Source organism: Natator depressus, chromosome 1 (assembly GCF_965152275.1).
Source record: "Natator depressus isolate rNatDep1 chromosome 1, rNatDep2.hap1, whole genome shotgun sequence".
NCBI lineage: Eukaryota > Metazoa > Chordata > Testudines > Cheloniidae > Natator > Natator depressus.
In genome coordinates, this window is record NC_134234.1 from 267,778,408 (window position 1) to 267,850,496 (window position 72,089).

A 72,089-nucleotide genomic window follows, 5' to 3' on the forward strand; every position below is an offset into this window, starting at 1 on the left:
TTCCTATCTTTCCTACCCAGTGGGGTAGTTTGCTCTTGTGCCCTTAATAATGTCTCTTTGAAAAACTGACAACTGTCTTCAACTGTTTTTCCCCTTAGGCTTGCTTCCCGTGGGATCTTACCTACCAACTCCCTGAGAATGTCTGCCTTCTTGAAATCCATTGTCTTTGTTTTGCTGTTCTCCCTCCAACCATTCCTTAGAATCATTAACTCTACCATTTTATGATCACTTTCACCCAAGTTGCCTTCCACTTTCAAATTCTCAACTAGTTCCTCACTATTTGTCAAAATCAAATCTCGAACAGTCTCTCCCCTGATAGCTGTCTTCACCTTCTGAAATAAACAATAGTCTCCAATACATTCCAAGAACTTGTTGGATAATCTGTGCCCTGCTATTGTTTTCCCAACAGATGTCTGAGTAGTTGAAGTCCCCCATCATCACCAAGTCCTGTGCTTTGGATGATTTTTAGTTGTTGTGTGTGGTGTTTGTGTGGTTTTTTTTTTAAAGCCTCATCCACTTCTTCTTTCTGGTTAGGTGGTCTATAGTAGACCCTGCCATGACATCACCCTTGTTTTTTTTACCCCTTTTTTCCTTACCCAGAGACTTTCAACAAATCTATCTCCTATTTCCATCTCAAGCTGTACCCGTCTATACCAATATTCCAGTCATGCGTATTATCCCACCATGTCATAGTTGTTTGTTTACTAGTATTTTGAGTTCTTCCTGCTTGTATTAGAATACAGACATTTAAGATACTGATTTGATTTTCCCCACCCCAGTTCTGTCTTGTCTCTCCTTTATCCCTGCTATAACAGCCCAGGCTCCCTCCCACCCCCAAATTCTGACCTTTCTCCCAAGTCTCCCTGTTCTTGACTTACCTTTGGGCTTTGGTCACCTGCCCCCTTCTAACTTAGTTTAAAGCCCTCCTCACTAGGTTAGCCAGTCTGTATCCAAATATGCTCTTCCCCTCCTCGATAGGTGGACCCCATCTCTGCTTAGCAGTCTTTCTTCCTGGAACAGCATCCGATGGTCAAGGAAGCCAAAGCCCTCTTGGCAACATCATCTTTGCAGCCAGGCATTCACCTCCAGGATGCATCTGTCTCTGCCTGGGCCCCTACCCTTGACCGGGAGGATCAAAGAGACCACCACCTGCGCTCACAATTCCTTCACCTGTACTCCCAGAGTCCTGTAGTCACTTCTGATCTGCTGACGGTCATACTTGCAATACCATTAGAGCTCACATGAATGAGTAGCATAGGATAGTAGTCAGAGGGCCGGATGATCCTTGACAATCCCTCCATAATGTCTCATATACAGGCCCCTGGCAGGCAGCATACCTCCCAGGATGCCATGTCCCCCTCAAAAGAGTCACCAACCACCACTACCCTACATTTCCTCCTAGGAGTGGTGGCTGTGATCTTCCCAGCCTTGGGGGTACATGACTTCTCCTCCTCCGCCTCCACCTTTGGGGGTGATTCCTCGTTGCCAGGGCAGCATATTGGTTTTCCATCACCATGGTGGGTGGGTGGGTTGGGAGTAGGAGTGGAGCATTGCTTGCTGACAGAAGTAACCAACAGCCAGTGTCCTCCCTGTGACAGAGCCATATCCTCCTCCCCCAGTGGTGTAACAGCAGTCCTCTGTAGCTGGATAGCTTCCTCAGCCTTGGATGCTTCCATATGAATACACTCAAGGAATTCCTCGTGGGCACGGATGCTCCTCAGCCTAGCTACCTCCTCCTGTAGCTCTCCCACCTGCTCCTGAGAGGTTCCACCAGCAGGCACAATTCACACTGGATGGTGTCTTCCTCCCCGCCCCGGCTTTCTTTGAGTGGGAAATGCAGACTACAGTCTCTGCAAGTCCACACCAGGATCTGTGTAGAGGCATCCATGGTTAAGCTGTCTGTCTGGCTACAGGTGGAGGAGATAGGAGCAGCATTTGCACTGGCAATATGACCTGTTTGTGGTCCCCTGTTCACTAGCTCCCTTTGGTTGCTTAGCCTCTGACTTTTAAGGCCTTCTCTTCTAGGTCAGCCCTACCCCGCCCATTAATCATACAGGGGGAGGGTGATCAGATGGCTGATTTGAGGTTGATCAAAGATGATCAATTTGCAGACATAACTAATCACTTATTTTTCTTTGATGAAAGCTGCTTTCTTATTAGATACGATGAAACTTTTCTGCAGTGAATTACAGTCCTTACATTTAAGACAATTATAGGTGATGTATTACCCTAAATAGGAAGTAAGGCTGAATAATGCAAAGATAGGACAAGCACATTGTAGCTGCATACAAAAAATATACTATAGTTGGACAACTTATGGAATTTAATAGTGGAGCAAGCAGTGAATTATTGGTTCTGAAAGAGCAAAATATTATTTTTATGAGCATCTGTCTATAACAATTCTGTTTGATATCTATAAAGCTACATAATTCCTGCTGAGAGTAGACACTGTAGTATCTTTAAAGTCTGAGGGTCCTTTAAGCTGACTGAAAAATCTTATTGAGAGCCATTCCAAGTCGTAAGCAATTGATCATACTACAGAGGTTTAAAATTAATGGACTCCCTCGTAGGCCAAGTGGATTATTGACTACTCTTATTGCTGCAATATGCTTGCTTATGAAGTGCTTTGCTTTAGGGCACAACAAGACAACAGATACATGTGCAAGTGTGCATATCAGAGTATGAATTAAATGATAGTACAATATGGTGTATGTCTGAGGGTACATCAGAATATGATGTAAATAGTGCCGGAAATTTGGGGAATAATACTTGCAACATGGATTTTAAAAAGCATTTGTCTGACAGTTAGAAACCTGGGAACCCTAACAAGTAAGAAATCCTCACATTTTTTTAACTAGAAATGTCTTGCAAATTATCTTCACAGTCGTTATTCACATTTGGCCAGGCCTTACCCAGACAAAATGCCCCTTCAAGTCCCGGGGAGTTGTGCCCAAATACGGCAATTTAAAGACACAGTGATTTGGCTTTGTGAATCCCATTATTCCAGGGGCCTCAGGGAAAAACGGAGTGTGTACTGAAGTAAATTTGCAGTTCAAACTAAGCGCTTCCAGATTGAGGGCTAAATTCTGTCTTTGGGTTAGAGGATGAGCATACAAATCTCATCAGTTAATGGGAGCTGTGCAAGAGTGTGTGGGGGCAGTAAAATTCATCCCATATAGAACATCGTTTTGACATTTATCTGGATGCTGATTGGTTTAAAAAAAATTAAGTATTGAGATGAGACTAGAATAAACAATAAGGGTGGAACGGACTGGGGTGCAGAAAGCCAAGGCAGGGGCCCAAAGTGCGCCCCTCTGGACTCCCTGGGTATCGTGAAGGTCTCTATACTCGCCTTGTGTAGGTAGTATTTGGGATGCAGCTAGGTGAGGCTTGGATCCATCATTCTATAGCTCCAGTGAAATTAATGTCTTGTACAGGTGGTGGGGAGGGACTGTAGCTGTTGTTCTAGCTTTGTAGTTTTCAACAATTGTTTGTGGTAAATGTGCTTTGTGGTGGAGGAAGTTGAAAAACAACCAAAATTTTAACAATAAACAATAGCCAACTTTTAACAGGCAGGATGTCATCAAAGTGTTGGTTTGGTTTTTCAAACTAACTTGCAAGAAATTTTTGATATTTTTACTGTTTTTCAAACAGCTTTAGGAAACATCTGTCAACTTTTAGAGTGCTTTGTCCTTGGAAGAACGTCAGAGCCTGGAAGAAGCCTACGAGGTTCTAAATTAACTATTGTAAGAATTTATTTTAACACTGGGAGTTGAATATATGGGCTTAGATCCTGTGAAGGGCTGAGTATCTCCTGCCATGTTGTCATTTGAAAGCAGGACCATTTTTGAGTGAAAATCAGCACCCTCTACTCAAGATAGGTCCTACTTTCAAATAGACAGGTTGTCTGTGAAATTAGGGCCATTTTCATGAATGTAAGGGAAGCAGGAAAACCTCTAAAATGAATTATAAAGAAATTTTCTTCTGCAAAATATAAGCTACTGCTAAGATGGGTTTCATGGCCATTCATTCTCTGGCAATATAGCAAAAAAGTACGTATCACTTGTAAAATATGATTTTACATATCTTCATTTTCCATAGCCATCAAACAGTACATTAATTTGTTTACTCCTATAAATATTTATATATGCTTAGGCTCACACATGGCTTTTGGCTTTTGTCATGTTTGACCTTTTCTAGTTTAATACATCTGTTTGCCAAATTATCTCTCTCTGTCAACAAAGGTTATACGCTAAATGGAAAGACATTAGGGTTAACTGTACTTAGATAAATGGTTTAAGAGGAAATGCTTAGCATTTAAATTACATTCTTTATACATAACTACAGAAGTATTCTACTGGAACTGTACAGTCTTGTTAAACAAAGGCTGATTACAAGGATCTAAACTGGGATGAAGGGACCATTAAATTATTTTCCCAAAAACTACACTTTTTAGGACTTTATTTTAAAGAGAATTCTCATTGTGCCAGAACAAATTAGAGGATTGGGCCAAAAGCAATCTGATGAGGTTCAACAAGGACAAGTGCAGAGTCCTGCACTTAGGACGGAAGAATCCCATGCACCGCTACAGACTAGGGACCGAATAGCTCAGCAGCAGTTCTGCAGAAAAGGACCTAGGGGTTACAGTGGACGAGAAGCTGGATATGAGTCAACAGTGTGCCCTTGTTGCCAAGAAGGACAATGGCATTTTGGGATGTATATGTAGGGGCATCACCAGCAGATCGAGGGATGTGATCGTTCCCCTCTATTCGACATTGGTGAGGCCTCATCTGGAGTACTGTGTCCAGTTTTGGGCCCCACACTACAAGAAGGATGTGGAAAAATTGGAAAGAGTCCAGCGGAGGGCAACAAAAATGATTAGGGGACTGGAACACATGACTTATGAGGAAAGGCTGAGGGAACTGGGATTGTTTAGTCTGCGGAAGAGAAGAATGAGGGGGGATTTGGTAGCTGCTTTCAACTACCTGAAAGGGGGTTCCAAAGAGGATGGCTCTAGACTGTTCTCAGTGGTAGCTGATGACAGAAAAAGGAGTAATGGTCTCAAGTTGCAGTGAGAGAGGTTTAGGTTGGATATTAGGAAAAACTTTTTCACTAGGAGGGTGGTGAAGCACTGGAATGGGTTACCTAGGGAAGTGGTGGAATCTCTTTCCTTTGAGGTTTTTAAGGTCAGGTTTGACAAAGCGCTGTCTGGGATGATTTAGTTGGGGATTGGTCCTGCTTTGAGCAGGGGGTTGGACTAGATGACCTGCTGAGGTCCCTTCCAACCCTGATATTCTATGATGCTATGAACAGAAATAAGTAATACAAAAAAAGTTGCAAAAGAGCTAGAGTGTAAGAAAAATAAGTGATTAAAGTAATTGGAAGCCAGTAATGTAAAGGGGAGTAATAGTGTGTCTGGAGCAGCACCCCCTTGGGGGACCTTCCAAATACCCCTTTGTGGCCAAAGGCCTTCCCAGGGTGGGGGAATATGTCTTTCTGTCTTTGGTGCTCACTGAGGTGGGTAGGAGCCAGCCAGCTAATTGTCCCGTCAGTTTTACCCCTTTTCTGGATTCAGCTTCAAATGTTCCACAAAGAAAACCCAGCTGTAATTCAACACTTGTCTGTCCCTAGTCTTCTGGGAGTGGGATTGAGGGGGGCATCCTTGCCCTGTTGTTCAGGCTAGGTTCTCAGTCTCTGATTTGAGAGTGGCTAGCTCCTTGGAGTGTCTCAGTTCTTCCCCAGTGCCTGCTTCAGCTGGCACGCCTGTCTCTACAAGTGAAGCTCCCTCAGACAGAGCTTCTTCCTGGCCGGTCAGCTCTGAGCCAGCCTTTCTCCCTTATTTTTCCTTCCGGGCTTGGCATTGGCTGCAGGTATAGCAGGGAGGGGCTAGCTAGGCCCAAAGGCTCTTCTTAACCCCTTCTTTGCTGGTGTGGGGCCTCTCTGAACCACCACAAGGAGAAAATTAATGACTAAGCTAAGCAATGGAAGGGGGATCATATGGGACAGTTCACTTAACATGAACCTCCCAACACGTCGTCACTTTAATACCCTATAAAGGGCAAAGAAATCCTTTTCAGGGAACACCTGGGAAAGGAAATGACCACAGTCCACCCAGTAATTTGGTGGCAGTGCTGCGTGGTGCCATCGGCAAGACAAAGGCACAGGTGCAATGCCAGGTTTTTCTCTCCTCACGCTGAATTGCAGACGTCACTCATTGTTTGGTGTGTTTTATGTGTCCTCCTCTGAGCCCTAGCCATGCGAGTCTGTTACAGGCCCAGCTTGAGAGCTTGACTCTTTAGCTCAAGTGTGCTGTTAACTCCTGAGGGCTTGTGTTCCAGTACTCAGTGTGGCTGCCAAGATATCAGCAGTTAGAGGCCTACTGAGGAGATTAATACTTGATTTCCAGGAAAAGGTGACAACTGCTCTGTGTTTATATGTCAGGGGCTAGCTTCTGGATTATGATACAACATTGATGCCAGCATAATCTGCTGTCTTTGGGAGAGGAAGCACTGCAGCTCTCCAGATTTCAGAAGTGACTGTTCATCCAGTCCCCCAATAGTTTGGTATATGATCTGGAGCAGGACACAGAACTGTTCATCTTCACAACATTGGGTCAAATCCACACCAGGTAAGGAGTGACCAAAAATAATTGTTGTACAGTGCTTAGCATAATGGGATCTCAAACCCTGATTGTTTACCCTATTGTTATCCAATACAAAAATAGGTTGTTACTCCCGGATGGCTGGACCACAGCCCAACCAGCTCACAGCTACCTTTAGACACAGGCCCTCCCTCTCAGTCATAGCTGCAAGTGCTGTGCAGCTGCATGTCTTAACTTACTGCTGCTTAGGACCAACTATAATTGTCCATAAACGTAAATTTATGGCACTTATGCAAATTATTTGCAAATAAGAAAATTAGTTCATCACACAGTCTGCATAAAATAGCTGCTCAAAACTCAGTAGCTACAGTTTTAAAGAAACTACATATATCCTCATATCTACTCTGTGTGTGTAAAAACACATATTTACACCTCTAAGTGGTGCAAAAATCTTGTAATACCCTACTTAATATCTGCTAGTTGCTTTGGGGTCCTGATTCTCCTCTCACTCACTCTTCTGTACATCAAAGTTTTGTATGTAATTTCCAAGGGTTTTATAAAACAAACAAACTGAAAAAACAAGAAATGCCATCACGTGGAACTATATTGTTCCCTACACGGTCATAACCAAGATCCACAACTCAGACCTCTGTCACTGGAGTTAATGGAGTAACTGACTGAAACAGAAGGCTGTTATCCTCTATATGCACCAGCCACTAGTGGGGGATGACGCACACACTTTGCCAGTGGGTTTCACAATTATTTGCTAGGCACCAAAGGAATTTTGAGGTTGAGGCTCAAAAATCCTGGGTTCTCTTCAAGGTTCTGGAAGGAAGTCTAAAATCTAGTAGCTATAGACCTTTCCTTCTCCATACACCCTGCCTGCCCCTGCTCTAGCATTTAGTCCTGTAGCCTGTATCTGTCTCCTGTGCCTATCACTCACATAGCTTATCCCTGCTCCTCAGCCCTCTGCTTTCTAGTCAGCCAGCTTTAGCCTTCTCCTGGGCATTCTCAGCATGAGCACTGAGAACACAGGATAGATAGTCTCCGTCCTCAGTACCAGTGCCTGGCGCCACAGTGGATGCTAACTGTCGAAGAAGCCATCACAGGCAAAGTCCCGATTAGCTGTTTAGCCCAGTTTGGATAGACTCTTCACAGGGAGGGGAAAAGGCATGTCCCTGATACTGTGGCAACATCCCTGCTTGAAAGGATGGAGGGATGACAGCTTCTTAATGAAACGTCGGTAAGAATTTAACAAGGGCAAAATGTTTTTCCTAACTTCAGCAAAAACTGTTTAGACATTTCTCAGAAAGAGATGTTTCAGAAAATGTCAATCTGAGGTAGACAAGTCAGCTTGGGACATTTCAGTCCAGATGGTTGAAGTTTAGTGAAGTTTTAAGCGGCTGAAAACTGTCTTATAATGGAGAGTGTTTGGAAATCTTAACTATAGACATTGCTACCAGCTCTGGATAAATAATGTGATGCTGCCTTCAGGATGTCTTTATAAACTGTGGCAATATTTAGTCAAAAAGACAGTATGCAAATTCTACACAGAAATATGTCTGAACAAATACAGCAAAAATAAAGTGTGAAGTGTTTTCCATGTACTGGTCTGTTTTCTTACAGAACTATTACCTTTCCATAATTGCATATTCATGATGATGCTTTTGCTCTGAACAGAGCAGAAAGGAGTATGCAAACCAGGTCATTGATTCCAGAAAGAGCATTTCTCTCACTTGTAGATATCAATTTTTCAGTGTGCTATCCAAGGGTGATGCGTCCTAGCTGTGTGTGGAGACAGGGCATAGGAGTGGGGTTCAGGAGGTCTGGGTTCCAACCCTAACTCTGACACTGAGTCATTGAGTGACCTTGAGTAAGTCATTAAGGTAAAGTGACCTTTAAGGGGATAGTGTTAACTTAAATATAATCCCTTCTGTCTGTAAATGTTTTAGCTGCCTTTGTTACAGGTAAGACTTACGATGATTGTAGCTGGAAAAAAAAATTGCAGAGGGAAATTTTTTTTCCCCCCCTGTAGTTTGTTTTTTTGCTTTGTGCATTTGACAGCACTGTGCTGATAGGAAAAGTGATTATCTGCCTTGTGAGGTTGGTCAATTTCCCCTTTCTTTGTGTGGGTCTTTCACACAGCCACAGGGAGGGGAGAAACATTCTTTAAAATGTGAGTGTAAAAGTGCACGTGCGCGCACACACACAAAGTAACAGGGGAACTTAGGGGCAGGTTTAGCGCCTGAAATTGCTTAATTTTTTTTTATTTAACCAAATTTTGAATTGATGACGTCCCTTTAATTCTGATTTTTTTGATTGCCCAATTTGAGATACTTTAGGCATCAAAAATTGAAGCACTCAAAATTAAAGCCACTTTTGAAAATGTGTAACTTAGTGTTTTCAGAATGTAGCACTTCTAGTGTAGACTGGCCCTTAATTTGCATTGCTCCTAACTTGAGCCCCATCCACACACATGACCCCTTAACCTAAGCGGCAGTGCTCTTAGCAGGAGTTGGGTGACCCGGGGTGCGGGGGGAGTGTGTTTGTGTTGATGAGTTGTGCTATTTCCCCTCACACATCTGTTAACATGACCACTCTGTGCAGCTGGAGTGTTGTTTCACTGTATAGCCACTCTCACTGAGTTAGGTTAACTCAAGTGTAGAGAACTTGTGCTAACTCTGCAGTGAAGTGTGCCCACAGCAGTGATTAAAGCCAAGTCTGAAGAAGAGGAAAAGTCACCATAACAAGGTTTACTGCCAGACTCTTCCTTTCCTCTAGTAATGGATTTTGAAATTCCACGTTATGTCCTACTTTTCTGATAGTCTGGAGGTATGATACATGGCTTCACTATCATCCAGCTCTTCAAAGGCGTATCTGTCCCATTATCAGGGGAAAAACCCTAACCCAAACCATATGACAACATACTGACTTTTGCTAGTGGGATTTAAGGGCATGGTGCCCTTTGCAAAGGGCAAGTTCTTACTGTTTCTCTGAATGCAAAACTGTCAGGGACTGCAGGAAGTCATGCAACAGTGACAAATTTCAAATGATGTTATTTAAACAACGAATAACATTGAGCTGTACCATATGTTCACAGGGCCCAGTCCTGCTCCAGTAGTACTTCAGAGGAGACACACTAGGCCTACAATGCTGTAAATATCAAAAGCAGACTTTGTCATGTAGCATGCTAAATAGCAGGGCTTCAAAAGCTCACTTGTGGAACCCACAGAAGGTTTCGGTTCCTCCAAGCTGTATTCTTTCCCTCCTCCCTAGATGTACTACGTTAAAAAAATATTCTGGCATGACACTAGAAAAATATCCCCAAACCCTGCAATACCATTATTGACAGTACTGTGCTTGGGGCTCATAGCGTAAAGTATTACTGTGTATTTTATAAGAGCAAGGAATTTTACATTAGCTCCAGTGAAATTGGCTGTGTATCAGAACCAACACAGATGTTTACGCTAGAGCGAATCCTGCAAGACAAGAAGCATGTAGCTGCAACAGAGTACAGCTTATGGCCTGCAATAGTTCCAGTGACCCAGTGTGTATTCCTGCAGTTCATAAACTCCCTGGCTTACAACCCTGCCACTCCTCCAGTTTACCAACAACTTTCCCTATTCATTCAAGCTCAGCTGCTCAGTTCACCATATACATCCATTCCATACAATGTTTCTGCTGCATTATGTGCTTTCTGGGGTCCCTCTGCTGCCCAAGATTTCACACAAACCAGTTAACAGACACAATAGCTAATCTCCCTGCAAAGCACCAAGAATGCAGCAGTGTTCTGTGGAAAGCCCCTTACTTTCCCAATCCGTGAAAGTCAGTCATCACATGCACAGGCTTGTTGTACTACAAGATGAGTCATCACTGGGAGTTTTCTATCATACACATCAGAGCAGTGGAAATAAGGGGATTTTCCTCTCCTCCAACACACTGTGTAGTAAAGTAATGGAAATATGTTACTCTTACAGGAACTTATTTGCTTAAATGAACCTGGAACCTGACTTAAGGGGGAGCCCTTGTTGATCTCAAGGAATCAGTTAATATGTAGTGTCTAAGGAGGAGGAAAGAGTGACTTCCTTGTCAAACGTTAACCACTCAGGTTGTGATCCTAGTTAAGCAGAACTGAATCTTATCTTATAAATACTGCAATGTCTAGAATTGCAGTAACTGAACTCTGAAAGAAGGTTCATAATCATTTGCAACAATAAACATTGGTAAACGGTTACCAGAAAGCAAAGAACCAAGGGGAAGGAATATATTTCTTCTCCAGTTGCACAAAAGCTTCAACATATGAGGTGCCAGACAAAAACTGCAATACGTTGGAGGTAAGGAACATAGAATGTGTCAACACTTTAGGGTAAACTAGAGAAGAAACATTTTTTCATCAGAAATTGCATATTTGTCTGACTTGAAATGTTTTACAGAGCTGGCACAATTTTTAAGAATTTCCTATGGAAACCAGGCAGGATTCCGTCAGTATTCTGCCCGCCAGACAGATTTCCATTGGAAACTTGCTTGGTTTCCTGCCAGCTTGTCTGCCTCGTTCTTTGGCAGCCCACCTGGCAGGTTGCTGGGGAGCCTGGGTCACATCTCAATTCTGTCTTGTGGAGCATTTTGAAATTTTTTTTGCGAGGGTTCCCAAACTGGAATGAAACCAAATTTTCAAATATCAAAATCTTCTGTGAAACAGAATTACTTTTCTCTGCACAGCTGTAGTAAACTGCACTGCAGGGATATTATAATTATCCCCAAACCAATCATCATAAACCGAGAAAATTTAGAATTAATTTCAGATTGGAAAGAAATCCAACTAGGTGAAACTATGGAAATGCACTCTAGGGCACCTGAGCAACCTTAACTCTGCCCTGTGGTGACACCATTCAGCTGGCTGAAAATTGGAATTTCCTTTCCATGGGAAAATCTGAGATTTGGTTTCATCTCAATTTGGGATGAAAAGGTAATCATTATTTCAAAATATTGTGTTTCAATCATATGAAAATATTTCATTATAATAAACATTGAACTGTTTCTACTATCATATAGCCTAGTGGGTAGAGTACTGGGCTGAAACTCTGGGTTCTGTTCCTGGCTCTGCCACTGGCCTGCTGACCTTGGGTAAGTCACTTTACCTCGCTGCGCCTCCATTTCCCCATATGTAAAATGGGGATAACATCCTGACTTCCTTTTGTAAATCACTGCTCTCTAAGGAGAAAAAGTGCTATATAAGAGCTAGCTATTATTTTATTAATAATTATGAGTGACACTTTAGTGTGTGTGGCCCTAGATTAGTCTAAATTGATTCTAAAAGACACTCATAAAATTTACAAAAATCCCTCATGTTATAACAGAGCAGAGTGGTTTGGGTGTCTTCAATTATCTCCATGCCTTACCATGTGTGGATTTCTTTTAAGTTACGCCTTCGTTCTGAATTTCCTAGGTTTATAATACTTGTTTGGGAGACAATTACAACATCTGTGATGTAGTTTACCCTAAAATTACTGTTATGGACTCTCAACCTTAACTCTGTTTTTGTCTGGAAATATATATTTAGCAAAAGAGAAACAGAGAAATGCGTGTAAAAATACACACATCCTCAATCTTCAAATATGCATAAAAAGGCACATCCCAGGGGTTATATTTGAAATTCTGGTTGGTGTGTCGAACAGCTATCATTTTAATGACCATCCTGAATGTAGTACTTGACAACCCCAGGCATCTACAACCTCTGTTTATCCATATCTTCCTCCTCCTCAGAATCATTCAATCCTTTTATCTTCAAACCTGTACAAACCCCAGTTTGCACAAGCCTGTGCTATATATGGTAAATATTGTATCTGGAACTTATGGCAAAATCAGGGTAAACCATTTGATGCAAGTGTTACCCATTAATATCTCTAGAACAACTTCCCCTCTGACAATAGTCTACAAATAACTGAAGGGTGTTAAACTCCAAGGGTGGACAGTAATACGTTAGGATGTCGTATGCAGGACTGTCTGAGAGGAAGGAGGCAAATTTATAGGGACAATTTTGGCTGAAACCCTTCCCAATGCTGTGATGCATGAGGTTGTGTACAAGTCTTCCTGAGAAAGTGTGGTGAAGCAGAGAAACTGTCCACCAGCACAGAAGAGGTTAAAGAGAGCCTTTGGGCCAGCTAGCCCTGTCCTGTTGTACCTGCAGCCAATGCCAGGCCTGGAGGGGAGAGAAAAGGAGGGAGCCTGCCTCAGTTTGGGGCTGACTGGTAAAGAGGCAAGAGATAGCTGATCACTAGCCTGCCAGTCGAGGCAGCCACCAGGAAGTAAGCCCCATCTTCCTGGCCAAAAGAGACAGTATGTAAGGGAGAAAGAGAAATTGCTCATACAATAGAGGGCTCTGCTTCTCGTCAAAAATACTTTCTAGTGTAGCACGCTTTTTCTATAATAGCTGACAGGAGCACCCGGCCTAAGAGGAACCCAGGTGACTGAAGCTTGAGACCTTTTCGGGGTTTTGACCCTGCCAAATTTATGGTTGCCACATGTGGAGGAACCTGGGACTGCAGCAGGATGCCACCTAGGGTCCATCAGGGAGCACTACTAGAGACAAGTCACCACAGGAACTTGGACTTTTGGGGCCATGCCCCAAACTGAAAGGGCAATAGTTGGAAGTAGCCCAGGGCAGTGGACACAGACTCCCTGCTGGGAGCTCCCCTACTCAGGGATTGACTTACACAGAGCCTTGGGCTGGGACCTGGTGGAGGGGAGGGCCTGGGTTCCCCTATGGCCCCTGCCTTAAAGACTGAGGAACCTTGACCACAGAAGCAGGAGGCAGGAACACTCCAACAACTAGTGATGTGGGGCTTTGATAACTTGACAAAACACTAGCTAATGCGCTGTGGGGAATAATCTTGCATTAGCAAGGATGTAGAGGAAAAGCACTTCTTGACTTTCCACCTCTTTCCTGCTGTGTGAAAACGGGGGGGGGGGGGGGGGGGAATTAAAAAAGAGAGGTGAAGCAGGCAATATGAGAACATGTTCTTTCCTGATACTGCCATTAATTCCTAGTTCAGTCTGAGACAGCAAGTCTGCAAGAACAACCTTTCTAGTTCTATGTGACCCAGGGACCCCTTGGTGCCAACTGGCAGACATCTCCTGGTTCAGACATCTGCATAATAGTTCACTAAAGGGTGGCATGTGCGGTCTGTACTAAGAGCCATAGCCCATTGGTCATTATAATCACTGTGAAACGTATGTAGGGATAATATTTAAGGAGTTATGTATCTACATCTCTTGGTGACATACCTTTATCTTGGAGAGGTTCCTTTCAGGCAGGAGGTAACTGACACTTATCTCCCTGGCTGGCCATCTGTGTCTGGTGTATTACATGCCTAGATGCATACTGAGTTAGGTGCCAATTGAGAGACTGTGAAATCTACAAGAGAGGAAACCTACAGGAAGAAACAAACAGCAGGGGGATTTTCTGTTTAGGAATAAAGGCACAGAATTGGTCTGGTATATCTTGGAGTGCAAAGGGACACACTGAATCCTTCATCCAGGAGGCAAACTGACTGCATGTCTGCATCATGAAAGGAGGGTCAAAGTTAGCCTGTCTGTAAAGCACTACACAGATTCTGGGTTATCAGTCCTTTATTGGACATGAGAATATCCTGTTAATTAAGTCTAGGTTGTAGAAAGCATGTTATGATTTTATCTTATATGTAACCATTTGCTATTACCAGCAGGAGAGTGGGGTGGGGGGAGAGAAAACCTTTTGTAGTGGTAAACACCCATTTTTCATGCTTTGTGTGTATAAAAAGATCTTCTATACTTTCCACAGTATGCATCCGATGAAGTGAGCTGTAGCTCACGAAAGCTTATGCTCAAATAAATTGGTTAGTCTCTAAGGTGCCACAAGTCCTCCTTTTCTTTTTGCGAATACAGACTAACACGGCTGTTACTCTGAAACCTGTCATTTGTTTCCAGTACTACTACTAGTTGCTACTTGAATCACTATGCTCTGTTAAATTAAATTTATTCTTGATTTCACTATAAACATATCTAAGTGCTGTGTGTCAAGCTGAGCAGTGGTCTGAGGTAAAACTGGTAAACTGGGGTGTACTGCTTCTTTGGAAGTGGCAGATCAGTAAATACTGTGAGTATTCAGTGGGCCAGGGGCTGGACACTCAAGGGAGATGCTTGGAGGGCTTGTGGGCTGGGGTGTGCCAATTGCTAATCTGTAGAGTGACAGCAGGGCCGGCAAGGCCTAGAGGAGAGTGCTTGTGTTGCCTGTGACTGGTGGAGTTGGGGAACTGAACCATGGCAGGCATAGACAAGAGTTCCTTATGCTAAGGGCAGGTAGTAGTGAGGAAGCATCATATGATGATATTGATGAAAAGCAGAAGTGTGTTCTCTTTCTTTCTCTCTTTTAAAGAAATCTCCAAGTTTCATATTAGATTCAAGGGTTGTGTAAAGATCCTGTCTGTTTTCTTACTTTAGGCAAAACACTTTGGATATCCCTAATTGTTACTTGAATTTCTCAGTAGTTATTGGGTAAATGACACTGCATTGTGCTCCATTAAAGCAAATTAAATCAGTGGAAATATGTACTCTGGAAAGTTGGCAAACAGATCTCCTGAGTTTTATTAATAATCTTTTGACAGATTTCTAATGTGTTATTTGTTGAGCAGTTCTTTATTGTAACAATCCACTGTCAGGCTGAGGCCTGCATGTCAGGCATAATTCTGGGGATCAAGGACTACATGTTGTTGCAAGAGAAATTACTCTTGAATGAATTTTTGTCACTGAGGATGGCTCAATCTCATCACTTCATATTATTTTCCTATTTTTTTTACTTCCTTTTCTATGGTAACCTGATTCTCAGTTTCATCAGAATGAGTAAAGTGAAGAGTAGGGCACTCAGCTGAGAATCCTGGAAACTCAGATTACAAAATTTACAAAATACATCAAGCCTGAATCTACTTACTGAAATAGCAGTATGGCTGTAACCCCCGTCAGTGTGATCAGACACATGGGAGTGAGAACTGGATGAAACTTTTTGTTGTTGTTGCAAAAGTTTTTGTCGTGAAACTCAATTATTTGGTAATTTGACAATCAACTTTCCCTCCCACTGAGTAAGCATAAAAATAGAACTGCTAACCTGTATCTAACTTTTCCAATTAACCACCTCACTTTGGTGTTATTTTTTTGTGATCTTACTTGGCAATTTTGAAGCATGTGTTGCAAAACTTAGATGCATATTTGCTTGCCTGCTAATGGAAAACCCCTGAGAAATGGCAATGGGCAAAATGGTTGTTTTCCCCCAGTTTTTCTCCTGGAATGGACACAAACGGAAGAAGGACTGTCATTTAAAACAAAGCTAATGAGGCTTTGTCAGGGAACGAAACTGACTGATAACAAGTGTTGTTAAAAAAATCCCTGTTCTCTTCTGGATCAAGAACACACATGCTGAAAAAAAGTAATCTCTGTTTGCTGCTATACTGACTTGTCTTTTGCCTGCCTTTCTCCACTGGCCAGGCACACACACACACTAGTATATTTTGTGAATTTCTGTATTTACAGTATGATACTCCAACATCATATCTTCTTGTTACTGGGTATTGGTTTTCTGGCGTACACTAGTTTAAATCCTAGGGCTACAATTTTCTTTTAAATTTAATTTAGTATTTTATTTTTTCACTTGATGCTGGAGCTGATGGGATGTTGGGTGACTGGATGATAGGGAAAACCCCAGATTGATACAACTTCAAGACCAATGTGCAATCAGTCCCCATTGATAGCTTCTATGCTGGGATTTCTTTGCTAGAAGAGGCAAATTTTACTTCCCAAGAAAAGAATATGTGCAAGCTAATTGTGTGTGACTGAGATCCTTGAAATGGGTTTGCAGACAAAGAATAATCATTTAAAGAAAATAACCAAAAAGGCAGAGGTCCTGATTTTCCTCTTACTAGGGTGACCAGATGTCCCGATTTTTGGAGCTTTTTCTTACATAGACACCTATTACCCCACACCCCCTCCCAATTTTTATACTTGCCATCTGGTCAACCTACCTCTTACTTACATCAGGGTAACTCCCTGGACTCCTGATTTTCACTAGGATTGGTGAGAGGAGAATCAACTTCAGAATGGTCGGAGAATGTATTCAAAGACTAGCTGTTGTAGTTTTCGCTTGGTCCTCTGGGCATTTTGTTTCAGTTTTTTTGATACTGAGACGTAACAATAGCATAGTACACAAAAGAATCTATTATTATTTATTATTTTATTATTCAGAGATGTATTATTGTTAGTCTCTGTCACTTGTTCCTTAGCAACTAATAGCCTTAAAAGTTAAGTATAGCCCTCTGCTAGCTAATACAGAAAGAAGCCAATATTTTTGACTGGAAGCAGAACATTCTATTGTATGAACAATTGCCCTTTCCCCCCTTACATATTGTCTCTTTCTTTATGTAATAGAAAACAACTGACTGATTCCTTCAACCCAGTGTATTGGCCAAAGTGCTACTACCTTTCCAGTAAATTCTATGATCTTCATAGAAAGAAGCTAAACACGAGTCATTTCACACTCCCCAGGCTCTTTATCCAGATAGCATGAAAGTTCAGTCATGCAAGCAAACCTTTATCTTTCCATTAAGTTCAGTGGTGTATCTCTTTGTGAGGATATATTTGGTGCAATACTTGATTGTACACTGCTAAGCAGCGCAGTGACGTGCTTCTAAAGTGTGGCTCATCCACATGCAGTCTATCTAGCAGATGCTATGCCGATGAACTGGGATAAGTATGGTTTATCATCAGGTCAGGTTTGGAAGTCTACAGTTCCATGATAAATGAGATACATTTACTTCACTAATGCCAATTACTTCAACTCGATTTCAATCATGTTGTTTGTTAATTCTTTTACTTCCTTATTCCTCAAGTACCCATTCTTGCTCCAGCCTTTATGAGCTGAACATTTAATCCAGTTATAAACACAGAGAGCAAACAACTTTCTTTGGATCTTCTTGTATTCCCAAAACAAGGGTTAGGGTTAGGGTTATTCTTACATCTTATTCATTGTTGGCAAGTTTCTCAATGTTATAAAGACTGAGGCAAAGCTAGTGGTTAGAGTTAATAAAATAGAATTCTCCTAATCCTTAACTTGTGATCTGACAAGTGGGCCCTAGGAAAAACTGGGTTTTCAAGCTATAACCAACAGAATAATTCACAAATAGCTGCAAGGTGTATTTGTACAATCATTCTCTTTCTTTTATGCTCTACACTCTCTGGGATTTCACAGGGTTTTAACCCAAATACTGCCTTTTAATTTGGACAATCTGAATCCATCTGGGTGAGACTTTTACACAAATAGAGCAAGTTAGTTCAAGAAGGCGATGAAGCTCACCTCCTTTATACTTGGACATGGCTGACATCACAGAGCATACTTTATACAGATGCCTTTTTGTCTCCCGTTAGGCTGATCTGCTTTTGGCGATCAGTTCCTTTAGCTAAAAGTATTTGCACTACAGCCCTTTACCCTGCTGGTAGAATTCAGAAATATGGCTAATATAGACAATCAAGGCTAATCCATTTTTCCCCCTCCCTTGTTCTTTTCTTTTAACATCTTCATCTAAACTAATAACACAACTCCAGGATAGGATCCCATTGCGTATAAAGCTCTCAAGATTGAATTATTGATAGCTATAGATTTCATGGGGGCTATATTGCAATACCATCCGTTTATAATAGACACCGAGCAGTAATGGAAAACCCTTAACAAACATAGTTAATGTCCCATAAGACCCATATTTGATTCTCTCTCTCCTCTCTTTTCATTGATTTTAACCTAGAGAATCTTTGCCAGTGACTAACGTTTGCTGGAAGGTTACAGCTCTTGCTAGGGTTCTGTAGAGCAAAGGCTACTGAAGAGAATTAACTAGATTAGAAATAAAATAAAGGAGATGTTACAGAAGTTTAAAAATAAATGTCCAGAAGCTGTTGGAAGATGAGAGATCTTGTGCATAGTTACAGGTCTTACAGCTGACCTCTGCAGTCTTCACTAATTGTTATTGGTCTCTAACCCTAACCTTTTCTTGTGAGGGTACAGGCCAAACTAAATGTCAACTTCCTCTTTTTGTTTCCTAGGGAATTCCCCTCCCATCTGAAGTTTGAACGGAGACTTTGTTAACTGCTCAGAGATATGGATGAGTAATAGAAAGCTTTCAAAGCTGGAATTTTCCCCCTTTCACTTCCCACTCTCCATAAGAATCAGATAATTTTCACCTTTAGAAAATGACTTATCATAATATGTCCCATTCTGGGAAACTGAGGGGTGCTGATAAAACTCAGCAGCACTACACAGCATCAGGGCATATATGTTCACAATATAGTCTTATCACTTTGCCCATCAAAGATCTACAGTTACCTTCTGCAGCAAAACGTGGCAACTGTCTAAAGGTATGTCTACACTGCACATTATGGCCAGGATCTGACTCAGGTTTGAGCTGAAACTCACCTTTTGTCTACACACAAATCAGTTTGACTCAGGCCCTAGAACCCTGCTGGGCGTGGGGGTCAGAGCTGAGTCCCTCTGCAGCTCAAGTCCAAGCCCTGTCATTTTGCAGTGTCAACACCGCTCAAGCCACAGACCCAAGTCAGAATGTCTGTGTAGTTCACTATGTGTGCCTTAGCATGATTGTGAGATCTAAGTCCAGCAATTGTAAACCCAGGTTTACAATGCAGTCTGGAGGCTCAAGCGTGCGCTTTGAAACAGAGTCTACAAGCCCGGGTCCCACAGACCAAGGTTTACAATGCAGTGTAGAGATACCTGTAAGAGCTTACAGCAATACTGTATAATACATTTGGATGGAAAGTGGAGAATACTACCATGTGCAATTGAAGTAGGGGAACTTCTGATATTCAGAATGTAACTACCCAAAATGAACTTGGTGTGCACATTGGGGTTAACGTCACAGCTCTTGCAAAAAGTGCCAGGAGAATTTCTGAACTTCAGTAGCTAAAATCCTAGTTCTACATGTGGTATCAAATTTACTAGTCATCATCTCTGGCCTGTATGCAGATTAATAAAGGCCAGCTGGGACTGATTTGATCAATTAGTCTGACCTCCTGCATAACACAGGTCATAGAACTTCTCCGTTTGAACTCGAGCCTGTGTTTTTGAAAAACGTTAAATCTTGAATTTAAAATTGGCAGTGATGGAGAATTCACCACAACCCCTGGTAAACTATTCCAGTGGTTAATCACCCTCAGTGTTAAAGTCACACTGGAATTAAGCTGTACATCCGCTTCCAGCCATAGGATCGTGTCATATCTGCTAGACTGGAGAGCCCATTATCAAATATTTGTTCCCCATGTAGGTACTTATAGACTGTGGTCAAGTCACCCCTAAACCTTCTCTTTGTTAAGCTATATAGACTGAACTCCTTGAGTCAATCGCTATAAGGCATGTTTTCCAATCCTTTAATCATTCTCGTGACGCGTCTGTGAACCCTCTCCAATTTATCAACATTCTTCTTGAATTGTGGATGCCAGAATGGATGTAGTGTTCCAGCAGTGGTCACACCAGTGCCAAATACAGAGGTAAGATAATCTCTTTACTCCTACTCAATATTTCTCTGTTTATGCATCCACGGATCACATTAGATCTTTTGGCTACAGCACCACCCGGGGAGCTCATATTCAGCTGATTATCCACCATGACCCCCAAAACTTTTTCAGAGTCACTGCTTCCCAGGATAAAATCCCCAATCCTGTATATATAGCCTGCATACTTTGTTCCTAGATGTATTACCTTACATTTGGCCATATTAAAATGCATATTGTTTCCTTGTGTCCAGTTTACTGAGCAATCCAGATCTCTCTGTACCAGTGACCTGTCCTCTTCATCATTTACCACTCCCCCAGTCTTTGTGTCTTCTGCAAACTTTATCAGTGATGATATTATGCTTTCTTCCTTGTCACATAGTGTAGGGCCAAGAACTGATCCCTATGGAAGCCATTAAAAACAAACCCACTAGATGATGATTCCCCATTTACAATTACCATTTGAAACCTATATAGTATCTAACAAGAAGAGATAATTATATTCTCCTGCCAGCTTCCTCTGATTCCCTGCAGGGAGAAAGGGTCACATGTGTTGAGTGGTGCATTGTGTGTTGCATCATTGGTCCTCAAAGTAAATAATTTGATGCTCATTTCAAAGTGAGGGCTTTGACAAATCCCTTTCAGAGCCCAATGTGTGAGGACACTCACTTACAGATACTGAAGAGTTAAAAAGAATAGGATGATTACTTGTAAAGTGAATTCCATCATAGGAAAACACTATACCAAGGTCCTTGTTTCAGCATGCAGGGATGCAAAATATGTAGATTTGGCAGAATTCAATTTTATTTTTTTATAACCTTGAAGAATAATATCACTGTTTATTTGTAAGCCTTCTAAATTTTTTAATCATTTAGAATTTTCACAGTTGCGGGATATTGTGGGGAGGTCAGACAACAATTATTAATGATAGTAGACATTCTGATTCAAAACATTAAATCTTTAAAACTTAAAACATCACATCTCAAAATATACAAAGTAAATATTCTTAAATCAAACTTGAACAAGTTCCCAACCAGCATTGTTCTTACTTTGCCTGCCCGTAAATTTTGATTATTTTTGAGGGAGATATTTTTGTTGGTTGTGTGTGTACAGAGCAGTCAATGCTCACTGACATTTACTGAAAAAAGACTAATCTTCACAAGCTTAAAAATATGCCAAAAAAAGAGGACAGGGAGAAGATGGGATCGTGGACCCACCAGGACCAGCTCTAGGCAAAGCAAGCAGGTGCTTAGGGCGGCACAATTCCAGGGGCGGCATTCCGGCCACCCTCCCACCCCCTTTTTTTTTTTTGGCTTGGCCAGTTGCGCTCTCAGAGCTTGGGGCGGCAAATTGTTTGCTTGGGGTGGCAAAAAACCTAGAGCCGGCCCTGGGTCCTACCCACCCCTGTAATAGGTTGTGGAGTGGGGCCAGCACACAGGGACAAACAACTGCTTCATCCATTAGGAAGAATAAACCAGATTGTAGAACCCTTCTTTCAAAGAGCAGCATGGGGAAAGAGTGCCTGCCTCAGGCACAATCTCTCTGGTCTTCCCTCTGGGATGACGCAGCTCTGTGCTGTGTTCTGCACAAGCCTGTGACCTGACTGCTATGATCCAGCCCTCAGCGTTCAACTTAAGAGGACAAAAGAAAAAGGGAAAAACGAAGAAGAATGCCACTCTGCTCATGCTTGAATATTGTGGGCTGTGTTTTCTCTGCTTGATGCACATGTTTTTTCTATCCCGACAGCAAGTGTAAGTTTGGCACAGGCAGTATGGAGACCAGGTGCATTTGCTCTATGGGAGCCTTGTGCTAGCCAAAAATATTGAAAGAGAGATTTGCTTCTGTCATTGTGGCTGTAATTGAGTCAGTCAATAGTGCTTTTATCTCCATAAAGGAGCTATCATTAAAACAATGAATTAATCCTAACCCAGGCATGGGGTCAAGAAGGCTAATCTTTCAATGTCAGACGTAACATGTTTTTGCCGTTTATATACTGTGACAAAGTTCCTGCTCTACCTTGATGGGTCTTGCGCTTATTGGCGGATTTGCTCGCCTTGGAGCTTCACGGCAAGCCCTCAGCTTGGCCGTTTTTCTGAATTCACAGTCCAGGTTGACTCCTCCTGTGTCCAACCAGGAGTTGGGAGGATTTGGGGGGAACCTGGGCCCGCCCTCTACTCCGGGTTTCAGTCCAGGGCCCTGTGGAATGCAGCTGTCTAGAGTGCCTCCTGGAACAGATGTGCGACAGCTACAACTCCCTGGGCTACTTCCCCATGGCCTCCTCCCAACACCTTCTTTATCCTCACTATAGGACCTTCCTCCTGGCGTCTGATAATGCTTGTACACCTCAGTCCTCCAACTGTCTGCGTTCTCACTCTCAGCTCCTAGTGCCTCTTGCTCCCAGCTCCTCACACGCACACCACAAACTGAAGTGAGCTCCTTTTTAAACCCAGGTGCCCTGATTAGCCTGCCTTAATTGATTCTAGCAGCTTCTTGATTGGCTGCAGGTGTTCTAATCAGCCTGTCTTAATTGCCTCCAGAAGATTCCTGATTGTTCTGGAACCTTCCCTGTTACCTTACCCAGGGAAAAGGGACCTACTTAGCCTGCTCTCCTACTGCTGCCCTCTGGCCTGGGCTTTTCTTGCTTTTTGCCCCTGCTTTTGGCTTCCCCCCCGACCGGGCCAGACGCTCTCCCCCTTTCTTTTCTTTTTGTTGTTTTTTTTTTCTTTCTCTGCTGTTGCTAGAGTGCTGGCCGGCTGCCGGCTGGCTGTTAGCCCCCCCGCACCCGCCCTCAGACGCTGCTGCCGCTCCAGCTGAAACCCCCCCCCGAGAGAGGGGGGGCCTGCTGACCTGCTCCCCGGAGGGGGGGAGTGGAAGGACCCAGCCCACAGACCCAGACACTTGCTGTTTGTCTGCGGACCCGTCTCTGGCTGCGAGAATTTCTTATCATCCGCTCCGGCATCCCTGGAATGCGAAAAAGAAAGCCCGGAACAGACAGAGAAACAGTTGTCTACCGGAGGAACACCGCCAGGGGAATCTACAAATCGCCGTGGAGGGGGCCCAAGACTGAGTAACTTTCGAACTGTGCTCTCGTGTGGGGGGAGGCCTTGACTGCGTCGTGACTGTGTTTGTAGGGACACAGGGGGTGTGGCACGGAGCTGCCCCCCGATCCATCTGTGTCCTGTCCCCCCCCACACTACTATCCTCATCACTGCCCCCTCCATCATCATTGCTGGCTGTTTAACATCTGCCTCTGGACTTAGCTGCTCACCCTGATTCCACCGTGTGGGCCAGAAGCACCAGCCAACCAAACAGGACTCTCTGGACAAGTGTATGGTGGTTCATGTGCCCGCCCCGAACTGCCCATCCCACAGTCTGTGCCTTTTTACCTGACCCCAACTCCAGTTAACCACCTGCCACTGCCCCCGCTGGGGCATCGGCAATGGAGGGCACCGGGGTGACCTCCACTGCTGCTATGCCCACCGCCTCTCCAGACTCTCGGGGAGCCCCCCCCAGCCGGCAGGAAAAGCCAGGGCAAGAAGAAGGGGAAGGGCCCCACTAAAACCACGAGGCCCTCCATGGCAGGGGCCACCCCCACTGCTGCGGACCCGCCACCAACCACGGCGTCCCTCCCCGCTGCCCCCTCCACCAGTTCTGCGGGTGTCCCTCCCTCACCCCCTAGGATGTATGCCTGGGCGGCGGCAGCCCCCCCACCTGCTGCCTCGTCATCTCTCCCGCCCACCACCTCCACCACCACCAACAGCGACCGGGGCCCCTTCCCCACCATGACAAGGAAGCATGGTGTCCGATGCCTCCTGGTGCCCACCTCGCCTCACGTGGAGACCTACGTGCGGGCGTTGGCGAGGGTGATGGGGCCCTCAGCCATTGTGGCAGCCTCCAAAATGTATGGGAAGGTTGTCTTCTTCTTAGCATCGGAGGCTGCCGCCCAGAAGGCGGTGGAGAGGGGCCTGGCGGTGGGGGGGCGGTGTTTGTCCCCCTAGAGCCGCTAGAGGACCTGGGCATCCGCCTGGTCCTGACGTCTGTCCCTCCTTTTCTCCCCAATGTTACACGCCCTTTCCACCCTGGGGAAACCTGTTTCTGTCATCAGCCCTCTCCCGTTGGGCTGCAAGGACCCCACCCTCCATCACATCTTTTCCTTCCGCCGGCAAGTGCAGCTTCTACTGCCGTCGGCGGCGCATGACAGAGAGGCACTCGAGGGGTCCTTCCTAGTCCCCCACCAGGGACCCCCTTACCGGGTGTATTTCTCCATGGGGGAAGCCCGGTGCTACCTCTGCCAGGCGTCAGGGCATGTCCAGAGGAACTGCCCCTTAGCCCGGCAAGGAGGGGCACCTGGGACCCCCGAGACCCGGCAGGACATTGGCCCCGTCATTGCCGACGCCCCTGGCTGCCTGATACCCGAACCCGCCCCCCCTCCTCTTCGGACCACCACTTCTCCCACTCAGGCCCAAGGGGCACCTCCCCTACAACGCCCAGAGGAGTGGGAGAGCCCCGCCCTTGCTGCTGACAATCTGGCGGGGCCTATGGAGGAGGGTGTGGCAGAGATACCACCAGGCATGGGAGAGAGCCTGCTCCAGGGAGAATCCTCCCTCCCTTATGCCGCCCCACCGTCCCCCACCCCAAGCCCCTGAGCCATCGCCTTTACCCCCTGATACGACCCCTGCTAACCAGCCCCCAGATGATGCCATGGAGGGCTGGGCCCTAGTCCAGGGGAAGCGAGGCAAGCGGAAGGCTCGAGCTCTGCCTCATCTACCCGAGGTGGAGGTCCCCTGGAAGACCTGGAAGGGGGGCACTGATGCCGAACCTTCTGCTTTGCCCACGAGTGCGTCCCATCCACCGGTGTCAGCCGGGAAAGATGTGGTAGCACCAGAAGGTAGTGTCTCCCCTCCACGGGAGACCCTCCCCTCCAAGACCCTTGAGGAAGCCCCTTCTGTCCTGACACTATCCGAAGCCCCCGTGAACCCCAAGGCAACCGTCGTGGCGGGTGCCAGCGGGGAGAACCCCGGGGTGACGGAAAGTGTCCTCTCCTCCATGTTCGAGGAGATCGAGGCCCTAGATCTGACCCTGGTCGCCCAGGGGGAGGATGACCTTTTGCCAGCAAACCTCGATTTGGGCAACCACACTCCACCCCTCTTTTCCCCATGCTCCCTCCCCCTAACTGCCGTTTCTGCTCCCACCTCCGAGGAGCCCCTGGACTCCTCCATCGACCCGGCCGCTGATGGCACCCCGCTGACGACCACCGAGCCTGCTCAGGTGACAGCCGGCACCATGCAGCCGGGACACGAGCTGCCAGGGGCACCCCCCGTTGGTGCGGAGCAATCGATTTCCTTCCCGGGTGGGGGCCCAACAGAAGATAATCCACCTCCTGATGCTGTAGCTGCTAAATCCACCATAGAGCTCGCGCCCGGTATTACTGAGAGCTCCCTCCCCACCCCCTTAACCCTCAAGCCTGATCAGGAGGCGCCACCATCCAGCTACTTGCCTCCCGAAACCCAGAACCTCGCCTCTGCCCCTGCCCCTGCCCCTGCCCCTACCCCATCCAGTCTACCTCCTGTGATGTTTTTCAAATCCTCTGGGCCACAAGGGCCCTCATGGGGGAAGGTAAAGGGACGGGGAAGCAGGATGCCGTGGCCTACTGGCGGGTCCGCGTCTTCCGTGACCAATTACTCACCTACGGGATAGGTCAAGGACTGTTGCGCAGCCCGCTGGGGGATGCAAGCGTCCCTGCCAGTGAGGATCCCCCCCGGCCCTCCCCATGACACCTCTCACTATCGCAACGTTGAACACCCAGGGTTGTAGGATGGCTCTCCGCAGGTCCCAGGTGCTCTCCTTCCTTCGGGAGGGAGGGTACTCTGTGATTTTCCTGCAGGAGACCCATACGGATCCGACCGCCAAAGATAGTTGGCGGCTGGAGTGGGGGGACAGGGTCTACTTTAGCCATTCCACAATTCGGCAGGCTGGAGAGGCGACCCTGTTCTCCCCGACCTATGGCCTGAGGTGCTAGGGGTTGCCGAGGCCGTGCAGGGTCACCTGCTGCATCTCCGGGTCGGTATAGAGGGGCTCGTGGTTAACCTCGTTAACGTCTATGCCCCGACATTGGGCCCGGAGTGGCTGCAATTCTATCAGCAGGCCTCCGCCTTCCTCGGCACCTTAGATTCTCACGAGTGCCTGGTCCTGGGAGGGGATTTTAATACCACCCTCGAGGACCGAGACCACTTGGGGACCGAGCAGTGCCCAGCTCCCGCGGACACCCTCTGGGAGATAGTTGAACATCACTCCCTAGTGGACATTTGGCGTGACCACCACCCGGATGACACTTCCACATTCACCTTTGTCCGGGTGGAAGCCCATCGGTCGAGCCACTCCCGGTTGGACCACATTTATCTATCACACTTCCATCTCTCACGAGTCCACTCCTCCAGCATTCGGCTGGCCCCATTTTCTGACCATCACCTAGCCACCGTGATAGCCTCCCTCTGTGCGGAGAGGCCGGGGCCGGCCTATTGGCATTTTAACAACAGCCTGTTGGAGGATGAGGGCTTTGTGACATTCTTCTGGGAATTCTGGATGGCCTGGCGAGGGCAGCGGTGTGCCTTTCCCTCGGTGCAGCGATGGTGGGACCTGGGGAAGGTGCACACTCGGCTTTTCTGCCACGACTACACCCGGGGCACCAGCCGACGGAGAAATGCGGCGACAGAGCAGTTGGAATGGGAGATCTTAGAGCTGGAGAGGTGTCTGGCCACCAGCCCCGAGGACCCGCTCCTCTGTGGAGCGTGCCGGGAGAAGCGGGAGGAGCTCCGGGCCCTCGAGGACCATCGGGCCCGGGGCGCCTTTGTTCGATCCCACATCCGCCTCCTTCAGGAGATGGATCGCGGCTCCCGCTTCTTCTATGCCCTGGAGAAAACGAGGGGGGCCAAGAAACACGTCACCTGCCTCCTGGCAGAAGACGGCACCCCCCTCACGGAACTGGCAGAGATGTGCGGGAGGGCCCGAGCCTTCTACGCAAGTCTTTTGTCCCCGGATCCGACCAACCCTAGCGCTTGCAGAGTGCTTTGGGAGGAGCTCCCTATGGTCAGCACAAGCGACCGAGACCAGCTAGAGTTGCCTCTCATTCTGGCCGAGTTCTCAGAAGCCCTCCATCGTATGCCCACTAATAAGTCTCCAGGCATGGACGGGCTGACCGTGGAGTTCTAACGCGTGTTTTGGGACATCCTCGGCCCAGACCTAGTCACCGTGTGGGCCGAGTCTCTGCAGAGCGGGGTCCTCCCTCTCTCCTGCAGGCGAGCTGTGCTCGCCTTATTGCCGAAGAAGGGGGACCTCCGCGATTTATGAAATTGGCGTCCTGTCTCGCTCCTCAGCACAGACTACAAAATCGTAGTGAAAGCAATCTCACTGCGGCTAGGGTCTGTGCTGGCGGACGTGATCCACCCAGACCAGACCTACACTGTCCCGGACCGCAGTAGCTTTGATAACCTATTTATGGTTCGGGACCTTTTGGAACTTGGGCGTAGAGACGGTCTGTCGTTCACCCTCCTGTCCCTAGATTAGGAGAAGGCGTTCGATAGGGTGGACCACGGGTACCTCCCTGAGCACTCTGCAGGCGTTTGGCTTCTGACCCCAGTTTATGGGTTTTCTCCGGGTGCTGTACGCTTCTGCAGAGTGTCTGGTTAAGCTCAACTGGACCCTGACCGAACCGGTCCGCTTCGGTTGAGGAGTATGGCAGGGGTGCCCCCTCTCGGGCCAGCTGTACACTCTGGCGATCAAGCCCTTCCTCTGTCTCCTCTGAAAGACGTTGACAGGGTTGGTGCTGTGGGAGCCGGAGCTGCGGCTGGTCCTGTCAGCGTACGCTGATGACGTGCTCCTCGTGATCCAGGACCCCAGCGACTTGGCACGGGTGGACGCTTGCCAGGCCATCTATTCGGCAGCCTCCTCCACCCGGGTCAACTGGGTCAAGAGCTCTGGCTTGGCGGTAGGAGACTGGCGGCAGGCGAGCTCCCTCCCACCCGCGCTTCAGACCATCCGGTGGAGCGCGGGTCCACTGCTCTACCTCGGTGTTTACCTTTCTGCCACGCATCCCTCTCCGCTGGAGAACTGGGAAAATTTAGAGGGCGGGGTGATAGAGCGGCTCCGGAAATGGACGGGGCTACTCAGATGTCTCTCCCTCCGAGGGAGAGCACTGGTGCTTAATCAACTATTCCTGTCCACGCTCTGGTACCGGCTCAACACCCTGGTCCTGGCCCCGGGTTTCCTGACCAACCTCCGGACATCGATTCTGGGGTTCTTTTGATCAGGAACGCACTGGGCCCCTGTAGGGGTCCTTCATCTATCCCTGAAGGAAGGAGGACAGGGCCTGAAGTGTCTACACACTCAGGTCCCTGTCTTCCGCCTCCAGGCCCTACAGAGGCTCCTCTATGGTGCAGGCAATTCGGCATGGAGCACACTGGCGCACGCCATCCTGCGCCACATCCGAGGGCTCCGATATGACCGGCAGCCTTTTATCTCTGTCCGGGAGGTCTTCTGCGAGACTTCTCCGGGTGCCGGTCTTCTACCAGGACCTCCTCCGGACTTGGAAACTGTTTTTAATGACCAGGTCCGTGGCAGCCACCGAGGGGGTAGATCTTCTCGCGGAGCCCCTGCTACACAACCCCCAGCTCCGTGTGCAGGTGCCGGAGTCCCGCTTGGTGCGCCAGAGCTTAATCCTGGCAGAAGTCACGAGAGTCGGAGACCTCCTGGACTACAACCGGGGAGAGTGGCTGGATCCCCTGACGCTCGCCTGGCGCATGGGGCTCTCCAGACCGCGTACCCCCCAGTGCGTACTTCAGGAGGTGAAGGCCGATTTGCGGCCCGCTGCTCGAGCTTACCTCGACTGGGTCCTGCTCGAGGGCACGCCCCGTCCACCCTCTACCCCAGGCCCGCCGGACTTTTTAATTGGACCCCTGCCCCGCAGATCCAATCGACCCCCCCATCCCTTCACTGCGAGCCGGCTGCATGAACTGCAGCCGGTACGCTTCCAAACCACGCCAAGGAAACATCTATACACACTCGCGCTCCACACCCTTCATGCCCTCACCCTAGTGTCCCGCCCCGACACAAAGTGGCGAGACCTTCTGCCACCCGATGGGCCAGCCTATATTCCACCTTGGTTCCGAGGCCAGTTGGGGACATCAGTTGGCAGCTCCTTCACAGAGCTGTGAGCACGGGCACGTACTTGGCGCAGTTCACCCCCATCCCAGATACTTGTCCCTTTTGTGGTGTAAGGGAAACCCTGGCGCACGTATATCTGGAGTGCGCCAGGCTGCAGCCCCTGTTCCAGCTCCTCACAAATCTCCTATGACATTTTTGGTTGCATTTTTCCCCTCACTTTTTTATTTATGCACTCCCCATCCATGGCCTCACAAAGTCGCAGGATCTCCTAGTTAACCTCCTCCTGGCCCTGGCTAAAACGGCCATCTATAAAACCAGAGAGAGGAGGTTGGCTGATGGAGTTTTCTGTGACTGTGGGGCCGTTTTCCGATCCTCGGTCCGTTCACGTATCCGGGTGGAGTTCCTCTGGGCAGCGTCCACCGACTCCCTTGATGTTTTTGAGGAGCAGTGGGTGCTGTCCGAGGTTCTCTGCTCCGTGTCCCCGTCCAGGTCCCTTTGTCTGACCCTTTGATTGGGGGAGAGAGTAAGGGACCCCAGCCCCAGCCATTGCTGCTGCGGACACCACCACCCTAGAGGGGTCCTTTCACATGTGGGTGCACGTGCCCCCCCACCCCCCCGGATTGTCCACCCCACGGCCTGCCCCTCTTGTTGGGTGCTTTCAGAGGAGGGAATTGTTGGTGACACTCGGGCGTGGCGCCAGGTAACTCGAAGGGGTGGCAGACCTTGAGAGTCGATGAAGCCCCCTCACTCTGGGCCACCAGATAACTCGGAAGGGTGGAAGACCACGAGAGTTGAGGAAACCCCCCGCTCTGGGCCCGGGCAAGCTTGAACACTTCCCTCCCCTGAAGCTAATGAGAAAACAATTGTGATTGGTTGCTGTATTACACATTGCATATGCTGCTGTTTTTACTTTTAAGTGTGTTATGCAAATAAAAACATCTTTTGCTTAAAAAAAAATTACTCTCCTGTAGCCATCTGGCCCAACCCTGTCACAATACACACACACACTGAGTACATAAATTACTGTAGCTGGCTATTGCAGTAAAGCTACAGAAAGACATAGGTACCGTGCTTATTACTGCACCCATACAACTTAGCTCCCCACCCCCATTCAAGACCCCTGCATGCTTATTTGTGGGTTTCATTCCCTGTGATGGGGGCTGCATTCATTAAGAAAAATCAAAATACTTACGCTTTAATGCATACTAGGACTGTGCTGCAGAGCATGCTACTTCCAAATTCATAGGGCAAATGTGCAGGATGAGGAGCAGTGACACAGGGCAGGGTGAAAGGTTAGTGAGCTGAGTTATGATTCAGTTATGAACAAGAGCTAGATAGCATAGAGTAGTTTTAATAAGGGACTGTGAAGGTATTCTAGATCTGACCGACTTAAACTGAAAACGGCATGTACCGTATCTGGAGGCATTTGATAATTTTCCTATGATGGCAATGATTATAGGATTTCAACATTTCCATTATAAACCAGTATTTTTAGGGGGTTCCCACAGGGGAACAGGATGCAGCCTGTCTCTTTAAATAGCACCAAAAGAAAACAAGTTGATTGCCCATAATTTTTGCACATACTTATACACACATGGCAGGGAAGTAAACCACTCTGTCTTCTTGGTTTTGCAGATCAGCTGTTTGAAATCATTGTGTACCTAATTACCCACTAATCTGAGATCTCATAGCAACGTAAGTATCACTGTGGCCAAAAATAGTCCTGCCTTCATCAAACTTTTCACATCTTATCACTGAGCAAAAGCATGTGTAGGAAATGGTGTCTGTCAGATAAGAGCTGTTAATTATCAGAAAATGGGTGAATGCGTGATTGGCTTTCATCAATGTCATCACATATAGTTAACACGTAGATTGTTTATATGTGGATATTGTTTGTACAGTTCATTGGACCCCATTAAACATTTTTTAAAATTGTTTCAGATGTGCTGAACCTACCTTACAGTGAAAAAGATAATCAGTACAGTTCCCAATTACTGTATATTTTCCTGTTCTTCACACTTCCTGTATCTGTCATATTTCACATAAACCAAACATTTGTCGGAAAAATTATACATTAGTGAAATTCCACACCTGTGAGTGTAAGGACACAGGCTCTGTAGATCTTCTCAGGCCAGAAAAAATGCCAAAAATATTCTGCCAGGGAACTTGCACCTGAAAAACGGAGTTTGAACACCCCATTACTTACTTTAGTTGTTAGTAAATTACTGAGAGCTCCTGTAGGATTCTTCCAGACAGTAGTCTGTATGTAGTAGTTTATGTGCAAGCTGTGTAATACAGTTTCCTATGGATGAAGTCAATGGCAAAACTCCCATTGACTTACTTGAGCCTGAATTTCATCCTAGAACTACCACAACTCCTTATGCTTATACCTTTGTGTATAAAACATACAGAAAGCATCTGTTATTTTTAAGCACAGATATAATTTACTCATTTTGAAGTTGTCTTAATGCAATAATAATATTAATCAGTAGAATCATAACCCATAACTGATTGTTTTAGGCCCTACATTTATTAAAGCTTATTTGTTCATACAAGTTTGCACAGCTCAATGTAGCAAATCCACAAGATGCCAGTTAATACTAACCTAGCCTCAAAACTCTTGGGCTAGTAAACTCCCTGGTATATAGTCTTGCTCCCTTAAAATTCATCTTCCCTGGAGAAAGGGGATATCTTCTGTTACAGGAACTGATTGTTATTCTGTGGAACTCATCTTTCAAGTAAGGAAATCCCGTACCGCAGAGAATTTCGAAGGGATGGGACTAGCTTCCAAAGGCCACTGAAATGCGGTAAGAGGAATAGAAAGTTCAGACAGAGAGTTGAATGCTGATTGCACAAAGAACCTAAAAATCTGTGGAGTACAACTGCATGGAACCAAAACTGAGGCTACTTTATTTAAAAAAAATAAAAGCAAGAAAGAAAAGAAACTAAGTCGCTGCCTTATTCTTTCTGTGAAATATAGACTAAATCTATTTTGTACATAAATATGTAGAAAATAGACCAGCTAAATCCCCTTCTGATGCGAAGCAACTGACCTAATGGAAATATGAGTTGACCTGGGCATCATGGAAGTAATGAACTACTGTAGAACACATATACAACCTAACAATTCAGTCTGTTTTCTGAAGCACGCTGTGGTTGCAAACCAAGAGTCTCTTTGACTTTTCATAGTCTGTATATGGCTTTTTAAACAACCAACCAAACAAATGATCTGCATTATATTGGGCCATCTTGAACAAAGTGTCCTTTGTGGTGTCAATGCTTTGGAGGAGACACACCGTCTATTAATAATGAAAAAACAAGTTGAGAAGAAGGAAAAGAGACAAATAAGGAAATGAACTAGATTTTCCAGGATGTAAAGCAACATGTGAACCAGAAGCACTGTGGGTCAATAACTGGCTGGCAATGAGAAGCAGTTATTGTAGTACCCTCTAATGGGCTTCTAAACGCTGAAGCTATGTCTCTATAGCTATTTCAAGAAGCACATGTCATTGCACTCTGAATGTCCATTCTAAGTGCTTGCGGTTAAAATTATTTTGCAGGAACTCAGCAAATTGCATGTCATCTGCCTGGTGCCTCTGGCTAGTCTTTTCAACATGGCTGGTGCCTCTGGCTATCTTTTAAACATGGCTGCCTGCAGCTCAGCAGCTGCCTAAGCAAATAGCTAGAAGTCTTTTGAAGACATAGTGTCACAATTCATGTATAATGCATTGGTCCAGATTTTCCTTTATTCACACATTTTTAAACCAGTGTACTTCCATTGACTTCAGAGACTCCACCGTGGTTATGAAGAGAGCTACCAGGCTTAGAGTATCACAAATTCTTTTCTTTGAATACATTATATGTGGGTCAGCATATTTGACTTTCCCATTTACTATCTACTATGTGGTCTATTGTATAAGGGTGAATTTCAAAATACACAATAAAATTTACAGTCCTACTACACTGTGTATGTAAAACTTTGCACGTGTAATTACCGATGTGTAAGTACCTGTTTGTGTGTGTGTGTGTGTGTGTAATGGTCACCTATGCATTTTGGACTGGGCTTTGACAATTGGTCTTATGTGCTAGCAGGTCCTGTCTGCTTTGAACTATGCTTTATCCGGTGAAGCAAGTCATAGATTTCAATTTTTTATTCAAAAATTTGCACTACAAAGCTGTCATATTCCTTCTGAAGAATATGTATTTCTGTGTGGTCTCGGTCTGGTTTCAGGAAGACCTGGGTCTATATAATATAAATGAGAGGGACATGGAGTGGGGGAAAATAATGCTGCAAAATCCAAATAATCTCTTGCTTGGAGAGACTTCCAAAATGTTCCAAATCCAGAACAAAAAACCTGCTGTCTGAAGTGGGGCAGTGCCTGACAGCCAGTGCACTATGAAGCAGTCCTATCCTCTACACATGGCACTGAGCTATGGATATGGGGCACCTGTCAGTGCAATGTCAAAGAGCTGCTCAGAGAAAGGAGGGCCATCAGTTCTGCTATCATAGGCAGAAATGTGAAGACAGGAGACGCAGCAAAAAGTCACACTAATTAGTTGGTGGTCAATGTGACAAGGGCAAATAGAATGAACAACCAATATATCTCCTGCTCTCTTTCTCTGTGTATTAAGAAAGAACCCAGATGTTTTAAAATTTGAGGTCTACAACTGCGTTTAGCCAAACTTTCATGTGCAAAAGAAGTCAGGAAATGACATAAAATGTCCTAAAATTCTCTGTTGGTAGGCCTGCTGTCTCCCTTCTCCTAAAATGCTTCTTCCCTAATTCTCTGTGGGATTCAGTGCTCCAGTGGCTGGTTCAGGCCTCTCTCTTGAGTTTAGGTCATCCAATCAAGGACCAGAAAATAATACTATATGACTTATGTGTCCAGTCACACACAGTGACTAAGGAATAGTCATAGGATTCTATTTACAGGTAATCCAGTGTCTGTAATTTGTTTGGATAAATGATTTGGTACATTATTGCAAATAAGAAATGTGGGAAAATTGGGTTAGTGAGAATAACTCATGATTTTATGTAAATAGTCATTCACAGTGGTCTAGTATTTTTAGCACCTTCCCTTGTTTTTGTCTGAAGTTGATAGGTTTTTCTTTTTCAAATAATTCTTTGCCTCTTGACCTTCAGAATCACAAATATTTAGAAAAAAAATTGCCTTCTGACAGACTACAAGCTTGAAAGCTTCATTTATCTTCCAAAAACATACTCAGATAAACATAACCCTCTTCATGATTATTTTATATTAGTAACGCTATTTATACCTTGGCATCCTACCAAATGCATCTTGAGTCTGTTACGATGGCATGAGAACATTTCCAAAATAACACATTTCCAGTTTCCAGGAGAAAATATGCATCCCTTTCAAAATCTTTTAATTCATTTATTAAAGCTCAGCCAATAAAAATAAATATTTAGCATGAACATGAGGGCCTTTTCATTTGCCTGGAGCTCCTGAGAATATTAATAGCATTTCTAAATGTAACTTGCATGTAAAATCTTAGGCCCTGATATTAGAAAGACAGGCACATCATGACATCAGACAGGCTCAACTTTCTACCTGTGAATAGTAGCTCTGATGCCAAAGAGACTACTCATGTACTTAAAGTTAAGCATGTCCATATGCTTGGTAGGAACAGGTCATTAGAACATTTTTGGTTTTTCCTTGTTCATGTATAATTACAGGTGGACCTAGAAGGTAAGTCTTCCAGTTACAAGCGAGTCTCCCTCTGCATTCTTAGAACCCTGCAAAGTTCGCTGTTGTGGTTTTTTTAAGGCACTGTTTTGATACATCAAAGTAAATTATGATTAATTATTGATCTGGTTCATAACGATAGTTCTTAAAGACCAACCAAAAATGGGCCCCCATTATGCTAGGCCCTGTACAAACATAGTAGTAGATGGGTCCTGCCCTGAAGAGCTTACAGTCTAAACAGACAGTCTCCTTCCCCGACCCTAGCACACAAACAGAGTGAACAATGTGATTGCAGGAAATAGCATGTTAGTTCCATGATTTTTTTCTTTTTGCAGAGGATGAGGGGAGGTTTAGTCAGGAGGAGATAAGCTAACCAGAAAGAAAAAGGGAAGGAAGAGGCAATATGGAAGGGAAGAGGGCGAGGGGGAGAAGGACGGGGAGAGGAGGTTATGAGAGGTAGGAGTGAAGTGAAGCTGAGGTGAAAAAGACTGAGAGAGATTGGAGCAAACAGCCCATCAGCACAAGGCAGAGAAAGTCCAGTCAAAACTGTAGAGAATTTTCTGAAATCATGGAAGTTCGAAGGGCTCTGCTTAGCCTTTGAGTTCTGCTTGGCCTCTGCTTGGCCTCCAGTTCTACTGACTGGCGTCTCAAGCTGGCTCCTTCCTGCAGTTTTTCCCCAATGGTGGGAGGAACACTGTTGCTTGAAACCTAGTGTCCAAAGAGGAAACTGCATAGTTCTGAGTATGGGACATGCTGGAGGGCGGGGGGAAGAGGTTGCCTAAAGTGGGCCCCATTTCACATAGAATCATAGAACCACTGGGTTAGAAGGGACTGCAAGGATCATCTATTGTAACCCCCTGCCAAGATGCAGAATGTTTGGCTGTGAACTTTCAGGGCAATATGAGCTATCTGACCAATACTGGAAGATGGGGAAAGAAGCAGAAAGTGTTGTGATGAATCTGCTAAGCAGGAAATTACTATTCCCATCAACCTCCTCCCCACTGATCTCTGTCTCTGCGAGACAGCCATGTGAGCACATCTCCATTCCCTGGCTGGTAGGGGGAGGGGCAAGCTGACCCTGACCCAGGCAGGAACCTGGCACTTGGGGAAATGGCAGCCACATGGCAAGCCAGAAGCTTCAGGGACTGTGGATGCAGGGAAAGCTGCTGGGGAACTGTGTGCACAGCAGGCTGCAGCAGGAGTGGGGAACTGCCTCTGGAACAGGGTGTGCCTGCCAGACATTGCTGCCAGACTCAGGTCTGTGCAGATCTCGTGGGGAAGCAGCAGAGACTGGCCAGGCAGCTAGTGCAGAGGGGCCCCAGTGAGACCCATCACTAACTGCTCCTGAGGTGGAAACCTGCAAGCTCCTACTTGTCTCTAGCAGAAGCTGGATTAGGGTTGCCAACCCTCCAGGATTGGCCTGGAGTCTCCACAAATTAAAGATTAATTTTTAATTAAAGATTATGTCATGTGATGAAATCTCTAGGAATACATCCAACCAAAACTGGCAACCCTATTGGAGAGGCATCCCAGACACTAGGTCAGAGGAGCCCTACGCCTCTCAGAGGACTGTCCTCCCTAGGTCCCAAATAGGAACTACAATTGTTTTACATTAAATCGTAACTGTTTAAGCCCCTGTACCCAAAGTATTTGCAAACTTCCCCTATATGCCAGCCCTAGTAAAATGCCCCTGCATTTAGCCACGTGTCCCAGTTGTTATTGAGACGCACCAGGTTGGACTTAGCATATGAATGCCTTCTGCTCCTGTCTCTGGACTAGTCTACACTAGAAGTGCTACAGGGGCATATTGAGAGAGATGTGATGTCTTTTGGGCTGAGCTAGTAAACATTAGGGGGGGAATACAGATTGGTATTTAACATAGCATAAGTAACTGAATTAACTGGAATGAAAAAACTGTTTCACAATAGGCAAGAAAAAGAATAGATTGTTATTCACTAATCTGTAGTCCCCAGGAACAGGAAGCTCGGGACATTGGCCATTTTACAGATTGACAGAGTACAAAGGAGGCTTCCTGTAACTGATAGCTTAATGATTTTATATTAAACTAAACAATCCAATACACTATCTACAGAAGACACCTGGCATAAAATCTAATAAACTGGATAATCAGTTATAGGTTAATCTACTGCACACAGTCTCCATTCGGGGTGGCCGAGGGAGGGCAACAGAGGCTTGTCAGACAGCTAGATAATGGGCTTGCCAATTCTCAGGCCAGTCACTACCTCCATCTGTGTCACAGATTTGAGCAGCCTTAGGGCTACCTTAAACTGTATCCACTAATATATGACCCCAAACTGGGGACCGTTCACCCACTTAGAATTGTCAGAGCATTCTAGTCATTCCCTCACCTACCCGTGCCTACACTAGGGCTAGGAGAGGGCTTTGCGTAGAAGCTGGCTATGCAGGGCCTATGCCAGCTGAGGAATTCTCTGCTAGTAAGTTACTGCCAATATACAGCCCCTTTACACCAACGGAGCTTCATGAAGGGCCGGGATTGGATGAGAGAATCTTATCTAATATGCTTTGAGATAAGTAACGAGAATTGGTTTATAACTGGAGCACCATATATCAGAGGCCATAAGTGGCTACATTCATGGTGACAGATGCATTAGCAATATATGAGAGCAAAAAAGAGAGGGAGAGAACATGAGTGACGGTGATCTAAATTTCAGCCTGCCTATCAAGTAGTGATCATATGAAACCCCAGCCCCCTTCCTGCCTCCCCTGCATAGTTTGTGGCCCTCTTCATTCTGCCATTGCATGAGACTAGACTGAAAATGCATCCGGACAGGGAACATATTTGCATATCTGAACTAGGAGGCACCAATCGCACTGCTGAGTGCTATAAAATAATGCAAATAATACTAATATTACCCACACTTAATAATGGCAATGTCTAGTTTGTTTGGGTAAAGACTGCAGAATTAGGCTTGATATCAGTTTTCATCTGTCATATTTTTAATTATTCTCTGTGTGTATGTATATATAAAGTATATCAGTGAAAATGTACTATCAAACAATCTGCAGTTGCTGTCACAGTACAGTCAGAGCATGTATTAAGCATGCTACAGTATTTGACATAGGGGCAAGGTAAAAGTATGTACATTGGTATCCAGAGCCTTATCTTTAAACACCTTGTGTTCAACATATGTGAAATGATTCTGAAGCTCGTGCCCTCCTGTCTGCCATATGCTATCACAATCAGACATAGATTAAAAACAGGGCATTTTAAAGGAGTCCCATGACTGATATACTGTACTTATCCATTGCATGAAAGAGAGTAGTGACTGATAATGACTGCTGGAACATCATCTTGTCAGATAATACTGGACCCAAAATATTAATCTTTCCTTGTTAGCTATAAAACATTTATTGCAAGGAGACTTGAAATTTGAACATTCAAAAAGCAAGCAGACAAACAAACCCACCAAGGAAAGGCCATTATTCTTTTACCCTGTTAAAATATAACTACAGTTGTGCGGCAAAGAAGTAAATGTTTGCTAGGGTACCGTTTGAATATGTTTATTATGGTTGCATTGTAAATATACGAAATACAAAGCCATGGTATTGGATAGTATTAGTTTACTCTTTAATGGCACCCATCGAGAAGAGGCTTGTGCCCCTGCCTTTTTAAATTATTTTTTTTAATTTTGAAGAATTTAATTTAAAATCGGCTAAAAAAGTCTTCTAAAAGATACACTGCTGTTACAAAGTAATGATATTAGCCCAGGTTAATGTCTGGTGTAACGTCACTGGGTTTGACCCATTGTTTAGGTGGTTTTGTTATTTCCGTCGATAACAAAGCATGAAAGATAGTTTGATTGGGAACCAAAGCCGATGCCTTTATGTTGTTCGCATCTTCATATCTCTTTCTTCTCATCCTGAGTTGTCCTGTTGTCCTGTGCCTCCAGTTGAGTCTATCTGCATTCCTGTCTGTTGCTCTCCCCTCGCTATGAGGTGAAGACATTGCAAGTTGCCCGAGAAAGATTCCTCAGCCCTCAAGCCCTAGCAGTAATGCACTGTGAAAAGTGGTTCAGAAATGTGCTCTCCCCTCAATCATCATCCTCTTTATGTACATTCCATAGCAAAGATATTGTTCTCTTAGGGTGAAATTCACACCAGTGCACAGTAGGCACAAAAGGTAGTTTACATAGCGTGGTGGGCTTTGTACAGTGACATTACAGTAGCTTCCAGAAACCCACTATCTCTTGGCTGCAAATCTGGGCAAGAGCCAAAGTGGTTTCTGTTTTATAGATAGTGAACCAGAGAGGTAGGGAAAGCTCCTAAAGTGATTCACCAAAGGAGAAAACGGATGCAGTTTAGTATAAACAGGATTTATTTAAGATTTAAGCAGATATTTTTTTCTCCTTGGGGAAATAAGCTGCCATTGAAATATCTATTTAAGGATATTTTACACATTGCTGCAATCACTTTCAAATGATTTAAACATATGCATAGTTATTGTTTATTCCGTCTGCCATCTCATACATTTTCATTCAGCTGCTGTTTATTTTGAAATTCCTTTGATGTATCTTGATTTTAGGTGTTGCCACACTGAGAACTCTTAGTCAAGGGAGCAAATACTTCAAAAAGACTTTTCAGCATTAAGTGTAGCCCTCCCTCTTCCTGCCCCTCCCCTCCTTAAGCAGAAGGGAAGGGAGAGGATTTAAATGCTGACCTCGCTTGTAGCAATATGTCAGCTTACCAAATATGGCTTTGCTTGCCAAATTTCTTTTAAGTACATGTCTAAACCTTTCTGATCTCTGTACAGCTCACCACAAAGTTGTGGTCTTTTGCTTGGGGGTATTTCTTGCTATCAGATACCATTACTTGTGTCTTGGGTAGGGCTCTTAGACATCCGCCCTTAGATGGTGTCGTTTTCTCAATTTGTCTAAACTAGGCAGCTCTGGCATTATTATTAGTATATTATTACAGTTATAATTTATTTTACAGTAGTTCTGGAGGCCCAAACTGAGATCAGGGCTCCATTTTGCTAGATGCTGTACAAACACAAAAATGAAACAGTCTCTTCTCTGAAAAGCCTGTAGTCTAAATGGGGAAGTGTGACAGAGTGGGAACTGTATGTCTGAATTACTGTGTGTGCCTCAGTTTCCCCCATATGCTGCATGGTTAACTAGGTGGTGGGAAAAGGCTGTTTACTCTTGGGCAGACTACAACAAAGGTGTGAATGGTGCCTAGCTGCCTTAGGTTTGGGGTCCCAGGTCAGTGGAGGTCTATGAAGACAGTGGTAAATCCAATTACCAGGATATTTACTACCTAGCAACTCCCCACCATCGAGGGCCCACTCCCTCCTCAGGAAGCCAGCTGTGTTTGACCAGCTGGACAACAAAGGATTGAGGAGGGGCCAAGTGGGACTGGCCTGGGAATTGGAACTAAGAGGGACAGAGCAGGAATCAAGCGTGGACACTACTTGGCTGGAGCTCTGAGTAACCAGAATGGACTATTCTGTAACTTTCTTTTCTCGGTGCTAAGCAAGGACTTTCTATGCTATGTTCTAGACAGCTAGTAAACCCTACTGCTTTTACAACGCTGGGTAAGAGTCCATTGCAGATGCTGAAAGTGGGGATGCATTGCTCCCTTTGGGTGTACAAGTCTCCCTCAGGTGTCTAACTCAGGTGGACTTATTGATGGGAGCTCACAGTGTGAAGCAGGGGTGCTGAAGACTCCCAGGTTTAGTCCAGGGAGGCAGTGAGACCAAGTGGCTTACCCTAATGAAAGGGTCATACCCTAAGGGGGTCTGGCACCCTGAAGGGGTCCTCCCAGGCACTGTTCCAAAGCTGTCCCAGAGCACCAACCCTGTGGATCCGTGACAGCAAGACAAACAAATTGTGGGAGGGAAAACAAAGAGGTGAAGAAACTTGTCCAAGGTCATACATACAGTAGGTCAGTGGCAGAACCAGGAATAGAACCCACGTTGCAAAGTCCCACTTCAGCACCCTACACTCTGGATGTGCAGCCTCTTGGAAGTGCTGGATGTCATAGGTTAAGGATATTTTTATTTCCAGTTTGTTTTCCTTTCCTCCATCTATGTTGTTTCCTGTCTGTTTCCTTTTGTGAAAGTTAAATGGTCAAATTTGAATTGCTGAATGAATAGTCACTAAAGAACAAGTCTGTCATAATTTGTGTCACCACAAAGAAGTGAACAGTTCTTAAACAGTTTGACAGATGTACCCCTTTTTTTGCTCATCAATAGACTAATTTTTTGCTAATTTGTATACTCTTTAAAACTGTTTGGCTGTTTAGGCTGAAATTTGGTTGCACAATGGATTGCTTGCTAACTGCATTCTGTGAGTATTCCTTTATTTGTTTTATGTATGATCTGTGTGATTGGTCACTTAGTTTGCGTACTTTTATTTCTGTTCTGAGACTGTATGAACTAATGTTCATAAACTTCTTCTGCCTGCAGTGAATTTTACTTTGTGATTGAATATATTTCAGCTACAGACCCCAAATTCATGTTCTGTGAAAATTTTGTATGAACAAAACTTTACTCACACATATGACTAGAGAGGGGGTGCAAAGCAAAATTCTATTTAGAAATTAGTGTCGTGTTCCTGCATCATTTTTCTCAAAATTTCCTCAGGTCTAGTCACCACTCGTGATCTTGTTCTGGACTTCTTTGTAATTGGTGAAACAATGGTAAAGGTTCTGAGATATAGTTTTTTTTTTTCATGAGTTATTATTTTAAGATGAATTTCACCTAATGCAGGAACCTCTGCACTGGGATGAATTTCACCCCTAATGGTTCTTTTGTGCCTCTGGGGGTGGTGTTGGTACTGGAATAGTGCGTGATCTTTCACTTTTTTCATTTTATTCTTCTCTTCCATAGTTATCTTTGGAGAACCCCACACTTATCTGGCCTCTTACAGTTTTCAGAAAGTCACTTCTGAACGTTTTTATTGATGGTTTTTGTGTTGTTTGCAGTCTTGTTATAAAGTTGCAGAGACATCTCATTCTGCGAGCAATTTCTACATCTGCCTTGCTCAAAATGTAGCCCAATATTTTCTCCAGCACCTCAAATTTTATTCAGTATGACACTTTTCCTACTCATGCTGGAAAAATACATACTAGATATAGCTATTTCCTTTGACCTTCTAGCCTATGTTTGTGCCTTTCTCTTGTTTTCTTGTTGATGTCTCTCTTTCTGCGATTACTGTTCTTAATTATGACTTTCTTCACTATCTGGAATCTTTGAAATTCTTGCCATTGTTCATCATTATCTTATAAACTTCATAACATCGCCCAAAGAGCTAGTTAAATATTATAACTCCTCGCCTATGCACACACTAAATTATTGGTGTTGTCCACACAGAGGCCTAATCTTCATATAAAAGTTATATCAACATCACTATATTGCTCAGCAGTGTGGATTTTTCACACCTCTTACTGACACAGCTATGTGGACCTAACCCCCGGTGGAGACACAGCTGTGTTAATGGAAGAATGCTTTCATCAACATAGTTCCTGTCCTTCGGGGAGGTGGTGTTCCTACACTGGTGGGAGCTGCATCTGTGCTACAGGGTTATGTCAGCATAGCTACAGCAACACAGCTATGCTCGTATAGAATCCATAGAGTAGGCATATCCTCAGACACTTATCTTCATCAGCACCATGTTCAGTTTTTTATGGGTGAGTCTTTACAGCATAGTTAGCTTGGGTTTTAACTCCACTGTTACTGCTGATTTGAGTTCCATGCCCACACAAAAATCTCCAGCTTGAGTTAAGTGGTACTTTAACCAGTGTTGGGTTGAAGCTTGAGTGCTGCTGAAGTTTGAGCTAGTAATGCAAGAGTTCCAGCTGCAACAGCTCGAGTTACAACAACTCATCATCAACTAATCCAATCCCTCTGCTATAGCCGTATATTGAATCTTGAACAGAGTATGAGGCTGTTCCAGTGATGTTGGGGGAGAAGAATATTGAAGTCAAGATCCACTGTGAATATTGAGGAGTAAAATTTTGATTTTAGAAAGGAATTATTTGGCATAATGTGTGAGGAATGGTGGGTTCCCAGACAGTCTTCAGATACTACCACTCTGCAGCTAACTGGTACCAGCAGGAGACATGGAACGGGGGACCCTAGCTTACCAGAAGCACTGCCCACAAAGCTCCTGATTGGAAGAGAAATCCGGCCTCTCTAATTGGCTTGGACAGTGGTTCCCAAACTTGTTCCGCTGCTTGTGTAGGGAAAGCCCCTGGCGGGCCGGGCCAGTTTCTTTACCTGCCGCGTCCACAGGTTCGGCCGATCGTGGCTCTCAGTGGCCACGGTTCGCTGCTCCAGGCCAATGGGAGCTGCTGGAAGCGGCACGGGCCGAGGGATGTACTGGCCGCTGCTTTCAGCAGCTCCCATTGGCCTGGAGCAGCGAACCGCGGCCACTGAGAGCCACGATCGGCCGAACCTGCGGACGCGGCAGGTAAACAAACTGGCCCGGCCCGCCAGGGGCTTTCCCTGCACAAGTGGTGGAACAAGTTTGGGAACCACTGGCTTAGACGCACTATTTAAGCGAGAAGGAGTCACAGGAATTTGTCTGAGCAACTAGGTGAATCCCTAGTTGGCTGGTACTTTGGACTTTGCCCTTTAGCCTGAATCCTGCCTTGTTCCTAATTCCTGTCTTCCTGTCCTATTCCTGGTTCCTGCCCTCCTGCCTTGTTCCATTTCCCTGCTTCTATGCCCTACCCTTAGCTACTGACTCTGGCTCCAACCCTTGGGTTCAGTCCTGCCTGTCTTTGGCTCTGATCCCAGTTCCTGACTCCCAACTCCTGCTCTCACTGCTAGGCCTGACCACCACTGCTCTGAGCACCAGGTCTGACTGCCTATGTTCCAGTCCATGACATAATATAGCTAATATGCCATTGTTTAGCTGTTAGGGAAGGACCTGGACTTGAATTTTCTTTGTATTCTAATGTCTTTCTCTATATTAATGAAATTTGGGTTGCAGAAAATGATTTCACTTCACTCTGCCAGTACCATGTACAAGGAAATAGTGACATTAAGGAATACAATTAAAGAAGTATTTGTGACTTTGCTTTGTAAAGTCGTATTTAAAAATAAAAATGATTTCTGTATTGTAACAGATTTAATTTCCATGATTCTTGTAACCTTTTGCTCCCATATTCTATTAGCTTAGTTGCTTAATATGCCCTCAGGCTCAAGCTGGTTATGTAAATGAGGCCACAAGCTAGGACACCCGCACAGGGACTGTTAGCTACTAAAACCACATTTGCAATCAGTCTTTCATTATATTTAACCTTGGCCAAACACAGCTGGATGAGGTTCAGTCCTGACTTATTAGACAAACAGAGTGAACAGACTGAATAAGTACGGCCCATTGTTCTGTTTTTATTAAGGTAACTATTTTTCATAACTTAATGGCTTCATGGACTGTACTTCAAAAGCCATTATTGCAGTTCAACTCATAAGTTAGTTTCAAACAAAGATTGTCAGTAGAATATAGTGAAATATAAAAAATGCCTTGGATCTCGCAGACCTAGCCAGATGATCCCAACTCAGGCTTCCACCAGTGACACTCATGCCTTTCTTGGACATTAGTCTGGTGTCCTAGAAAGCGGAATATCAGTGTTGCTTGCTTGGTTCAGAACTAAACTAGTGCCTAACAGCTCAAGGATCTGGAAGTCAAGCCACCTCTATCACCCTGCTGACAAATTGTACCAGGTGCCAAATGGCCAGTTCTGAAAATCTGGCCCAGTTCATCCCATAGACAAAATACCTGCAAAGATTTTGTTTTTTCCAAATATGTGGCTACTTACTGGTCTATATTACAGGAAGGTTAATTGATACTTTGCTCTGTATTTGGGAGCCTGTTTTTGAACCTCACTCCAAGAAGTGAATCTCATAAAAATCACTTCTGGCAATGAACTTCTTAGAATGATAGAGTTCATGAGTGGGGGAACAGAGGGGCTTGAAAGTGTCTTTGAAGGGAGTAAATATTAGAATTTTCATACATTTATTCTAGTTTTAAATGTTCTTTTTCTTATAAAGGCTTTCAAGGAAGCTCTAGCATGTCTCATGTTCCAACATCTGCCTCCGATGTATTTGACACACTTCACTAAAGGATCTGAGCTCAACAGAGTATTGAGACAATGCTGCCAGAGGCAACAGATGATATTTTAGGAGTTCTAAATTCCGGAATATTATCACTATTCATTGTGCTGTATGAGAGAGCAGCGATTAAACTTTCTGTCTCTTGATACAGTGTTTGAAGTCATCTGCTGATATCCCTGGAATAGTGTCAGATTGGATCTGCCGGACCCTGAGACACTAGTCTATGCTATTAGCCAGTTTCTCCACAGCTATTAGTGTGTTTCACACATTGTAGACTGTGTTCTGCATCTATCTGTCTACCTTGGGCGATTCGTTCTTAACATTTTTGTGCTGGTGACTTAAAGATTTAGTTCCACTTGCACCACTGCTGTGATTGTTATATTCTCTAAGAACTTAGAGGAAATGCAAATCTATTCAGCTGTTTAAAATACATTGAAATGTCATAAAGACTTTTATAACTCCTATACATTTCTGCTTAGTTTTAGCTGAACTTGTTACAGGTCAGAATCTGAAGAATTATGGGGAAAATCTGGTAGCAACTCTTATATTTAGGTTGCCCAACACTTTCCTTTATAAAAGATTCGGGCAACTTTTTTTGAGGTCTATCATCTTCATTGTGTACCACAAACCTTTGAAATTTAGTAGGGAGAAAGCCCTCGGACTAAAGAAGTGCCTTTGTCCTTATCCCGTGTGATTCCATTCAGGTTTAGCTAAGATATAAATGGTTTAACATCACCATTTGCTTTCTCTCACTGGTGTTCTTCAGGGAAATGTTGAGAGCTTGCCAGAATAATAATTGAACAAGAACATTAGAAAGTGCTGGGCTCATAATGCCCCCAAAGGTGCAGCCACAGCACGTGCGGCATTGGGAACTATAGGAACAGACAGCCTCTGTGGATGGAGGGAAGAGAGCACCTAAGCCTTTCTCCTGGCCTGCAGTCCTAGCACTTGGCCCTAATAATCTAGGTGCCAAATACAGTTGGGCTTCTTGTATCAATGTGGCTGGGAAATAGAGAGGCTCTAACCCAGAGATCTAGTCCATGAGCAGTAGAACTGCAGTGTACCACCAGAGAGAAGTGAAAGAAGTGAAGCCCGCTACCCGAGGGGGCTGCATTTGAGCATAACTATTAAGAGGTCTGAGGTGCGCCCTGCATGGTAACTTGTTGCTTAAGCGGTGTAAGGCTGTGCTGAAGGTTCAGTGTTTGAACCATGGTGTCGAGGAGGAGTGTGACGCAGCAGGGAGGGGGGAGTGTTGACCTGGGAATGTGGCAGGGGAGTTTCAATGGGAGACCTGAGAGCCTGTAACCTGAGCCGGGAGGGGGAGGTGACACCTCTGCCCAGGAATGTGAACAGAGGCTGCAGGAGAGAGCCTGCTAAGGTGGGGTTTAGTTTCAGTTTGGTGCTGGGTGGTGGAACGCAGGGAACCCCAGGGCTGGGGTCTAAGCTCCCTGCTCCCCCAGAAGGACTTGACTGAGGGGTCCTGGTTGTACCCACAAGCTCTGTTTTAGACTGTGTTCCTGTTGTCCAATAAACCTTCTGTTTTACTGGCTGGCTGAGAGTCTCAGTGAATCCCAGGAAGAGGGGTGCAGGGCCTGGACTCCCCCACATTCCGTGACAAGGAGGTTTTTACAATTTCACATTACAGTTTGTTTTTTCCTTTTTTCCTCCCTCCTCTCCCCACCACCGTGAAACTGCATTTAAAACAAACAAACAAAGAAACAAACAACCCTGTTATTTAGACTGTAAAGTCAAGCACTCAAAAACTGGGAAATGCCTGAATTTTTGTTTCTTCTGCAACTTTAACTCTGCCTCCTTGTGTGCCTTATTTTACTGTCTTTAATTACATGCTATTTTTTCCCACAGGACCCCTGCTCATTCAGTGCACAGGGTAATCATTATAACAAATAATTATTACCAAACAAAAATAATTTCCTTAAAAAAAAGAGTTAAAATTGAAAGTGCATTTCAATAGAATCCCGTTAATTCCCAAAAATCAGTACTATTTCCTTATAAAAATTTTGCGCCTTTAAAGAAACTTCAAGCATTTTTAAAATATATATATATATTGCTGTCCAACAATACATATATTGGTTTGTTGAAGAAAAATGACACTGTGTGATATTGAAGAACTGGTAAAAGGACTTGCAATATATTCTTTCATTGGAAAAAGCTATACATAAAAAAGATCAAAACAGAGGGAATTTGAGTTCATTTGGGCTCCATTCATGGATTATGTGAAGGAATGACTGCAAACCCCAGATGTGCCACTTGAACTGCAATTTACTAAAAGCACCTTTTATGTTTACCTCATTAGATTGGGCTGCTTCCAAATTACTGTAAACCAAAGCTTCTTGACTGTGGTCTGTAGAATGCTGACTGTCCACAGAACAGTTGCTCGTGGTCTGTGGAGGACTGGCCAGTCACATGATGTAGGCTTCTTCTCAGTTGCTAAATAGCTTTAGAAGAAGCTAAACACCATTAAATTCTTTCCTGATACCTCTTTTCCAAGTAAACAATTGCAAAGGGAAGTGGTCTGTGCCATTGTGAAAGGGTGAGTGAGGACGTGATTCACAAGGCAGGCTTTGTATTAAAATGTGGCCCACAAGATGGAAAAAATGTGGTAGCCCTGTGTCATAGGGTCTCTTAGCCCCTTTAAGAGGAGATGGGCCCAGTGCTGCCTGTCATAATCCCTGGGATTGTGTGCATTGAACACAAAATTGGCCAATACTCAACTCCAAAACTCCATCCAGTTTCAAAATAGAACTGTGAGCACAGGGTCAGAAAAATGCATCCTATTACAACATGGAACGTGGAATGTAAACAGTGCAGGAAAGGGTCCCTACACCATCTGAAATGTGGTATGGCAGGGAGGTGCAGGCCTCTTTATCATGTAGAACCCAATGAACAAATGGGGGAATAAAAGGACTCTTCGGGTATGTCTACACTGCAATTAGACACCCACGGCTGGCCTAACCTCAGGCTCTCGGGTTTAGACATTTAGATTGTTTAATTGTGGGGCAGACGTTTAGACTCGGGCTGTAGCTCTGGGATCCTCCCCCCTCGAAGGGTCCTAGCGCCTGGGCTCCAGCCTGAGCTCAAACATCTACACAGCAATTAAACAGCTAGTTGCGGGTTTTTGATTGCAGTGTAGACATGCCCTTAGACCATTCAGAACCCAGGAAACTGTAACCTAGAAATACGTGCAGGGCAAGTCTCCTATTACAATCTGGAACACAATATGTGAACAGTGAAAGCACAGGCTCAGTAAAGTCCCCTGTCAAATGCATAGGGTATTGGTGGAAGCACAGGAAAACCCCAATTATAAGCTGAAACTCAGAATGTAAGTCGTGTGAATGCAGACTCAGTCAAAAAGCATTGATTCTAGCTTGGAAGGAACCTAGTAAATAAATGCCACCATCACAGCATCCCAATGTCTATAAGTAGAAAAAGGTCTTGTCAGGATTCAGAGCTTTCTGGTTGATTTGTATGTAGAGCTTCAGATCTAAACACCTCCAAGATTCAGGGGTGTTTGGATCCAGAGTTTTGGTTCTGGCCCTATTCAAATATTTTTCTGATCTGTAGTGCTTGCTATGGGAAGGTTATGAACTATGCTGAGTAAAAAAAATGTCTCATTTGGAAAAAGAGAATCACTGTTGTTAAATTGTTTCCATAAGTAGCAGTGGTAGAAACAGCATGTATTTTCCAATGTTCTAGTATTGTTACACTGCTACTCGCTTCTCTGAGCGTACACATCAGAATCTCAACCCACATCTCTGCCCATCACCATCTGTAGGAGTGATCCATGCTGATGAGGGATTACCAGTGGAGCACAGTGGTAGTGGGGAGCCTTCAGAGTCTGATTAAAAACAAATGGATTTACTAAAATCGTGGGCCTGACTTTCAACTGGTGTAATTGTCCTATACCCATATCCCTCAACTGTTCCTCATTTCCAGTGAGTTACTCATTTTAGTCACAATTACCTAAGACTCACGAACTTGGTGTCCCTCATATTTGCTGTTGAAATTTGTTGTAAATTACCATGAATCTGAGATTATAAAAAGAGTTTTTCATGCTTAAGCAACGAGTCCTACAGCATTTTGTTTCTTCCTGAATAATTTTTTTTTTTTGGTGTCCTTCATTTTGGGTCTTTATCACATACTATATTACACATTTGGATCTAGGCAAGTTGCGAGACATGGGTGTGCCAATTAATGCCAGCTGAGGGTATGATCCAGTGTGCATACAAGGATACCAGTGGGACTGAATTGATCCTATTCAGGTCTAGTCCATACCTAGAAGAAAGGAGGCCTGTCTCTTTTGCACTTATTTATCAGTTTTCTTTGAGCAATCTACAATAAATCTCTGGCATAACAAATAGCTTCAAAATCCGTTCTTTGTCTCTGCCTCAGAGGAAAATAACAAACAATACACAGTTATGTCCCTATGCTTGCTCAATCATTTTCCTGTACAATAAACAAGTTCTTACCAGGGCCAGGCTGATTAAGTACCTTTTGGCCTCTCCTGTGTGTCTCATTGAAATGGTTTCTTCTTAAACTCAGTGACTGAATGAGGTGCAGTCAAGGTTGAAAGGCATAGTTACAGTTATCAACCTGGTATGCAGGATTTGTGCTAGTCCATGCTAAACAAACAAACAAATCCAAACTATATATGGCCCCGGATGGGCTGATACCCACTCATCTTCCATTAAGGAATTTACCCTTCACCATGTCAGGCACTACTGAGCTGGGACAGAGAAATAATTTTCACATTCATTTTAACAGCTCTGAGCACCTGTGTAGGGCTTTTGCTACAGTTAACATCTGAGATATTATTATGATTTATTATGGTATTGTAGCACTTAGGAGACCTAGTCATGGACCATTGTGCTAGGAAAATGATTTTTGCAGCTGCATTCTGCATGGATATGAGTGGGGGCAAGACTGCTCTTGTCAACACTAGAAAAAAAGAAGTTGCAATAATCAAGATTCATGATGATGAGAGCCTGGAGGAGAGTTTTAACTGTGTGGATTGATGGGAGAGGCTGTGTCTTAGAGACGTTGTGCAGAAAGAATCTGCAAGACTTAGATGTAGCCTGGATATGATGACCTACAGAGAGTTCTGAGTCAAAAATGATACCCAGGTTACAGGCCTGAGTGACAGGCAGAAGAGTGGTGTTCTCTTCAAAGATCAAGAAAGGAGGTAGCGGGAAGGGCTTGGAGGAAGATGAAGAGCTCTTAGTTTTAGCCATGCCGAGCTTGAGCTGAAGGCTAGACATCCATGAGGAGATATCAAAAAGACAGGCTACGATTTTAGTCTGGATAGAAGGAGAGAGAAAAGCATGCTTGTATTGTGAGGGGGAAGAGCCGGAGGAGAGTGAAAAGTTAAGGAGACGAGTAAGGGAGGGGATGAGAATAGGTGTGAGGGAGATGAGGAGAAAGAATGGGGTCCCTGGGGCAAGTGGAGCAGTTAAAAGAGGAGAGCGGATGGAAATAATAATGATATGTAACATGTTTGTAAAGGCAGAAAGCCATGTAGCTTTAGATTTTAAAGATGATATATGCAGGGGAAACCAATTAATCACTATTGCTACAAAATAAAGCATAGTAGATCTTGATAATATTTAGACCTCATCAAATACTATCCCTCACCCCATCCTCCCTCCAAAAAGGAATATTTTGCAAACAGAATTTCTAGTTGATTTGAGCACATTCAGGCTCTCTAGTGGCTGTGAATTCACAAATCTTCAAAACTGGTCTGCCCCACTTGAATGAATGCATGTGTTCAATGGGCAATACGTTTATTCAGCCACAAATACTTGTCCTGGACGTAAAATATGTATGTGCGTCCTACCCTCAAACATTCTTAGTTGATGAATTTTGAAGCTTGGAGTTTAAATACCAGCATCTGATACTTTGTTAAAAATCTAGTGTGCCATTTGGGTGCACTTATGATATTCTTCCAGTATTTTTGAATACCGAATAGATAACGGGGCTAATATACAAATGCTCACCTAATTTTGTATCCAATGAATACCGTTCAGCTAGAACTAAAGCTAACAGTGCTACTGTATGAGAATGTATAAATAACTCATGTCGCTACTACCTGTGATGTCTGCTGTTCTAGCTACTAATTCGCATTCTTCAGTTCCTTTCTATAGATTATAAAGCATTGGATCTTCTGCAGTAGCGATCCTGTCAGCTAAAATGACAGCAACTACAGCTAAGGTTTCCGGTTCTGACTCATTATTTTCCACCTTAATCTGTGCTCTCTTAATGTAATATTAGAGGGAATTACCAGACAGTGCTACTGCTGCTACTGATAGTCTTTTAAGTTCTGTTTAACTGAATGTACAGGCAGTTTCATCTTGGAGAAAGGCTTTTTGTTAGTGGTGTTTGTGACAACCGACTGGGGTTCCCAGAACTGTGACCCACTGTGTTACCCATCTCAGCCTCAGCAAATCGGCTGAGATGGGTAACATCTTTTGTTGTTGCTAAGCTATGTGTCAGCTCCCTGACACACCAGCTTGTCTGCCTTGCCAGCAAACTTTTCAGGACTCTGCCTGTCCAAACCTGGCCTACCAGGTAACAATCAGTGAACCGCAATTCCTGAGTTCCTCAGCAATGTCTATCTGCAATGCTCAGCCCCTCGCACTGTAGCACGCACAAAACCTTACCAGATTTGCTGCTCTTTTAAAGAGACAGTACACAGCAGCTTATTAGCTCAACTGAGGTTGACAAACCTTCCACTTCAGACAAAGCACTAAGATGGTTTATGATAAAAGTAAAACAAATGTATTAACAAAAGGGCATAGGCATACGTGATACCAAATAGAAAGAATTAAGATAAAAATGTCTGTGGATAAAAAGAAAACATGCTTCTAAGACTAAAACTTAATTTAACCAGCTATAGTTTTGTTCAAGATGGTTTCCCAAGTTAGAGCAATGTCTCCAGTGTGACTGGCTGTTCCAGCCAGGATCCACTCTTAAAGAATCAAAGTGCTGCTTTCTTGTTTCCCCACGAGATGGATAACTTAGGGGTTCCCTCCTTCTCTTTTTATAGTCCAGTTTATATTCTTCTGAAGGGTCTCTCCAGCTAAAGTTCCTTTCCCCTGCTGGGTATAAATACCATGCTGTTTGGTGTAGATTCCATGGTAGTTCCTCCCCCACTGGTGATTTTTACAAAGCAAATGATCTCTTCCTGCAACCTCTGATACAAATGAATATCCCATTGAATTTGGCCAACACCTCAAACCGGGTATGGCCTCTTTTTTTCTCTGGAGAAAAAAAATTGTTTTTTAACTCCCCCAGCATGCCTGGTTTAAACATATTAGAGTCACATATTTCCAGCCCATCTGTAAAGTTCTTTGTTGGTTAACCATTCCTACATCACACTAGAATATTAATGATATGTGAGTTATTAGTTTTCCAATGATAAATTACATGCCACCTTTTGGGTAAATATCATGACATCGGTGTGCCATCTGGCACAGGGGTGCTTTTAAGGTCACAGTGGTGCAATTCTTTTTTTACATTAAATATAATACCAGCAAAACTGGATCTCTTTTTAGGTGCAGAACAAGGCTCATAGACAACCAAAAAGAAGTGGGATGGCTTCGGAGAGTTGCGGGAGAGAGAGCAGAGAAATAGTGGATGTGGGTCCAAGATTTCCCTCATGGAAAATTTTGAAATGACAGCTACAATTTCCTGCATTTTAGATGATTTTAAGGTAATTCAGGCTCTTGCATTGTCTCCACACATCTCACACACTCCTACACTTGCACTATCTCTAGTACACACAGCTGCTCACGTGCTTTCTTGTGCTTGTGCTCTCGCTCTCTTGTGATCCATTAAACACATATGATGGGTAGGGAAAGAAAAAGCAAGCATGGGCGGTTTTGTATGTGTGAGAAGTCAGAGATAAATCATACAAGTGTGTGCGCGCACATGTATGATAGCTGGAGACAGCTTGAGGGTGTGTGGTGAGTGAAGAGAGTGAGAGAGCACGAATGTGACTTAATGCCGTGAATATCTGGATTCTGCTTTATTCTGTTTCAAGAAAGGGTTTTGTGCATGTTTGCTTTAGCATAGACTTGTCTGGCATTAATTTTATGGAGTGAATTCTTTGTAATGTCTCATTTAAATCCATACCATTTTTGTATATTTGAAGCCTACTGCCTCTCTTGCACAACAATGTACAGTGCAACACCATCACGTGTCCCTTTTTTGCTGGTTTTGCCCGGGTGTTGCTGGAATACTTATTGTGTAATGCCAGCCCACAGCCAGTCACCACAGTACAAAGAGATCAGTGGGTGGCACGCTACTTTTACTTTTTGAGGCCATATCTTGTTTACATGTATTGCGAGAAAATGTGGAGGTTTTCAGTGACAAAATTCAGGTGTAGCATACTATACTGGACAAGTGCGGTGTGGTTAATACTGAGGTGGGCAGCTTAACTTTTTGAATGGCCTGGACCTGATTCTTCTTTACACTAAGGCGGCCCCTTTATACCACATTGGCAGCCAACCAACCTTAGACAATGAGGGCTTGACTTCAAATGCAGGTGTGGGTGCTCAAATTCTCTTGTAGTGTAAATGAGTGTACAGCAAAAACTGAAATTCAAAAGCAATGTAGCCTAACTATAATGTTTAAATATTCCTTCTGGTTGTTAAATTGGTCTTAAAGCAGTTTTAAACTGTTTTACCTTTAACTCTCATGCCTTTCATGTCCTTTTTCAGCAAGATGTTGGCAGCCATCCACTGTGCTTGGAAATGCCAAATGCATTTCAATAACATTCAATTTTAGATATGTTTCATTGTGAGAGAAGAAAAGGAGTACTTGTGGCACCTTAGAGACTAACAAATTTATTTGAGCATAAGCTTTCGTGAGCTACAGCTCACTTCATCGGATGCATTCAGTGGAAAATACAGTGGGGAGATTTATATACATAGAGAACATGAAACAATGGGTGTTACCATACACACTGTAACGAGAGTGATCACTTAAGGTGAGCTATTACTAGCAGGAGAGCGGGGCGGGGGGGGCACTACCTTTTGTAGTGATAATCAAGGTTGGCCATTTCCAGCAGTTGACAAGAACGACTGAGGAACAGTGGGGGCTGGGATGGGGGGGGGAATAAACATGGGGAAATAGTTTTACTTTGTGTAATGACACATCCACTCCCAGTCTCTATTCAAGCCTAAGTTAATTGTATCCAGTTTGCAAATTAATTCCAATTCAGCAGTCTCTCACTGGAGTCTGTTTTTGAAGTTTTTTTGTTGAAGAATTGCCACTTTTAGGTCTGTAATCGAGTGACCAAAGAGACTGAAGTGTTCTCTGACTGGTTTTTGAATGTTATAATTCTTGATGTCTGATTTGTGTCCATTTATTCTTTTATATAGAGACTGTCCAGTTTGGCCAATGTACATGGCAGAGGGGCATTGCTGGCACATGATGGCATATATCACATTGGTAGATGCGCAGCTGAACGAGCCTCTGATAGTGTGGCTGATATGATTAGGCTCTATGATGGTGTCCCCTGAATAGTTATGTGGCCACAGTTGGCAACAGGCTTTGTTGCAAGCATAGGTTCCTGGGTTAGTGTTTTTGGTGTGTGGTTGCTGGTGAGTATTTGCTTCAGGTTGGGGGGCTGTCTGTAAGCAAGAACTGGCCTGTCTCCCAAGATCTGTGAGAGTGATGGGTCATCCTTCAGGATAGGTTGTAGATCCTTGATGATGCATTGGAGAGGTTTTAGTTGGGGGCTGAAGGTGATGGCTAGTGGCGTTCTGTTATTTTCTTTGTTGGGCCTGTCCTGTAGTAGGTAACTTCTGGGTACTCTTCGGGCTCTGTCAATCTGTTTCTTCACTTCAGCAGGTGGGTATTGTAGTTGTAAGTACGCTTGATAGAGATCTTGTAGGTGTTTGTCTCTGTCTGAGGGGTTGGAGCAAATGCGGTTTTATCGTAGAGATTGGCTGTAGACAATGGATCATGTGGTGTGGTCTGGATGAAAGCTGGAGGCATGTAGGTAAGTATAGTGGTCAGTAGGTTTCGTGTATAGGATGGTGTTTATGTGACCATCGCTTATTAGCACTGTAGTGTCCAGGAAGTGGATCTCTTGTGTGGACTGGTCCAGTCTGAGGTTGATGGTGGCATGGAAATTGTTGAAATCATGGTGGAATTCCTCAAGGGCTTCTTTTCCATGGGTCCAGAGGATGAAGATGTCATCAATGTAGCGAACTGGACAGTCTCTACGTAAAAGAATAAATGGACACAAATCAGACGTCAAGAATTGTAACTTTCAAAAACCAGTCGGAGAACACTTCAATCTCTTTGGTCAGTCGATTACAGACCTAAAAGTGGCAATTCTTCAACAAAAAAACTTCAGAAACAGACTCCAACGAGAGACTGCTGAATTGGAATTAATTTGCAAACTGGATACAATTAATTTAGGCTTGAATAGAGACTGGGAGTGGATGTGTCATTACACAAAGTAAAACTATTTCTTCTTGTTTATTTCCTCTCATACTGTTCAAAAGGTTTCCTCCCCCCCCGTCCCGTCCCCCCCCCCCCGCTCTCCTGTTGGTAATAGCTCACCTTTCCTGATCACTCTTGTTACAGTCTGTATGGTAACACCCATTGTTTCATGTTCTCTGTGTATATAAAATCTCCCCACTATATTTTCCACTTTATGCATCCGATGAAGTGAGCTGTAGCTCACGAAAGCTTATGCTCTAATATTAGTCTCTAAGGTGCCACAAGTCCTCCTTTTCTTTTTGCGGATGCAGACTAACACGGTTGCTACTCTGAAGCCTGTCGTGAGAGAAGTGACTTCCTCTATCTTGAATTTTCAGACTGAGGGGCTGAGCAAAATGGGTGGAGTTTTTTGTTAGTGTTACACAAACTCTACACAAGTACATGTCAGAACACTTTTGGGATGTTTCCCCTGCTTGGAATATGTGTAGAGATACATTCATCAATGCACATTCCATAGTACATTGGAATATGTTCAGTAGGACATTCTTAAATGCGCTTCCTCTACTAGAAATCTGACAAATAACAGGTGTTTTTGATTAATCATCTCAGCTGAAATAATAAAAATGCTTTAAACTGTGAATACCAAGCAGTCCTTTAACAAGCAGACATTAAATATTCCTAGTGCCCGTCTGTTCATTCTGAGTGAAATAAAATGAAATTGCTGTGATCATTAGACATTGTGGGGCACAATCCAAATATGCTACAGTTACTGCAAACCATAATGAAGCATTTTCTTTTCCAGGAATTGCACAAACTAAAAGAAAACAAAAGTCACCCTGGCATGGTATATGATTTTGGCAATAACAAGATAGAATCCTTGATGAAAGACCAGCATACTTAGTCCAGGCTTATTTATTACGGTTGAATTTTTCTATTCTTTTTACTCATTATACTCCTCCTACTCAATTAAATAAGAAAAAAAATCTGAATGTTGGTTTTCTTCTCTGTAGGCCACTATTGCAATTTATCACCTTACCCCCAGTCATGAGATTGTTTGATCCAGGTTCTACTGGGCAATTCCACTTCAGCTGAAGGACTTGGGAAGGCTTTGCAGCCAGCATGGAATCTTCTGAGCTGGGAAAAGGCCAAGACTGGGAGACGTTAAGGTAGGGTAGAGCAATTGAATGAAAAAAATCTGAAAACCAGGAGGTCAATTTTGCATGGGATTTGGAGATAGGACACTAATGACAGTGATGGAGGTAATGATAATTATCATTGCAATAATACTTAGTGCTTCTAGTGCTTTTTATCCAGGATCCCTCTTCTTGGAGCAAGAGTCTCCACAGCTGTGTGGAATCCCTGATTTTTAGAAAGAAGGCCTTTTTATTCAGACAGTTGGGTGTCCCCTTTAGAGATGTCATGGGTACTGGAGATTATGGCTTTCTCCTAGTTCAACGTTTCCTGCCAGCTCAAAGGTTGAATAGGTATTGTGCTTCCTACTCTAATAAATACCTGTTGAGATCATATGCTGTTATTTGCTATAGAAGTACGATCCTCTCTGGTGGAGTGCTTTCAGCAATAATATTTCATCACTGGAAAAATTTATTCTGAGAGAAGAGGCACTAGCTACAGAAATGAAACTGATTTCATCTCATGAAGATAAGAGGAGCTACCTGTGGCTAGGTCGGGAGAGTGCTACTCTTCCTGCACTTCACTATTGATTCTTGATCTTAAAGTCTTCTCCTGAAAATCACAAGACAGAACCAAGTGAGCAGACATAGTTTCTTGGAAAAGAAAGCTCTTAATCTGTATGCGTTTTGTTGAGTAGGGTATTGTTGGAGTTACTGTAAGACTGCTGAATGACACATCAGTTTCCTTATCTTTCACAGAGGTTGCTGTACAGAAAATAGCCCAGCCAGAATCTAAATCAACACACTGGAATTCATCAGAACTTGCATGGACTCCAGCGTCTACCTGGATGAAACTGCAGTGCTGGAAAAAGATTGAAATTGGTTCACACACAAAGCTAACTTTGGGGGTTTGTGAAGTCCATGACCAGGAACCTCCAAGTTTTTGGAAGGTCCTGACAACTTTATCTGCAAGAGGTCTGTTGTGGTCACCATTACTAGGGCTTAGGCCATCTGGCAGTTCCTTCTGTCTCTCAGCAAGCTGGCTGCATCTGCAGTCTCCCGCGCTGAGCTGCCATTGCAGCCTCAAGCCAACAGAGCTAACACAGCCGGGGAGCGGTGTGCATCACAGCCAGTACAGCAGGCCCAGCTCAGATAGTTGAGTTCCATGGTGAGGTGGAAATAAGGGGCCCTGAATGTTATCTCAGCACTGAGTTTCAGGAGCTCATCTCTGGTGCAGGAGCAACAGAGAATAGGAGAGTCCAGCCCCCCACTGAGATCTCCTAAGAAACGTAGCACAGTTAGAAGACAGAGAAATCTGGGAAGATGAAGACCCCTTTTCCCTTCACCAGTGGTGTGTGGGTAATGAGGAAGGCAACACAGAGGGATGCAGGTGGGTGAAGGGTGGCAAACAGATAATAGGAACAGAGGGAGAGTCGCAAAATCTGGGGGAATGAGACCGAGTAATAGGATGGATGGGGTATTTAGGAGAGGAAGTGAATGAGAGATGTGAGGAGAATCAGGGACCCAGGCAAAAAGGAAAACATGGTTGAGGTGGGTTGGAAAAACTCAGGGACACCCAGGAAGGAGGGAAAGAGAGAAAAAGTCATGGAGGAACTTGCGGGTTAAGTTGTGTCCATATGTGGTGAGTCTGTGTGCTGGCACATTGAAGCAATGTCATGTGTAGAGCCAAGTTCAACAGATATAGGGTCCCTCTTGAAGAATAAAACTGACCCAGAATTCTGGGAAAAATAAATAAATCCTCCTTTGGTTGCCCTAGCATGCAGAAATCCTCCCCCTTCCCCCCCCCCCCCCCCCGCCGCCCTCCGCAAGCACTCTGAGGCTATACGCAAGACAAGGGAATCTTTATTAGGGAAAACAGGGACATAGAATCTGGGAAAATTCAGCAATAATCTAACATTCAAATAAAGATTGAAGCAATCAGTCATTCTCCAGTAGTCCATTCAACTCTCTCCCCAGACAGTCTCTGTGAATGCCCAACACACAAGAGTTCCCTGGCCATCTTACTCCACCCACCACAAGCCCCACTCACAGTTCGGGTCAGTGGCAGTGGTCCAGGTGCTCTCTGAAGATCTGTCTTTTGTCCTATTGAAGCAGCTCACCAAGTCCCACCTTGAGGTGCCATCACCTGACCCAGCTTTGTGATTCAGTGCAATCACAAAGGGGGGGCTGAGGTTGCCTCAGTTCTGCTACCACCTCACGGATCTCTGCCGAGAACTCCTCTGTGCCATCTCTGTGAGGCATCCTCTCTGCACTGCAGGATCCTCAGCAGGGGAAGCCAAGATGCTGGGGTGGAATCCTTACCACTTGGACATAGGTGCCTCACCACAAGGAGATAGCCCTGTCCCGCTTCCTCTCTCAGAGTTCAAACTTCACCTCTCTGCCAACGTAGAAGTCTGGTGCAGTTCGGGTGGTCTCCAGAGGTAGCTGGTGGAAGTGTGAGTATTAGAACTGGTCGAAAATTTTCAGACAGAGCAATGTTCGGTTGAAAAATACTGATTGGATGGAATCAAAACATTCTGTGGGATGTGTTGATTCCATTGAAACTTTCATTGGAAACCAGGCAGGCTGGCTGCTGGGTTGGCTGCCAGATTGCCTGGTTCACTTGACTACCCTGGAATGCCCAACTCCTGAGATCCCTGGTTCCCAGGCTTTGCTGGTTCCCAGACTAGTTGGCTCCTGAGTGGCCTAGAATTTTTTGCAAATTCCTTTTTTACATAACATTTCAGTTTTCACAAAAAGAAATTTCGGATGAGGACCCCTTGCAGCATTGTAGTCTGCCACAAAGGGGTGGTGAGTACATGACCTTACAGGACCTCTCAAACTAACTTCACTCGAGCGCCTCCAAATCCTAAAACCAGCTCTGATCAGATTTTCCCACAGAACTGCTAATTCAATCCCTTTGTCTCTGGTGGTGCATATAAATAGGGATACTATTTTGGAAAATGTCCAGCAGTTCTTGCAAACAGGGCTTAATGGCATATGCCATCTTAATGATTTCTCAGGGTTTGTCTACACTTGACACAGCTGCAGCTCTGCCACTCTAGCACTTTAATGAAGTCACTCACTACAGTGATGGGAGGGGTTCTCCCATCAGCATAGTTAATCCACCTCCCCAAGAGGTGGTAGCTAATTCAGTGGCAGAATTCTTCTATTGACCTAGCACTGTCGACAGTGGGGCATGCGCAGCGGGTAGCAGAGGCAGAGGAAGGCTGTGCCTCCTCAAACATGCCCATGCTCTGCCCGCAGGCCTCCTCCTGTCTGCTTCCCACGCTTCTGTGGCTGAGAGGCTGGGGCAGGCAGGTGCACACAAGGCTGGGGGCCCTGGGGCTATGGCCATTCCACACCGCCCGTCCGTCCACCCAGCACTGGGGCTGGGGATGTTTGGGGGCTGGGGGCGTTCCGGCTGCACCACCCGCCCGCCGTGCTGGAGCTGGAGGTGCTCCGGTTGTGCCAGCTGCCCGGAGTGCTGGGGCTAGGGGTGCACAGGGGGGCCGGCGACTGCAGGGGGAGTGTGCTGCATGCTCCAGCGGGGGAAGGGGGGGATGGAAGGGGAGAGGAGGGGAGGGGAGGGGAGGGGATAGGGTGTTGGGCAGAGGGGACGGGGGCTAGCCTCCCCCAGTGGTGCATTCACCCGCCACCCATGCAGTGGGGGTTAGGTCAGCTTAACTATGTCAGTCAGGTGTGTGGATTTTGCACACCTCTGAGTGATGTAGCTGGGTCGACTTAATTTTTGGCCTAAAAGTAAAGAATCAACAGAATACTGCCCTTCTTCCACAGCACAGTGGTGGAGCTGGGCCCCCATGCTCTCATATTGGTGGAGCACGGGCACCACGGGCCCATACAATTCGCCGCCCCTGGTAGTACACTCGTAAATCCCATCTAAAATACTCCCATTGTAGCAGGGGCCTTGGTCTGTACCAGCAGCAGAACTGGCTTTGCAGCAGCTCCAAGAAGGGGGTGTTCTGGGGCAGGCTGGAGACAAAGTAAAGGAAGAGGAAGGAGGGGACAGATCTGGAGCAGGAGCATGGCTTGATATTTTCATGTCCTATGTGTAAGGGGACTGTTGCCCCCTTACTAACATTCAGTGGGGGTGTTTTGGTTGGCTAGCTCCCAGTACTAAAAAGGGGGAAGGGTGGATGGGGAATCAGGACCCTGAGCCTGACAGCCCCCAGGAAGAATGGGGAGAGGCCAATGCTCCAGGTCGGCCTGAATGACAGGGTGGGCAGGCTAATCAGGGAATCAGGAGGCCAGGGAGGTCCCGTCCTCCGTGTGAGCAGGAATTGCCTGGGTCAGACAGAGTGGGGCCGAGTTAAGGAGAAAGCAGGGGCCTGAGCTGAGCTGGGCCAGATCCAGAGGGACCAGAACAGCAGCCCAGAGACAGCAGACTTGCCCTGGGAGCAGAGCTGCAGCAACCAGAGCCAGAGGGGCCAGAAAAGCAGCCCAGGAAGCAGGTCAGTGCTGGGAGCAGAGTCACAGAAGCAGCCTGCAGAGCAGACCTGTCCTGGGAGCAGAGCTGCAGGAACCAGAGCCAGAGGGGCCAAAGAAGCAGCCCAGGGAGCTGGAGGCAGAGCAGCAGCAGTGCAGAGACAGAGTGGTGGAGCTGGGGCTGGAGCAGTCCGGAGCTGGGTGCGGTGAGCAGCTGGGGAGAGCGAGGGGGATCCTGGGCAGTGGGCCCAGCACTGGGAGACGCCTCAGCCAAGAGGCTCTGCAGGCCAGGCTTGGATTGTAACCCCGACAGGGCGGGGGCGACACTGGGAAGAAGGGTCCTACCACTTAGAGCCTGAGAGCGTGTGGCCACCACCAGAGCAAGTGTCCAACCCACAGCATCCCTGCAGCACAGCCAGGGCCTGAGAAGAAGGCCTGGGACTTACAAGGAACAGACTGTGAACTGCCCTGACATTCCAGGGACACTGTTTGTGAAGTTCCCTGCCACAGAGCGGGGTGATATGTTTCCTTTAACCTTTCCCATTTTTCCTTATTCTTTTTAAAATTAATTGTTGATTAAATAACTTGCATTTGCTTTAACTTGTATGTAATGATCAGTGGCTCAGAGAAGTGCCCAGTGCAGAGAGAGTACCTCAGAGTGGGGACACCCTAACCTCTGTCCTTGGTGACCACAGCAGGGTTGGGGGTCGAGCCCCCCAGGAATCCTGGGCCTAGCCTTGTTGGGGTTACGAGGACTCTGCCAGACAGGAGAGTGGAAGGGGAGTCCTCAAGGGCAGGGAGGCCACTGGGTAAAGGAAGTGGGAGCGAGGACTCAGATCCTTTCGCTAGCCCACTTCACCAGGGTAGTGCAGAAGCCAGGAAAGTTCCCCACAAGAGTGGGACTATTCCCTCGCTTACATATGCACCTCTGCAGTGGCCATGTGATCCATTACAATAGTAGTGCAAGTTCAGGCAGCTTTCAGCACCTAGGTTCAAACCAGCCCTGGGAGTCCTGAATGGGGAAGGTGCAAGCTGCTACCCCTCCAGTCCTGTGAATCTGTCATTGTGTATCTTCAAGACAGATCCCCTTAATTTACAGACCAAACTCAGGTTTAAACATTGGAACTAAATAGTTTTTAAAAAATGGAAATGCATTTGCAAAAAAATCTATAGTCAGAAATCATTATTATTTCTTTTGGGGGGTGGTCTTTATGTCAGGGATGTGTTTGTTGCCACCCATATGAAAATCTGCCTAAATTTGGCCAAGACTTTGAAAAATCACAGTTCACACATGCTCAGCAGAGACTTGCTAGAGTTTAATATCTAAAATTTCTGGAGATTCCATCTACCCTGAGCAGGGCTGCACGGAGGTGAGCAGGCCTTTCCCTGCAATTGTTACTGTGGGCCATGCCTGGGCACCAGACCTGAGAGCAGAGAGCCTGTGCTCCTCTGCCGGTGCCCAGCCAATGCAGAGGAAGAAGCCGCCTGACTGGAATTTAGAGGGGAGAAGGCCAGACCTGGTGCCAGCTTTGGGGCGGGGGAGCAGATTAGGGCAAGGAGCCTTGGTGGGAGACTCAGATTGGAGGCAGTCAGAGAGTGGGGGGAGAGGGAAACTGGGACTGGGAACTGGGGACTGGGAGTTGAGAGAGAAAGGGGACAGTGGGGATTAGAACTTGACCTGGATGGGCAAGGAGATTGGGACAGGGGGATAGGGAGGGAAAACAAGAGGGACTAGGAGCTAATATGTGGGGGGAAACTGAGATCAGAGGAAGAACCCAGGACAACTGGGGCTGGGTGGGCAAGGACACTGGGAACCAGTGTTGCAAGGGAGAGGAGATGGGAGGGGAGTGGAGGGGAGACAGAGATGATGAAGAGCTAAAGTGTGGAGGGAGACCATGACAAGGAGCCAGTCTCAGGGGGAATTGAGAATGGCTGGGAAAGGAGACTGGGATGAGAAGCCTAAGGAGTGGAGACGGGGCCTGACTAGGTGACCAGAATGGAACTGAGACCTGTGTGCTGAAAGTGGCAGGGGTCCTGTGGAAAAAAAAGAGTATATGATCATGCAATTAAAAACTGTATCACAATACATGTACATAAAGGTTACGAATTAAGGTTGCATAGGGAACCTTTCCTGGCATTTCCTAACTTTTCAGTGCTAGACTTTGCAACCTTAATAATGTTCTTTTAATAACATTTTTGTAGGAATATAATACGTATAAAAGGTTAACAAGGTGTCTGCTGTTTCCTATGAGACTGACTACAGCACTCAGACGTCAGGCTCTGAGGATGTCTCATGTCACATATGTACAGCCACAAGCCTAATTTGTTAGGTAGCACCGGTTAGACTGTTAAGAATTTCGACATCATCTCCACAATCTTCCCTGCCCGGAGTAGTTTTCCAGGAGACAGAACATCCTTGGGATGATCTAATATGAAATGCTTTTCCTGCTCTAATTTCCACGTGTGTACTTTTCCTGGCTCAGAGTCAGTGACCCAATTTTCTTTTCCCTTTTGATCTGATACTGTTTCCAAGTTTTCCTTGTGCCCTTTTCTGCTCCCTGGCCTCTGCGTTTTATTTACTTTCTATTTTAGCAATGTTGGATGTTCACAGTAACTACCATTGCTCCTCTAATGTGCAGCAATTCAGGGACTGCGGATTGAGCTGGCAGGGGACAGGAGGCAAAGAAGGGGAGCTGGGGACCAAGAATACTTCTTCTGAACTACCTCCAAGCCTCAGCTGGATCTGCAAAGACGCATTCCTGCATCCATGCAGAGCCCCAGTGAAGTCTTGGGCATAAAAGCTTGGAGAAAAAAAAGTAGCTCTCTCTTCTCCTGGGGTGGAGAGAGGGCTAATCTAGAATGGTGTCCGTGTGTATCTTCTTTCCCTGCTAAAGTAAAGAAGAACTCGGTCAAAACCTCTCCTGACAAGTGGGAGGGTGCTGTGTTTGGGTAAATAAAATACCACAATCATTAAGCTAAAACTCCTTTTTTTTTTCCAGTTGGGAAATTCCCAAACTAGTATGTGCATGTTTCCCAAGTTCCCAACCTAAAGTGAGACATGCTTAGGCCAGTTAAAAGGCTCAGTGAGCAGACTCAGCAATTTCTCTGCCTTTAATTTTAGTTTTTATTCCTTTATTCCAATACATATATGAGGTCGACAAAAGGCTACCCTGGCCTTTCAAAGCCTCTTGTCTTTTTTGATCCACTCCATGGCCCTTCTGGGATTGCACTGACTTCAGGACTGCACTTTTCTCAGTTGGTAGATAAGGTTTTGCACAAAACCTTTATCTTTTGCATTATCTTTTGCATATCACAGTGTCACTAATAGGCCTGCTATATTAAAGTGCATGTGGACCATTAGAAACACTATTTCCTGGAGTTACTACTGCCATTGTAGTCACTATTTTCTGAGGGTCAGTAGTTCTTGCATATTTTTTAAAAAAGCCCCCTTTAAGCAGGATTTAATCAGTCTTCAGAGAAACCAAAGTTAGCCAATTTTAAATTATATAAATTTTTTAAAAAAGTTTGTCCCATTTGGGGCCTGCTCCAACACAAGCTACCAGCAGCCATGTGAACTGTACAAGCCCTGTAAGGATGCCTATCATGACTCCATAATAGGCTGACCTCTTCAGGAAAAGGCCCGGCTGTTGCACATCCCTACAAACATAAAAGAGCAAATAAGCTGTCTGCCATACATGCTTTACAACAGCGTGTTCTCAAACCTTTCAGTCAGCCTGTGGTACTCTTAATCTTCAGTAACTTCTCTGCATGATCTTTGTTGGGATGATGCTAGGGGTTCAGGGTTCAATCTTCTGGCTGATACTTATTGTTGGTTTTTAAAATTAATGCTGGCAGAAATCTCCCAGGTTTCTCACCAAGGAGAGCTCTGGGGAAGCTCCACCTCTATGGATATTTTATTTTAAAGGGAATTCTTTAGAGACCTCAGGAGTTCCTGTCTCCCAGCACTGAGTTTAGAGCACTAGGCCCTTCCTTTCCCTTTTGTCATTGCAGGAAACTGGAGAAAAGGTTGAGTTGTTTTCATTGAAATAAAACCCTGGGAGCACATGGAACGTTCTGGGTTTGTTTGTTTTTTCATTTCTGAATGGTGGAATGACTCAGAGTCTATACAGGTATAAACGCCTTCTCATGTTACTCACAGAACTAAAAGTGACCCAGTCATTGGCTTGTAACAAGAAGAAAAAACTTGAGATGAAAGTTACATGTTGCGTCAGTCATACCATCATGATTTTTCTTTCAAGTGAACTCTTGGAAAAACCACAATTTTATGTCAGGACACGTTGGTTCATATCACAGTGCTAATTTTATTAAGCAGTAAGACCAGACAAGGCTTAAATTATTGTGAAACAATTTATGCCTAGGTGCATTCTCAGGCGTGAACTGATGGCTGAGTGGTAGCACAGCCGCAGTACCTAGATGCCAATTATTTCGCTATAGATCAGGCACTGGAGTGTCTCATGGGCAGGGCACTAATTCAATTTTTAAAAAAAGAAGGCCAGGAGGACCTCAGATTGTTTAGATTGAGGCCAGACTCCATCTGGATCAGTATCCAGTAGCTCATTGGCACCGCCGCATGCCATCCTTTCCCAAACACCCCCCCCCCCAATGAAAGAAATCAATCACCCCCCAAAATAAAAAAAAATAAAAAACCCCAAACCCTATCCCAAACAGAGTTTTAACCCTGAAAAGGGAAAAAAATCCACAGACTCCATATCAAGTAGAGATTTTTCTATTGCTATCCGTTTTATATGGAAGGTGCTCAGATACCAGGATGCTGGCGGCGATATAAAATCCTTAGAAAGAAAGATAGATCTTGAGATCAAAAAGCAAAAAGTCAGGGATGAGTAAATGTCCAGTGTGTATGTACATGTTCTGTTTGAAGGGGCAGATTCTGATGCCCTTATTCACACTGAATAGTAAGTGCCTTATGCTCTGAGCAGTCCCTTTGATATAAATGGGACTATTTGTGGAATAAGGTGCTAATCAACTGGAGTGAGTCTATCAGAATCTCACCTGAACCAAACTGTTTTGCCTTAGTGCTTTGCCAAATTGTTCAAAATTGAATTAAAGACTTTTTTTTAAAATAAAAGGCAACAATCAGTTTTTCAAAACAGAGCAAGAGAACCCAGTAACACAGGGAACAACCCTAACATAGGGTGGCTGGCCCTTTAAGGGGAGGGGCTCAGCCTTATCTGTGACTGATCAGCTACCTCTCAGCTGAGAGGGATGGAATGATTATAAAAACCAGGAGCTGCTCAGTTGGAGGAAAGCTGATGAGTCACAAGTGAGGCTGAGTCCAATACCTCTTAAAGGGATAATCCCCCAAACATGGCTACTTTTCATTATATATTTATTTCATTTGAAGCTAATGTGAATAACCTTAGACCCTACAAGAGCCTAGAGTCTATAGCCATTCTTCTGACTCCAGCAACTTAAATCGTATTCCATAAAAGCAGCTTTTCAAGGACATTCCCCCTCCCCTCCCAATTGCTGATGTCTTTTAGAATCATAGCATCATAGAAGATTAGGGTTGGAAGAGACCTCAGGAGGTCATCTAGTCCACCCCCCTGCTCAAAGCAGGACCAACCCCAACTAAAGCATCCCAGCCAGGGCTTTGTCAAGCTGGGCCTTAAAAACCTCTATGGATGAAGATTCCACCACCTCCCTAGGTAACCAATTCCAGTGCTTCACCACCCTCCTAGTGAAATAGTTTTTCCTAATATCCAACCTAGACCTCCCACACTACAACTTGAGACCATTGCTCCTTGTTCTGTCATCTGCCACACTGAGAACAGCTGGGCTCCATCCTCTTTGGAACCCCCCTTCAGATAGTTGAAGGCTGCTATCAAATCCCCCCCCCCGACACGCATCTCTTTTGCAGACTAAATAAGCCCAGTTCCCTCAGCCGCCCCTCATAAATCATGTGCCCCAGCTCCCTAATCATTTTCGTAGCCCTCCTCTGGACTCTCTTCAATTTGTCCACAATCCTTCTGTAGTGGGGGCCCCAAAACTGGATGCAGTACTCCAGGTATGGCCTCACCAATGCCAAACAGAGGAGAATAATCACTTCCCTTGATTTGCTGGCAATGCTCGTACTAATGCCACCCAATATGCCTTTAGCCTTCTTGGCAACAAGGGTACATTCATATCCAGCTTCTCGTCCACTGTAATCCCCAGGTCCTTTTCTGCAGAACTGCCACTTACCCAGTCAGTCCCCAGCCTGTAGCAGTGCATGGGATTCTTCCGTCCTAAGTGCAGGACTCTGCACTTGTTCTTCTTGAACCTCATCAGATTTCTCATCAGAAATCCTCCAATTTTTCTAGGTCACTATGGACCCTATCCCTACCCTCCAGTGTATCTACCTCTCCCCCAGCTTAGTGTCATCCACAAACTTGCTGAGGGTGCAGTCCATCCCATCATCCAGATCATTAATTAGGATGTTGAACAAAACCGGCCCCAGGACAAACTCCTGGGGCACTCTGCTCGATACTGGCTGCCAACTACACATTGAGCCATTGATCATTACCCTTTGAGCCCAACGATCTAGCCAGCTTTCTATCCACCTTATAGTCCATTCATACTATGGGAGACTGTATCAAAAGCTTTGCTAAAGTCAAGATATATGGCGTCCACTGCTTTCCCCATATCCACAGAGCCAGTTATCTCATCATAGAAGATATCTCATCATCAGGTTGGTCAGGCATGACTTGCCCTTGGTGAATCCATGGTGACTGTTCCTGATCACCTTCCTTTCCTCCAAGTTCTTCGAAATGGATTCCTCTAGAACCTGCTCCATGATTTTGCCAGGGACTGAGGTGAGGCTGATCGGTCTGTAGTTCCCCAGATTTTCCTTCTTCCCTTTATTAAAGACGGGCATTATATTTGCCTTTCTCCAATCATCCGGGACCTCCCCTGATCACCACGAGTTTTCAAAGATAATGGCCAATGGCTCTGCAATCACATTAGCCAACTCCTTCAGCACCCTCGGATGCATTAGATCTGGCCCCATGGACTTGTGCATGTCCAGCTTTTCTAAGTAGTCCTTAACCTGTTCTTTCACCACTGAGGGGTGCTCACCTCCTCCCCTTACTGTGCTGCCCAGTGCAGCAGTCTGGGAGCTGACCTTGTCTGTGAAGATCCAGGCAAAAAAAGCATTGAGTAAAAATAAGCATTCAGCTTTTTCCACACCATCTGTCACTAGGTTGCCTCCTCCATTCACTAAGGGTCCCACACTTTCCCTGACCTTCTTCTTGTTGCTAACAAACCTGTAGAAACCCTTCTTGTTACCCTTCACATCCCTTGCTAGCTGCAACGCCAGTTGTGCTTTGGCCTTCCTGATTACACCACTGCATGCTCGAGCAATGTCTTTATACTCCTCCCTAATCATCTGTCCAAGTTTCCAATTCTTGTCAGCTTCCTTTTTGTGTTTAAGCTCACCGAAAATTTCTCTGTTAACCCAAGCTGGTCTCCTGCCATATTTGTTATACTCCCTGCACATTGGAAGGGTTTGTTCCTGTGCCCTCAATAAGGCTTCTTTAAAACACAGCCAGCTCTCCTGGACTCCTTTCCCTCTCATATTAGCCTCCTAGGGGATCCTGCCCATCAGTTCCCTGAGGAAGTCAAAGTCTTCTTTTCTGAAGTCCAGGGTCCATATTCTGCTGCTCTCCTTTCTTCCTTTTGTCAGAATCCTGAACTCGACCACCTCATGGTCACTGCTGCCCAAGTTGCCACCCACTTCTACTTCCCCTACCAATTCTTCTCTGTTTGTGAGCAGCAGGTCAAGAGGAGCACGGTCCCTAGTTGGTTCCTCCAGCACTTGCACCAGGAAGTTGTCCCCAACACTCTCCAAAAACTTCCTGGATTGTCTGTGCACTACTGTATTGCTCTCCTAGCAGATGTCAGGGTGATTGAAATCCCCCATGAGAACCGGTGCCTGTGATCTGGAAACTTCTGTTAGTTGTCTGAAGAAAGCCTTGTCTACCTCATCCTCCTGGTCTGGTGGTCTATAGCCAATGCCTACCACGACATCACTCTTGTTGCTCTCGCCTCTAAACTTAACCCAGAGATTCTCAACAGGCTTTTCTCCAGTTTCATATTGGAGCTCTGAGCAATCATACTGCTGCCTTACATACAGGGCAACTCCTCCACCTTTTCTCCCATACCTGTCCTTCCTGAACAGTTTATGCCCATCCATGACACTGCTCCAATCATGTGAGCAATAATCTCTGTTATTCCAGTCACATCATAGTTCCTTGACTGTGCCAGGACTTCCAATTCTTCCTGCTTGTTTCCCAGGCTTCTTGCGTTCATGTACAGACACCTAAGATAACTAGCTGATTGCGCTACTTTCTCAGTATGAATCAGGAGGCCTCCCCTGTTGCACCCTGCTCCTTATGTTTCCTCCCAGTATCCCACTTCCCCACTTACCTCCGGGATTAGGTCACCATCCCCTGGTGAACGTAGTTTAAAGCCCTCCTCACTAGGATAGCAAGCCTGCCCGCGAAGATGCTCTTCCCTCTCTTTGTTAGGTGGATCCCATCTCATCTTAGCAATCCTTCTTCCTGGAACATCCCATGGTCGAAGAATCCAACGCCCTTTCTCTGACACCACCTGCTCAACCACGGATTTACCTCCACAATTTGATGGTCTGTACCTGGGCCTTTTCCTTCAACAGGGAGGATGGACGAGAACACGACTTGCGCCTCAAACTCCTTTATCCTTCTTCCCAGAGCCATGTAGTCTGCAGTGACCTGCTCAAGGTCATTCTTGGCAGTTTTATTAGTGCCCATGTGGAGAAGCAGGAAGGGGTAGGGGTCCGAGGGCTTGATCAGTCTCAGCAGACACTCCGTCACATCCTGAATTCTAGCTCCAGGCAAGCAGCACACTTCTCGAGTCTCTCGGTCTGGTCAGCAGATGGATGATTCCGTCCCCCTTTGGAGGGAGTCCCCAACCACGACCACCTGTCTCTTCCTTTTGGGAGTGGTGGTCATGGAATCCCCATCCCTAGGATAATGCATCCCATGCCTTCCAGTTGATGGGATCTCCTTCTGATCCCTTCCCTCAGATGACTCTTCCAAACCATTCTTCACCATAGTACCTGTGCAGAGAGCCTGAAAACAGTTTCTTACCTCTTTCTGCACTGAGGCTACATGGGTTCTCCTCTTTCTTCTTCTGGAGGTCACATGCTGCCAATTTACTTCCCCGTTCTGCACTGCCCTCTTCAGATTCTTCAGCATGCTGTGCCTGCGGTACCAAACGCTGATTTCTATCCAGAAAATCTTCATTTTCTCTGATGCAGCGCAGGGTTGATACTTGGGTCTCTAGTCCTTTAACCTTCTCTTCCAATATGGAGACCAGCTTGCGCTTTGTACAGATGAAGTCCCTTCTATCCTCTGGGGGAAAGACAAACATGGCATATCCTGTGCAGGTCACATCAGCTGATCGCTCACTATCCATAATGTCTTCCTTCTAAGAGCCGCTTCAGATGTTGTATTTACTGCCCACAGAAGCCTGAAAGGCAAAAACAAAGTTGTAAAGCTTTCAGAATTCAGTCATGAGCAGAGGAAAAACGTTGCTGCCCTGAAATCTGCTTTTCTGAAATGTCTCAATTCTTCCTAGGTCACTGCAACTTCAAAGGGCTGCCTTTTTAGTAAACATAAGAGCATTTCAGGGTTAAGCCAGAAGTATCATGAGGGAAAGCAGGAATGGGAAAGGGGTTTCAAGGAGGGAAATAATAAGGATGGAAAATAAATATTTTTAAAGTTATGTAGTATGGAATTGATATTAAAATCATGGTGTGTCCTCTCATTACATAGGGCCTGCAGGATCTGATATCAATGTGTGGGTGTTATTCCTGTTGGAGGGGAAGTGTTAATTTTCAGGAATATTTTTGTATTTTGGAACAACATAAGGGAAAATAACAAGGGTAGAAAAAGAACTGTGGGGGCCAGGCAGGGAGGATGGTGACTGCAGTAACAGCTACCACAGAATTTGAAGAATAGTAGCAGATGTAGGGAGGCAGCTTGGTCCAGAAGAATGAATACTGTGTTGGGAGCTCTAATGGAAACACCAAAATTCTAATCCTGGCTCTGCCACTGACTTATTGTGTGGCCTTATGCAAGTCAATTTCTGCTCTGCCTCAGTTTCCCTATCTATTAAACAGGGCTGGTAATTCCTATGCACTTAGTAATGGCGGTAGGAAGATAAGTTAATGTTCATGCATTTTTTTGTCTCCTGTCTTTGAACAGCCAGAACAGAGACCCACTCTCCCTCCTCCCATTCTTGTGGCAACAATCTTGTGGGGGAAACACTTCCCATCCATTTCCCTCCCATTCAGCAGCAGTGGGTCAGGAGTGACTCTTGCTGCTGTCTCCTCACACAGCCCTAGAATGAGGTAGGGTCTGAGATATCCCCAGCTGCATCATGCAGTAACAAGGGGCACTTCAATGTGAGTTATCATAGGTGGGGCAGCTCAAGGCCTCGGCTATGAGAAAGCTAGCAGGGGTATTCCTGAACCCCCTCACCCTGAAAATGTTGCCAGGGGGATTTCAAGAGCAGGGGCCTATTTCTACTTCCTTCCCCCGGAAGATGCAGATAGAAGGGCCCCCAAAAATCTCAGAATGGGAGAGGGCTGTAACTAGCCACTGTGCCTTACCCCTCAAGGAAAATGGCTACAGGTAAGTGCTACTGGGTTGTGCTGAAAGGAAAGGCTGATGCTCACTGTGATAGCCTACAATAATTTGCTTTTCTGATTTATTTTGCTTCTTTAACTATAAAATCTGCTTCAGGTTAAAACGTACTAGATGATCACACTGTGGAGAACAGCAAAGAGAGGCCCAGACTTCCTATCCATAAGGCATGTTTGGGTTTGTATTTATTTA

The 72,089-nt window shown here is 45.1% G+C and overlaps 1 long non-coding RNA gene across 2 annotated transcripts; it reads left to right on the forward strand.

Annotated features, from left to right (window-relative positions):
- The first annotated feature begins 10,801 nt into the window (after window positions 1-10,801).
- Window positions 10,802-58,411, forward strand: LOC141986521 (uncharacterized). Of its 2 annotated transcripts, none has more exons than XR_012639307.1 (4): window positions 10,802-10,935; window positions 52,714-52,871; window positions 56,626-56,781; window positions 57,505-58,411. It is a non-coding gene; the product is annotated as an uncharacterized LOC141986521 (long non-coding RNA). The 2 variants fall into 2 exon arrangements; XR_012639306.1 differs by having other exon boundaries at window positions 56,679-56,781.
- Window positions 58,412-72,089: the final 13,678 nt, after the last annotated feature.